Source organism: Calliopsis andreniformis, unplaced genomic scaffold, assembly GCF_051401765.1.
Source record: "Calliopsis andreniformis isolate RMS-2024a unplaced genomic scaffold, iyCalAndr_principal scaffold0150, whole genome shotgun sequence".
NCBI classification, from domain to species: Eukaryota; Metazoa; Arthropoda; class Insecta; order Hymenoptera; family Andrenidae; genus Calliopsis; species Calliopsis andreniformis.
Window position 1 is genome coordinate 20,367 of NW_027480559.1, and position 71,404 is coordinate 91,770.

Here is a 71,404-nt window from a genome sequence, read left to right on the forward strand (position 1 = left end):
GAAAAAATTCTAAGTCCCCGTTCGTGTCGCTCCGGAACCGAATGTCGACGGAACGAAATGACAACGGTAGATCCTTATTCCTGGTGCTCGTGGCTCTCTAAAACCATACACTTGTTCTCCTCTGTCTCTTACCTGTGTCGAGATAATCGAGAATCATGGAGCGTTCGTGTCGCTCCGGAACCGAAAGTCGTCGGTTCGAAACGAGAACGTTAGATCCATATTCCTGATCGTTGAGGCACTCTAAAACTATTAGGCTGTTTTGCTCTCTGATGCCCGTGGACCGAGAGAACGTAGAATAACGGAGCGATCGTGTCGCTCCGGAGCCCGAGCGAAAAAATTCTAAGTCCCCGTTCGTGTCGCTCCGGAGCCCGAGCGAAAAAATTCTAAGTCCCCGTTCGTGTCGCTCCGGAACCGAATGTCGACGGAACGAAATGACAACGGTAGATCCTTATTCCTGGTGCTCGTGGCTCTCTAAAACCATACACTTGTTCTCCTCTGTCTCTTACCTGTGTCGAGATAATCGAGAATCATGGAGCGTTCGTGTCGCTCCGGAACCGAAAGTCCTCGGTTCGAAACGAGAACGTTAGATCCATATTCCTGATCGTTGAGGCACTCTAAAACTATTAGGCTGTTTTGCTCTCTGATGCCCGTGGACCGAGAGAACGTAGAATAACGGAGCGATCGTGTCGCTCCGGAGCCCGAGCGAAAAAATTCTAAGTCCCCGTTCGTGTCGCTCCGGAGCCCGAGCGAAAAAATTCTAAGTCACCGTTCGTGTCGCTCCGGAACCGAATGTTGACGGAACGAAAGGACAACGGTAGATCCTTATTCCTGGTGCTCGTGGCTCTCTAAAACCATACACTTGTTCTCCTCTGTCTCTTACCTGTGTCGAGATGATCGAGAATCATGGAGCGTTCGTGTCGCTCCGGAACCGAAAGTCGTCGGTTCGAAACGAGAACGTTAGATCCATATTCCTGATCGTTGAGGCACTCTAAAACTATTAGGCTGTTTTGCTCTCTGATGCCCGTGGACCGAGAGAACGTAGAATAACGGAGCGATCGTGTCGCTCCGGAGCCCGAGCGAAAAAATTCTAAGTCCCCGTTCGTGTCGCTCCGGAGCCCGAGCGAAAAAATTCTAAGTCCCCGTTCGTGTCGCTCCGGAACCGAATGTCGACGGAACGAAATGACAACGGTAGATCCTTATTCCTGGTGCTCGTGGCTCTCTAAAACCATACACTTGTTCTCCTCTGTCTCTTACCTGTGTCGAGATAATCGAGAATCATGGAGCGTTCGTGTCGCTCCGGAACCGAAAGTCGTCGGTTCGAAACGAGAACGTTAGATCCATATTCCTGATCGTTGAGGCACTCTAAAACTATTAGGCTGTTTTGCTCTCTGATGCCCGTGGACCGAGAGAACGTAGAATAACGGAGCGATCGTGTCGCTCCGGAGCCCGAGCGAAAAAATTCTAAGTCCCCGTTCGTGTCGCTCCGGAGCCCGAGCGAAAAAATTCTAAGTCCCCGTTCGTGTCGCTCCGGAACCGAATGTCGACGGAACGAAAGGACAACGGTAGATCCTTATTCCTGGTGCTCGTGGCTCTCTAAAACCATACACTTGTTCTCCTCTGTCTCTTACCTGTGTCGAGATAATCGAGAATCATGGAGCGTTCGTGTCGCTCCGGAACCGAAAGTCGTCGGTTCGAAACGAGAACGTTAGATCCATATTCCTGATCGTTGAGGCACTCTAAAACTATTAGGCTGTTTTGCACTCTGATGCCCGTGGACCGAGAGAACGTAGAATAACGGAGCGATCGTGTCGCTCCGGAGCCCGAGCGAAAAAATTCTAAGTCCCCGTTCGTGTCGCTCCGGAGCCCGAGCGAAAAAATTCTAAGTCCCCGTTCGTGTCGCTCCGGAACCGAATGTCGACGGAACGAAATGACAACGGTAGATCCTTATTCCTGGTGCTCGTGGCTCTCTAAAACCATACACTTGTTCTCCTCTGTCTCTTACCTGTGTCGAGATAATCGAGAATCATGGAGCGTTCGTGTCGCTCCGGAACCGAAAGTCGTCGGTTCGAAACGAGAACGTTAGATCCATATTCCTGATCGTTGAGGCACTCTAAAACTATTAGGCTGTTTTGCTCTCTGATGCCCGTGGACCGAGAGAACGTAGAATAACGGAGCGATCGTGTCGCTCCGGAGCCCGAGCGAAAAAATTCTAAGTCCCCGTTCGTGTCGCTCCGGAGCCCGAGCGAAAAAATTCTAAGTCCCCGTTCGTGTCGCTCCGGAACCGAATGTCGACGGAACGAAATGACAACGGTAGATCCTTATTCCTGGTGCTCGTGGCTCTCTAAAACCATACACTTGTTCTCCTCTGTCTCTTACCTGTGTCGAGATAATCGAGAATCATGGAGCGTTCGTGTCGCTCCGGAACCGAAAGTCGTCGGTTCGAAACGAGAACGTTAGATCCATATTCCTGATCGTTGAGGCACTCTAAAACTATTAGGCTGTTTTGCTCTCTGATGCCCGTGGACCGAGAGAACGTAGAATAACGGAGCGATCGTGTCGCTCCGGAGCCCGAGCGAAAAAATTCTAAGTCCCTGTTCGTGTCGCTCCGGAGCCCGAGCGAAAAAATTTTAAGTCACCGTTCGTGTCGCTCCGGAACCGAATGTTGACGGAACGAAAGGACAACGGTAGATCCTTATTCCTGGTGCTCGTGGCTCTCTAAAACCATACACTTGTTCTCCTCTGTCTCTTACCTGTGTCGAGATGATCGAGAATCATGGAGCGTTCGTGTCGCTCCGGAACCGAAAGTCGTCGGTTCGAAACGAGAACGTTAGATCCATATTCCTGATCGTTGAGGCACTCTAAAACTATTAGGCTGTTTTGCTCTCTGATGCCCGTGGACCGAGAGAACGTAGAATAACGGAGCGATCGTGTCGCTCCGGAGCCCGAGCGAAAAAATTCTAAGTCCCCGTTCGTGTCGCTCCGGAACCGAATGTTGACGGAACGAAAGGACAACGGTAGATCCTTATTCCTGGTGCTCGTGGCTCTCTAAAACCATACACTTGTTCTCCTCTGTCTCTTACCTGTGTCGAGATGATCGAGAATCATGGAGCGTTCGTGTCGCTCCGGAACCGAAAGTCGTCGGTTCGAAACGAGAACGTTAGATCCATATTCCTGATCGTTGAGGCACTCTAAAACTATTAGGCTGTTTTGCTCTCTGATGCCCGTGGACCGAGAGAACGTAGAATAACGGAGCGATCGTGTCGCTCCGGAGCCCGAGCGAAAAAATTCTAAGTCCCCGTTCGTGTCGCTCCGGAACCGAATGTCGACGGAACGAAATGACAACGGTAGATCCTTATTCCTGGTGCTCGTGGCTCTCTAAAACCATACACTTGTTCTCCTCTGTCTCTTACCTGTGTCGAGATAATCGAGAATCATGGAGCGTTCGTGTCGCTCCGGAACCGAAAGTCGTCGGTTCGAAACGAGAACGTTAGATCCATATTCCTGATCGTTGAGGCACTCTAAAACTATTAGGCTGTTTTGCTCTCTGATGCCCGTGGACCGAGAGAACGTAGAATAACGGAGCGATCGTGTCGCTCCGGAGCCCGAGCGAAAAAATTCTAAGTCCCCGTTCGTGTCGCTCCGGAGCCCGAGCGAAAAAATTCTAAGTCCCCGTTCGTGTCGCTCCGGAACCGAATGTCGACGGAACGAAATGACAACGGTAGATCCTTATTCCTGGTGCTCGTGGCTCTCTAAAGCCATACACTTGTTCTCCTCTGTCTCTTACCTGTGTCGAGATAATCGAGAATCATGGAGCGTTCGTGTCGCTCCGGAACCGAAAGTCGTCGGTTCGAAACGAGAACGTTAGATCCATATTCCTGATCGTTGAGGCACTCTAAAACTATTAGGCTGTTTTGCTCTCTGATGCCCGTGGACCGAGAGAACGTAGAATAACGGAGCGATCGTGTCGCTCCGGAGCCCGAGCGAAAAAATTCTAAGTCCCCGTTCGTGTCGCTCCGGAACCGAATGTCGACGGAACGAAATGACAACGGTAGATCCTTATTCCTGGTGCTCGTGGCTCTCTAAAACCATACACTTGTTCTCCTCTGTCTCTTACCTGTGTCGAGATAATCGAGAATCATGGAGCGTTCGTGTCGCTCCGGAACCGAAAGTCGTCGGTTCGAAACGAGAACGTTAGATCCATATTCCTGATCGTTGAGGCACTCTAAAACTATTAGGCTGTTTTGCTCTCTGATGCCCGTGGACCGAGAGAACGTAGAATAACGGAGCGATCGTGTCGCTCCGGAGCCCGAGCGAAAAAATTCTAAGTCCCCGTTCGTGTCGCTCCGGAGCCCGAGCGAAAAAATTCTAAGTCCCCGTTCGTGTCGCTCCGGAACCGAATGTCGACGGAACGAAATGACAACGGTAGATCCTTATTCCTGGTGCTCGTGGCTCTCTAAAACCATACACTTGTTCTCCTCTGTCTCTTACCTGTGTCGAGATAATCGAGAATCATGGAGCGTTCGTGTCGCTCCGGAACCGAAAGTCGTCGGTTCGAAACGAGAACGTTAGATCCATATTCCTGATCGTTGAGGCACTCTAAAACTATTAGGCTGTTTTGCTCTCTGATGCCCGTGGACCGAGAGAACGTAGAATAACGGAGCGATCGTGTCGCTCCGGAGCCCGAGCGAAAAAATTCTAAGTCCCCGTTCGTGTCGCTCCGGAGCCCGAGCGAAAAAATTCTAAGTCCCCGTTCGTGTCGCTCCGGAACCGAATGTCGACGGAACGAAATGACAACGGTAGATCCTTATTCCTGGTGCCCGTGGCTCTCTAAAACCATACACTTGTTCTCCTCTGTCTCTTACCTGTGTCGAGATAATCGAGAATCATGGAGCGTTCGTGTCGCTCCGGAACCGAAAGTCGTCGGTTCGAAACGAGAACGTTAGATCCATATTCCTGATCGTTGAGGCACTCTAAAACTATTAGGCTGTTTTGCTCTCTGATGCCCGTGGACCGAGAGAACGTAGAATAACGGAGCGATCGTGTCGCTCCGGAGCCCGAGCGAAAAAATTCTAAGTCCCCGTTCGTGTCGCTCCGGAGCCCGAGCGAAAAAATTCTAAGTCCCCGTTCGTGTCGCTCCGGAACCGAATGTCGACGGAACGAAATGACAACGGTAGATCCTTATTCCTGGTGCTCGTGGCTCTCTAAAACCATACACTTGTTCTCCTCTGTCTCTTACCTGTGTCGAGATAATCGAGAATCATGGAGCGTTCGTGTCGCTCCGGAACCGAAAGTCGTCGGTTCGAAACGAGAACGTTAGATCCATATTCCTGATCGTTGAGGCACTCTAAAACTATTAGGCTGTTTTGCTCTCTGATGCCCGTGGACCGAGAGAACGTAGAATAACGGAGCGATCGTGTCGCTCCGGAGCCCGAGCGAAAAAATTCTAAGTCCCCGTTCGTGTCGCTCCGGAGCCCGAGCGAAAAAATTCTAAGTCCCCGTTCGTGTCGCTCCGGAACCGAATGTCGACGGAACGAAAGGACAACGGTAGATCCTTATTCCTGGTGCTCGTGGCTCTCTAAAACCATACACTTGTTCTCCTCTGTCTCTTACCTGTGTCGAGATAATCGAGAATCATGGAGCGTTCGTGTCGCTCCGGAACCGAAAGTCGTCGGTTCGAAACGAGAACGTTAGATCCATATTCCTGATCGTTGAGGCACTCTAAAACTATTAGGCTGTTTTGCTCTCTGATGCCCGTGGACCGAGAGAACGTAGAATAACGGAGCGATCGTGTCGCTCCGGAGCCCGAGCGAAAAAATTCTAAGTCCCCGTTCGTGTCGCTCCGGAGCCCGAGCGAAAAAATTCTAAGTCCCCGTTCGTGTCGCTCCGGAACCGAATGTCGACGGAACGAAATGACAACGGTAGATCCTTATTCCTGGTGCTCGTGGCTCTCTAAAACCATACACTTGTTCTCCTCTGTCTCTTACCTGTGTCGAGATAATCGAGAATCATGGAGCGTTCGTGTCGCTCCGGAACCGAAAGTCGTCGGTTCGAAACGAGAACGTTAGATCCATATTCCTGATCGTTGAGGCACTCTAAAACTATTAGGCTGTTTTGCTCTCTGATGCCCGTGGACCGAGAGAACGTAGAATAACGGAGCGATCGTGTCGCTCCGGAGCCCGAGCGAAAAAATTCTAAGTCCCCGTTCGTGTCGCTCCGGAGCCCGAGCGAAAAAATTCTAAGTCCCCGTTCGTGTCGCTCCGGAACCGAATGTCGACGGAACGAAATGACAACGGTAGATCCTTATTCCTGGTGCTCGTGGCTCTCTAAAACCATACACTTGTTCTCCTCTGTCTCTTACCTGTGTCGAGATAATCGAGAATCATGGAGCGTTCGTGTCGCTCCGGAACCGAAAGTCGTCGGTTCGAAACGAGAACGTTAGATCCATATTCCTGATCGTTGAGGCACTCTAAAACTATTAGGCTGTTTTGCTCTCTGATGCCCGTGGACCGAGAGAACGTAGAATAACGGAGCGATCGTGTCGCTCCGGAGCCCGAGCGAAAAAATTCTAAGTCCCCGTTCGTGTCGCTCCGGAGCCCGAGCGAAAAAATTCTAAGTCCCCGTTCGTGTCGCTCCGGAACCGAATGTCGACGGAACGAAATGACAACGGTAGATCCTTATTCCTGGTGCTCGTGGCTCTCTAGAACCATACACTTGTTCTCCTCTGTCTCTTACCTGTGTCGAGATAATCGAGAATCATGGAGCGTTCGTGTCGCTCCGGAACCGAAAGTCGTCGGTTCGAAACGAGAACGTTAGATCCATATTCCTGATCGTTGAGGCACTCTAAAACTATTAGGCTGTTTTGCTCTCTGATGCCCGTGGACCGAGAGAACGTAGAATAACGGAGCGATCGTGTCGCTCCGGAGCCCGAGCGAAAAAATTCTAAGTCCCCGTTCGTGTCGCTCCGGAGCCCGAGCGAAAAAATTCTAAGTCCCCGTTCGTGTCGCTCCGGAACCGAATGTCGACGGAACGAAATGACAACGGTAGATCCTTATTCCTGGTGCTCGTGGCTCTCTAAAACCATACACTTGTTCTCCTCTGTCTCTTACCTGTGTCGAGATAATCGAGAATCATGGAGCGTTCGTGTCGCTCCGGAACCGAAAGTCGTCGGTTCGAAACGAGAACGTTAGATCCATATTCCTGATCGTTGAGGCACTCTAAAACTATTAGGCTGTTTTGCTCTCTGATGCCCGTGGACCGAGAGAACGTAGAATAACGGAGCGATCGTGTCGCTCCGGAGCCCGAGCGAAAAAATTCTAAGTCCCCGTTCGTGTCGCTCCGGAGCCCGAGCGAAAAAATTCTAAGTCCCCGTTCGTGTCGCTCCGGAACCGAATGTCGACGGAACGAAATGACAACGGTAGATCCTTATTCCTGGTGCTCGTGGCTCTCTAAAACCATACACTTGTTCTCCTCTGTCTCTTACCTGTGTCGAGATAATCGAGAATCATGGAGCGTTCGTGTCGCTCCGGAACCGAAAGTCGTCGGTTCGAAACGAGAACGTTAGATCCATATTCCTGATCGTTGAGGCACTCTAAAACTATTAGGCTGTTTTGCTCTCTGATGCCCGTGGACCGAGAGAACGTAGAATAACGGAGCGATCGTGTCGCTCCGGAGCCCGAGCGAAAAAATTCTAAGTCCCCGTTCGTGTCGCTCCGGAGCCCGAGCGAAAAAATTCTAAGTCCCCGTTCGTGTCGCTCCGGAACCGAATGTCGACGGAACGAAATGACAACGGTAGATCCTTATTCCTGGTGCTCGTGGCTCTCTAAAACCATACACTTGTTCTCCTCTGTCTCTTACCTGTGTCGAGATAATCGAGAATCATGGAGCGTTCGTGTCGCTCCGGAACCGAAAGTCGTCGGTTCGAAACGAGAACGTTAGATCCATATTCCTGATCGTTGAGGCACTCTAAAACTATTAGGCTGTTTTGCTCTCTGATGCCCGTGGACCGAGAGAACGTAGAATAACGGAGCGATCGTGTCGCTCCGGAGCCCGAGCGAAAAAATTCTAAGTCCCCGTTCGTGTCGCTCCGGAGCCCGAGCGAAAAAATTCTAAGTCCCCATTCGTGTCGCTCCGGAACCGAATGTCGACGGAACGAAAGGACAACGGTAGATCCTTATTCCTGGTGCTCGTGGCTCTCTAGAACCATACACTTGTTCTCCTCTGTCTCTTACCTGTGTCGAGATAATCGAGAATCATGGAGCGTTCGTGTCGCTCCGGAACCGAAAGTCGTCGGTTCGAAACGAGAACGTTAGATCCATATTCCTGATCGTTGAGGCACTCTAAAACTATTAGGCTGTTTTGCTCTCTGATGCCCGTGGACCGAGAGAACGTAGAATAACGGAGCGATCGTGTCGCTCCGGAGCCCGAGCGAAAAAATTCTAAGTCCCCGTTCGTGTCGCTCCGGAGCCCGAGCGAAAAAATTCTAAGTCCCCGTTCGTGTCGCTCCGGAACCGAATGTCGACGGAACGAAATGACAACGGTAGATCCTTATTCCTGGTGCTCGTGGCTCTCTAAAACCATACACTTGTTCTCCTCTGTCTCTTACCTGTGTCGAGATAATCGAGAATCATGGAGCGTTCGTGTCGCTCCGGAACCGAAAGTCGTCGGTTCGAAACGAGAACGTTAGATCCATATTCCTGATCGTTGAGGCACTCTAAAACTATTAGGCTGTTTTGCTCTCTGATGCCCGTGGACCGAGAGAACGTAGAATAACGGAGCGATCGTGTCGCTCCGGAGCCCGAGCGAAAAAATTCTAAGTCCCCGTTCGTGTCGCTCCGGAGCCCGAGCGAAAAAATTCTAAGTCCCCATTCGTGTCGCTCCGGAACCGAATGTCGACGGAACGAAAGGACAACGGTAGATCCTTATTCCTGGTGCTCGTGGCTCTCTAGAACCATACACTTGTTCTCCTCTGTCTCTTACCTGTGTCGAGATAATCGAGAATCATGGAGCGTTCGTGTCGCTCCGGAACCGAAAGTCGTCGGTTCGAAACGAGAACGTTAGATCCATATTCCTGATCGTTGAGGCACTCTAAAACTATTAGGCTGTTTTGCTCTCTGATGCCCGTGGACCGAGAGAACGTAGAATAACGGAGCGATCGTGTCGCTCCGGAGCCCGAGCGAAAAAATTCTAAGTCCCCGTTCGTGTCGCTCCGGAGCCCGAGCGAAAAAATTCTAAGTCCCCGTTCGTGTCGCTCCGGAACCGAATGTCGACGGAACGAAATGACAACGGTAGATCCTTATTCCTGGTGCTCGTGGCTCTCTAAAACCATACACTTGTTCTCCTCTGTCTCTTACCTGTGTCGAGATAATCGAGAATCATGGAGCGTTCGTGTCGCTCCGGAACCGAAAGTCGTCGGTTCGAAACGAGAACGTTAGATCCATATTCCTGATCGTTGAGGCACTCTAAAACTATTAGGCTGTTTTGCTCTCTGATGCCCGTGGACCGAGAGAACGTAGAATAACGGAGCGATCGTGTCGCTCCGGAGCCCGAGCGAAAAAATTCTAAGTCCCCGTTCGTGTCGCTCCGGAGCCCGAGCGAAAAAATTCTAAGTCCCCGTTCGTGTCGCTCCGGAACCGAATGTCGACGGAACGAAATGACAACGGTAGATCCTTATTCCTGGTGCTCGTGGCTCTCTAAAACCATACACTTGTTCTCCTCTGTCTCTTACCTGTGTCGAGATAATCGAGAATCATGGAGCGTTCGTGTCGCTCCGGAACCGAAAGTCGTCGGTTCGAAACGAGAACGTTAGATCCATATTCCTGATCGTTGAGGCACTCTAAAACTATTAGGCTGTTTTGCTCTCTGATGCCCGTGGACCGAGAGAACGTAGAATAACGGAGCGATCGTGTCGCTCCGGAGCCCGAGCGAAAAAATTCTAAGTCCCCGTTCGTGTCGCTCCGGAGCCCGAGCGAAAAAATTCTAAGTCCCCGTTCGTGTCGCTCCGGAACCGAATGTCGACGGAACGAAATGACAACGGTAGATCCTTATTCCTGGTGCTCGTGGCTCTCTAAAACCATACACTTGTTCTCCTCTGTCTCTTACCTGTGTCGAGATAATCGAGAATCATGGAGCGTTCGTGTCGCTCCGGAACCGAAAGTCGTCGGTTCGAAACGAGAACGTTAGATCCATATTCCTGATCGTTGAGGCACTCTAAAACTATTAGGCTGTTTTGCTCTCTGATGCCCGTGGACCGAGAGAACGTAGAATAACGGAGCGATCGTGTCGCTCCGGAGCCCGAGCGAAAAAATTCTAAGTCCCCGTTCGTGTCGCTCCGGAGCCCGAGCGAAAAAATTCTAAGTCCCCGTTCGTGTCGCTCCGGAACCGAATGTCGACGGAACGAAATGACAACGGTAGATCCTTATTCCTGGTGCTCGTGGCTCTCTAAAACCATACACTTGTTCTCCTCTGTCTCTTACCTGTGTCGAGATAATCGAGAATCATGGAGCGTTCGTGTCGCTCCGGAACCGAAAGTCGTCGGTTCGAAACGAGAACGTTAGATCCATATTCCTGATCGTTGAGGCACTCTAAAACTATTAGGCTGTTTTGCTCTCTGATGCCCGTGGACCGAGAGAACGTAGAATAACGGAGCGATCGTGTCGCTCCGGAGCCCGAGCGAAAAAATTCTAAGTCCCCGTTCGTGTCGCTCCGGAGCCCGAGCGAAAAAATTCTAAGTCCCCGTTCGTGTCGCTCCGGAACCGAATGTCGACGGAACGAAATGACAACGGTAGATCCTTATTCCTGGTGCCCGTGGCTCTCTAAAACCATACACTTGTTCTCCTCTGTCTCTTACCTGTGTCGAGATAATCGAGAATCATGGAGCGTTCGTGTCGCTCCGGAACCGAAAGTCGTCGGTTCGAAACGAGAACGTTAGATCCATATTCCTGATCGTTGAGGCACTCTAAAACTATTAGGCTGTTTTGCTCTCTGATGCCCGTGGACCGAGAGAACGTAGAATAACGGAGCGATCGTGTCGCTCCGGAGCCCGAGCGAAAAAATTCTAAGTCCCCGTTCGTGTCGCTCCGGAGCCCGAGCGAAAAAATTCTAAGTCCCCGTTCGTGTCGCTCCGGAACCGAATGTCGACGGAACGAAATGACAACGGTAGATCCTTATTCCTGGTGCTCGTGGCTCTCTAAAACCATACACTTGTTCTCCTCTGTCTCTTACCTGTGTCGAGATAATCGAGAATCATGGAGCGTTCGTGTCGCTCCGGAACCGAAAGTCGTCGGTTCGAAACGAGAACGTTAGATCCATATTCCTGATCGTTGAGGCACTCTAAAACTATTAGGCTGTTTTGCTCTCTGATGCCCGTGGACCGAGAGAACGTAGAATAACGGAGCGATCGTGTCGCTCCGGAGCCCGAGCGAAAAAATTCTAAGTCCCCGTTCGTGTCGCTCCGGAGCCCGAGCGAAAAAATTCTAAGTCCCCGTTCGTGTCGCTCCGGAACCGAATGTCGACGGAACGAAATGACAACGGTAGATCCTTATTCCTGGTGCCCGTGGCTCTCTAAAACCATACACTTGTTCTCCTCTGTCTCTTACCTGTGTCGAGATAATCGAGAATCATGGAGCGTTCGTGTCGCTCCGGAACCGAAAGTCGTCGGTTCGAAACGAGAACGTTAGATCCATATTCCTGATCGTTGAGGCACTCTAAAACTATTAGGCTGTTTTGCTCTCTGATGCCCGTGGACCGAGAGAACGTAGAATAACGGAGCGATCGTGTCGCTCCGGAGCCCGAGCGAAAAAATTCTAAGTCCCCGTTCGTGTCGCTCCGGAGCCCGAGCGAAAAAATTCTAAGTCCCCGTTCGTGTCGCTCCGGAACCGAATGTCGACGGAACGAAATGACAACGGTAGATCCTTATTCCTGGTGCTCGTGGCTCTCTAAAACCATACACTTGTTCTCCTCTGTCTCTTACCTGTGTCGAGATAATCGAGAATCATGGAGCGTTCGTGTCGCTCCGGAACCGAAAGTCGTCGGTTCGAAACGAGAACGTTAGATCCATATTCCTGATCGTTGAGGCACTCTAAAACTATTAGGCTGTTTTGCTCTCTGATGCCCGTGGACCGAGAGAACGTAGAATAACGGAGCGATCGTGTCGCTCCGGAGCCCGAGCGAAAAAATTCTAAGTCCCCGTTCGTGTCGCTCCGGAGCCCGAGCGAAAAAATTCTAAGTCCCCGTTCGTGTCGCTCCGGAACCGAATGTCGACGGAACGAAATGACAACGGTAGATCCTTATTCCTGGTGCTCGTGGCTCTCTAAAACCATACACTTGTTCTCCTCTGTCTCTTACCTGTGTCGAGATAATCGAGAATCATGGAGCGTTCGTGTCGCTCCGGAACCGAAAGTCGTCGGTTCGAAACGAGAACGTTAGATCCATATTCCTGATCGTTGAGGCACTCTAAAACTATTAGGCTGTTTTGCTCTCTGATGCCCGTGGACCGAGAGAACGTAGAATAACGGAGCGATCGTGTCGCTCCGGAGCCCGAGCGAAAAAATTCTAAGTCCCCGTTCGTGTCGCTCCGGAGCCCGAGCGAAAAAATTCTAAGTCCCCGTTCGTGTCGCTCCGGAACCGAATGTCGACGGAACGAAATGACAACGGTAGATCCTTATTCCTGGTGCTCGTGGCTCTCTAAAACCATACACTTGTTCTCCTCTGTCTCTTACCTGTGTCGAGATAATCGAGAATCATGGAGCGTTCGTGTCGCTCCGGAACCGAAAGTCGTCGGTTCGAAACGAGAACGTTAGATCCATATTCCTGATCGTTGAGGCACTCTAAAACTATTAGGCTGTTTTGCTCTCTGATGCCCGTGGACCGAGAGAACGTAGAATAACGGAGCGATCGTGTCGCTCCGGAGCCCGAGCGAAAAAATTCTAAGTCCCCGTTCGTGTCGCTCCGGAGCCCGAGCGAAAAAATTCTAAGTCCCCGTTCGTGTCGCTCCGGAACCGAATGTCGACGGAACGAAATGACAACGGTAGATCCTTATTCCTGGTGCTCGTGGCTCTCTAAAACCATACACTTGTTCTCCTCTGTCTCTTACCTGTGTCGAGATAATCGAGAATCATGGAGCGTTCGTGTCGCTCCGGAACCGAAAGTCGTCGGTTCGAAACGAGAACGTTAGATCCATATTCCTGATCGTTGAGGCACTCTAAAACTATTAGGCTGTTTTGCTCTCTGATGCCCGTGGACCGAGAGAACGTAGAATAACGGAGCGATCGTGTCGCTCCGGAGCCCGAGCGAAAAAATTCTAAGTCCCCGTTCGTGTCGCTCCGGAGCCCGAGCGAAAAAATTCTAAGTCCCCGTTCGTGTCGCTCCGGAACCGAATGTCGACGGAACGAAATGACAACGGTAGATCCTTATTCCTGGTGCTCGTGGCTCTCTAAAACCATACACTTGTTCTCCTCTGTCTCTTACCTGTGTCGAGATAATCGAGAATCATGGAGCGTTCGTGTCGCTCCGGAACCGAAAGTCGTCGGTTCGAAACGAGAACGTTAGATCCATATTCCTGATCGTTGAGGCACTCTAAAACTATTAGGCTGTTTTGCTCTCTGATGCCCGTGGACCGAGAGAACGTAGAATAACGGAGCGATCGTGTCGCTCCGGAGCCCGAGCGAAAAAATTCTAAGTCCCCGTTCGTGTCGCTCCGGAGCCCGAGCGAAAAAATTCTAAGTCCCCGTTCGTGTCGCTCCGGAACCGAATGTCGACGGAACGAAATGACAACGGTAGATCCTTATTCCTGGTGCTCGTGGCTCTCTAAAACCATACACTTGTTCTCCTCTGTCTCTTACCTGTGTCGAGATAATCGAGAATCATGGAGCGTTCGTGTCGCTCCGGAACCGAAAGTCGTCGGTTCGAAACGAGAACGTTAGATCCATATTCCTGATCGTTGAGGCACTCTAAAACTATTAGGCTGTTTTGCTCTCTGATGCCCGTGGACCGAGAGAACGTAGAATAACGGAGCGATCGTGTCGCTCCGGAGCCCGAGCGAAAAAATTCTAAGTCCCCGTTCGTGTCGCTCCGGAGCCCGAGCGAAAAAATTCTAAGTCCCCGTTCGTGTCGCTCCGGAACCGAATGTCGACGGAACGAAATGACAACGGTAGATCCTTATTCCTGGTGCTCGTGGCTCTCTAAAACCATACACTTGTTCTCCTCTGTCTCTTACCTGTGTCGAGATAATCGAGAATCATGGAGCGTTCGTGTCGCTCCGGAACCGAAAGTCGTCGGTTCGAAACGAGAACGTTAGATCCATATTCCTGATCGTTGAGGCACTCTAAAACTATTAGGCTGTTTTGCTCTCTGATGCCCGTGGACCGAGAGAACGTAGAATAACGGAGCGATCGTGTCGCTCCGGAGCCCGAGCGAAAAAATTCTAAGTCCCCGTTCGTGTCGCTCCGGAGCCCGAGCGAAAAAATTCTAAGTCCCCATTCGTGTCGCTCCGGAACCGAATGTCGACGGAACGAAAGGACAACGGTAGATCCTTATTCCTGGTGCTCGTGGCTCTCTAGAACCATACACTTGTTCTCCTCTGTCTCTTACCTGTGTCGAGATAATCGAGAATCATGGAGCGTTCGTGTCGCTCCGGAACCGAAAGTCGTCGGTTCGAAACGAGAACGTTAGATCCATATTCCTGATCGTTGAGGCACTCTAAAACTATTAGGCTGTTTTGCTCTCTGATGCCCGTGGACCGAGAGAACGTAGAATAACGGAGCGATCGTGTCGCTCCGGAGCCCGAGCGAAAAAATTCTAAGTCCCCGTTCGTGTCGCTCCGGAGCCCGAGCGAAAAAATTCTAAGTCCCCGTTCGTGTCGCTCCGGAACCGAATGTCGACGGAACGAAATGACAACGGTAGATCCTTATTCCTGGTGCTCGTGGCTCTCTAAAACCATACACTTGTTCTCCTCTGTCTCTTACCTGTGTCGAGATAATCGAGAATCATGGAGCGTTCGTGTCGCTCCGGAACCGAAAGTCGTCGGTTCGAAACGAGAACGTTAGATCCATATTCCTGATCGTTGAGGCACTCTAAAACTATTAGGCTGTTTTGCTCTCTGATGCCCGTGGACCGAGAGAACGTAGAATAACGGAGCGATCGTGTCGCTCCGGAGCCCGAGCGAAAAAATTCTAAGTCCCCGTTCGTGTCGCTCCGGAGCCCGAGCGAAAAAATTCTAAGTCCCCGTTCGTGTCGCTCCGGAACCGAATGTCGACGGAACGAAATGACAACGGTAGATCCTTATTCCTGGTGCTCGTGGCTCTCTAAAACCATACACTTGTTCTCCTCTGTCTCTTACCTGTGTCGAGATAATCGAGAATCATGGAGCGTTCGTGTCGCTCCGGAACCGAAAGTCGTCGGTTCGAAACGAGAACGTTAGATCCATATTCCTGATCGTTGAGGCACTCTAAAACTATTAGGCTGTTTTGCTCTCTGATGCCCGTGGACCGAGAGAACGTAGAATAACGGAGCGATCGTGTCGCTCCGGAGCCCGAGCGAAAAAATTCTAAGTCCCCGTTCGTGTCGCTCCGGAGCCCGAGCGAAAAAATTCTAAGTCCCCGTTCGTGTCGCTCCGGAACCGAATGTCGACGGAACGAAATGACAACGGTAGATCCTTATTCCTGGTGCTCGTGGCTCTCTAAAACCATACACTTGTTCTCCTCTGTCTCTTACCTGTGTCGAGATAATCGAGAATCATGGAGCGTTCGTGTCGCTCCGGAACCGAAAGTCGTCGGTTCGAAACGAGAACGTTAGATCCATATTCCTGATCGTTGAGGCACTCTAAAACTATTAGGCTGTTTTGCTCTCTGATGCCCGTGGACCGAGAGAACGTAGAATAACGGAGCGATCGTGTCGCTCCGGAGCCCGAGCGAAAAAATTCTAAGTCCCCGTTCGTGTCGCTCCGGAGCCCGAGCGAAAAAATTCTAAGTCCCCGTTCGTGTCGCTCCGGAACCGAATGTCGACGGAACGAAAGGACAACGGTAGATCCTTATTCCTGGTGCTCGTGGCTCTCTAAAACCATACACTTGTTCTCCTCTGTCTCTTACCTGTGTCGAGATAATCGAGAATCATGGAGCGTTCGTGTCGCTCCGGAACCGAAAGTCGTCGGTTCGAAACGAGAACGTTAGATCCATATTCCTGATCGTTGAGGCACTCTAAAACTATTAGGCTGTTTTGCACTCTGATGCCCGTGGACCGAGAGAACGTAGAATAACGGAGCGATCGTGTCGCTCCGGAGCCCGAGCGAAAAAATTCTAAGTCCCCGTTCGTGTCGCTCCGGAGCCCGAGCGAAAAAATTCTAAGTCCCCGTTCGTGTCGCTCCGGAACCGAATGTCGACGGAACGAAATGACAACTGTAGATCCTTATTCCTGGTGCTCGTGGCTCTCTAAAACCATACACTTGTTCTCCTCTGTCTCTTACCTGTGTCGAGATAATCGAGAATCATGGAGCGTTCGTGTCGCTCCGGAACCGAAAGTCGTCGGTTCGAAACGAGAACGTTAGATCCATATTCCTGATCGTTGAGGCACTCTAAAACTATTAGGCTGTTTTGCTCTCTGATGCCCGTGGACCGAGAGAACGTAGAATAACGGAGCGATCGTGTCGCTCCGGAGCCCGAGCGAAAAAATTCTAAGTCCCCGTTCGTGTCGCTCCGGAGCCCGAGCGAAAAAATTCTAAGTCCCCGTTCGTGTCGCTCCGGAACCGAATGTCGACGGAACGAAATGACAACGGTAGATCCTTATTCCTGGTGCTCGTGGCTCTCTAAAACCATACACTTGTTCTCCTCTGTCTCTTACCTGTGTCGAGATAATCGAGAATCATGGAGCGTTCGTGTCGCTCCGGAACCGAAAGTCGTCGGTTCGAAACGAGAACGTTAGATCCATATTCCTGATCGTTGAGGCACTCTAAAACTATTAGGCTGTTTTGCTCTCTGATGCCCGTGGACCGAGAGAACGTAGAATAACGGAGCGATCGTGTCGCTCCGGAGCCCGAGCGAAAAAATTCTAAGTCCCCGTTCGTGTCGCTCCGGAGCCCGAGCGAAAAAATTCTAAGTCCCCGTTCGTGTCGCTCCGGAACCGAATGTTGACGGAACGAAAGGACAACGGTAGATCCTTATTCCTGGTGCTCGTGGCTCTCTAAAACCATACACTTGTTCTCCTCTGTCTCTTACCTGTGTCGAGATGATCGAGAATCATGGAGCGTTCGTGTCGCTCCGGAACCGAAAGTCGTCGGTTCGAAACGAGAACGTTAGATCCATATTCCTGATCGTTGAGGCACTCTAAAACTATTAGGCTGTTTTGCTCTCTGATGCCCGTGGACCGAGAGAACGTAGAATAACGGAGCGATCGTGTCGCTCCGGAGCCCGAGCGAAAAAATTCTAAGTCCCCGTTCGTGTCGCTCCGGAACCGAATGTCGACGGAACGAAATGACAACGGTAGATCCTTATTCCTGGTGCTCGTGGCTCTCTAAAACCATACACTTGTTCTCCTCTGTCTCTTACCTGTGTCGAGATAATCGAGAATCATGGAGCGTTCGTGTCGCTCCGGAACCGAAAGTCGTCGGTTCGAAACGAGAACGTTAGATCCATATTCCTGATCGTTGAGGCACTCTAAAACTATTAGGCTGTTTTGCTCTCTGATGCCCGTGGACCGAGAGAACGTAGAATAACGGAGCGATCGTGTCGCTCCGGAGCCCGAGCGAAAAAATTCTAAGTCCCCGTTCGTGTCGCTCCGGAGCCCGAGCGAAAAAATTCTAAGTCCCCGTTCGTGTCGCTCCGGAACCGAATGTCGACGGAACGAAATGACAACGGTAGATCCTTATTCCTGGTGCTCGTGGCTCTCTAAAGCCATACACTTGTTCTCCTCTGTCTCTTACCTGTGTCGAGATAATCGAGAATCATGGAGCGTTCGTGTCGCTCCGGAACCGAAAGTCGTCGGTTCGAAACGAGAACGTTAGATCCATATTCCTGATCGTTGAGGCACTCTAAAACTATTAGGCTGTTTTGCTCTCTGATGCCCGTGGACCGAGAGAACGTAGAATAACGGAGCGATCGTGTCGCTCCGGAGCCCGAGCGAAAAAATTCTAAGTCCCCGTTCGTGTCGCTCCGGAACCGAATGTCGACGGAACGAAATGACAACGGTAGATCCTTATTCCTGGTGCTCGTGGCTCTCTAAAACCATACACTTGTTCTCCTCTGTCTCTTACCTGTGTCGAGATAATCGAGAATCATGGAGCGTTCGTGTCGCTCCGGAACCGAAAGTCGTCGGTTCGAAACGAGAACGTTAGATCCATATTCCTGATCGTTGAGGCACTCTAAAACTATTAGGCTGTTTTGCTCTCTGATGCCCGTGGACCGAGAGAACGTAGAATAACGGAGCGATCGTGTCGCTCCGGAGCCCGAGCGAAAAAATTCTAAGTCCCCGTTCGTGTCGCTCCGGAGCCCGAGCGAAAAAATTCTAAGTCCCCATTCGTGTCGCTCCGGAACCGAATGTCGACGGAACGAAAGGACAACGGTAGATCCTTATTCCTGGTGCTCGTGGCTCTCTAGAACCATACACTTGTTCTCCTCTGTCTCTTACCTGTGTCGAGATAATCGAGAATCATGGAGCGTTCGTGTCGCTCCGGAACCGAAAGTCGTCGGTTCGAAACGAGAACGTTAGATCCATATTCCTGATCGTTGAGGCACTCTAAAACTATTAGGCTGTTTTGCTCTCTGATGCCCGTGGACCGAGAGAACGTAGAATAACGGAGCGATCGTGTCGCTCCGGAGCCCGAGCGAAAAAATTCTAAGTCCCCGTTCGTGTCGCTCCGGAGCCCGAGCGAAAAAATTCTAAGTCCCCGTTCGTGTCGCTCCGGAACCGAATGTCGACGGAACGAAATGACAACGGTAGATCCTTATTCCTGGTGCTCGTGGCTCTCTAAAACCATACACTTGTTCTCCTCTGTCTCTTACCTGTGTCGAGATAATCGAGAATCATGGAGCGTTCGTGTCGCTCCGGAACCGAAAGTCGTCGGTTCGAAACGAGAACGTTAGATCCATATTCCTGATCGTTGAGGCACTCTAAAACTATTAGGCTGTTTTGCTCTCTGATGCCCGTGGACCGAGAGAACGTAGAATAACGGAGCGATCGTGTCGCTCCGGAGCCCGAGCGAAAAAATTCTAAGTCCCCGTTCGTGTCGCTCCGGAGCCCGAGCGAAAAAATTCTAAGTCCCCGTTCGTGTCGCTCCGGAACCGAATGTCGACGGAACGAAATGACAACGGTAGATCCTTATTCCTGGTGCTCGTGGCTCTCTAAAACCATACACTTGTTCTCCTCTGTCTCTTACCTGTGTCGAGATAATCGAGAATCATGGAGCGTTCGTGTCGCTCCGGAACCGAAAGTCGTCGGTTCGAAACGAGAACGTTAGATCCATATTCCTGATCGTTGAGGCACTCTAAAACTATTAGGCTGTTTTGCTCTCTGATGCCCGTGGACCGAGAGAACGTAGAATAACGGAGCGATCGTGTCGCTCCGGAGCCCGAGCGAAAAAATTCTAAGTCCCCGTTCGTGTCGCTCCGGAGCCCGAGCGAAAAAATTCTAAGTCCCCGTTCGTGTCGCTCCGGAACCGAATGTCGACGGAACGAAAGGACAACGGTAGATCCTTATTCCTGGTGCTCGTGGCTCTCTAAAACCATACACTTGTTCTCCTCTGTCTCTTACCTGTGTCGAGATAATCGAGAATCATGGAGCGTTCGTGTCGCTCCGGAACCGAAAGTCGTCGGTTCGAAACGAGAACGTTAGATCCATATTCCTGATCGTTGAGGCACTCTAAAACTATTAGGCTGTTTTGCACTCTGATGCCCGTGGACCGAGAGAACGTAGAATAACGGAGCGATCGTGTCGCTCCGGAGCCCGAGCGAAAAAATTCTAAGTCCCCGTTCGTGTCGCTCCGGAGCCCGAGCGAAAAAATTCTAAGTCCCCGTTCGTGTCGCTCCGGAACCGAATGTCGACGGAACGAAATGACAACTGTAGATCCTTATTCCTGGTGCTCGTGGCTCTCTAAAACCATACACTTGTTCTCCTCTGTCTCTTACCTGTGTCGAGATAATCGAGAATCATGGAGCGTTCGTGTCGCTCCGGAACCGAAAGTCGTCGGTTCGAAACGAGAACGTTAGATCCATATTCCTGATCGTTGAGGCACTCTAAAACTATTAGGCTGTTTTGCTCTCTGATGCCCGTGGACCGAGAGAACGTAGAATAACGGAGCGATCGTGTCGCTCCGGAGCCCGAGCGAAAAAATTCTAAGTCCCCGTTCGTGTCGCTCCGGAGCCCGAGCGAAAAAATTCTAAGTCCCCGTTCGTGTCGCTCCGGAACCGAATGTCGACGGAACGAAATGACAACGGTAGATCCTTATTCCTGGTGCTCGTGGCTCTCTAAAACCATACACTTGTTCTCCTCTGTCTCTTACCTGTGTCGAGATAATCGAGAATCATGGAGCGTTCGTGTCGCTCCGGAACCGAAAGTCGTCGGTTCGAAACGAGAACGTTAGATCCATATTCCTGATCGTTGAGGCACTCTAAAACTATTAGGCTGTTTTGCTCTCTGATGCCCGTGGACCGAGAGAACGTAGAATAACGGAGCGATCGTGTCGCTCCGGAGCCCGAGCGAAAAAATTCTAAGTCCCCGTTCGTGTCGCTCCGGAGCCCGAGCGAAAAAATTCTAAGTCCCCGTTCGTGTCGCTCCGGAACCGAATGTTGACGGAACGAAAGGACAACGGTAGATCCTTATTCCTGGTGCTCGTGGCTCTCTAAAACCATACACTTGTTCTCCTCTGTCTCTTACCTGTGTCGAGATGATCGAGAATCATGGAGCGTTCGTGTCGCTCCGGAACCGAAAGTCGTCGGTTCGAAACGAGAACGTTAGATCCATGTTCCTGATCGTTGAGGCACTCTAAAACTATTAGGCTGTTTTGCTCTCTGATGCCCGTGGACCGAGAGAACGTAGAATAACGGAGCGATCGTGTCGCTCCGGAGCCCGAGCGAAAAAATTCTAAGTCCCCGTTCGTGTCGCTCCGGAACCGAATGTCGACGGAACGAAATGACAACGGTAGATCCTTATTCCTGGTGCTCGTGGCTCTCTAAAACCATACACTTGTTCTCCTCTGTCTCTTACCTGTGTCGAGATAATCGAGAATCATGGAGCGTTCGTGTCGCTCCGGAACCGAAAGTCGTCGGTTCGAAACGAGAACGTTAGATCCATATTCCTGATCGTTGAGGCACTCTAAAACTATTAGGCTGTTTTGCTCTCTGATGCCCGTGGACCGAGAGAACGTAGAATAACGGAGCGATCGTGTCGCTCCGGAGCCCGAGCGAAAAAATTCTAAGTCCCCGTTCGTGTCGCTCCGGAGCCCGAGCGAAAAAATTCTAAGTCCCCGTTCGTGTCGCTCCGGAACCGAATGTCGACGGAACGAAATGACAACGGTAGATCCTTATTCCTGGTGCTCGTGGCTCTCTAAAGCCATACACTTGTTCTCCTCTGTCTCTTACCTGTGTCGAGATAATCGAGAATCATGGAGCGTTCGTGTCGCTCCGGAACCGAAAGTCGTCGGTTCGAAACGAGAACGTTAGATCCATATTCCTGATCGTTGAGGCACTCTAAAACTATTAGGCTGTTTTGCTCTCTGATGCCCGTGGACCGAGAGAACGTAGAATAACGGAGCGATCGTGTCGCTCCGGAGCCCGAGCGAAAAAATTCTAAGTCCCCGTTCGTGTCGCTCCGGAACCGAATGTCGACGGAACGAAATGACAACGGTAGATCCTTATTCCTGGTGCTCGTGGCTCTCTAAAACCATACACTTGTTCTCCTCTGTCTCTTACCTGTGTCGAGATAATCGAGAATCATGGAGCGTTCGTGTCGCTCCGGAACCGAAAGTCGTCGGTTCGAAACGAGAACGTTAGATCCATATTCCTGATCGTTGAGGCACTCTAAAACTATTAGGCTGTTTTGCTCTCTGATGCCCGTGGACCGAGAGAACGTAGAATAACGGAGCGATCGTGTCGCTCCGGAGCCCGAGCGAAAAAATTCTAAGTCCCCGTTCGTGTCGCTCCGGAGCCCGAGCGAAAAAATTCTAAGTCCCCGTTCGTGTCGCTCCGGAACCGAATGTCGACGGAACGAAATGACAACGGTAGATCCTTATTCCTGGTGCTCGTGGCTCTCTAAAACCATACACTTGTTCTCCTCTGTCTCTTACCTGTGTCGAGATAATCGAGAATCATGGAGCGTTCGTGTCGCTCCGGAACCGAAAGTCGTCGGTTCGAAACGAGAACGTTAGATCCATATTCCTGATCGTTGAGGCACTCTAAAACTATTAGGCTGTTTTGCTCTCTGATGCCCGTGGACCGAGAGAACGTAGAATAACGGAGCGATCGTGTCGCTCCGGAGCCCGAGCGAAAAATTTCTAAGTCCCCGTTCGTGTCGCTCCGGAGCCCGAGCGAAAAAATTCTAAGTCCCCGTTCGTGTCGCTCCGGAACCGAATGTCGACGGAACGAAATGACAACGGTAGATCCTTATTCCTGGTGCTCGTGGCTCTCTAAAACCATACACTTGTTCTCCTCTGTCTCTTACCTGTGTCGAGATAATCGAGAATCATGGAGCGTTCGTGTCGCTCCGGAACCGAAAGTCGTCGGTTCGAAACGAGAACGTTAGATCCATATTCCTGATCGTTGAGGCACTCTAAAACTATTAGGCTGTTTTGCTCTCTGATGCCCGTGGACCGAGAGAACGTAGAATAACGGAGCGATCGTGTCGCTCCGGAGCCCGAGCGAAAAAATTCTAAGTCCCCGTTCGTGTCGCTCCGGAGCCCGAGCGAAAAAATTCTAAGTGCCCGTTCGTGTCGCTCCGGAACCGAATGTCGACGGAACGAAATGACAACGGTAGATCCTTATTCCTGGTGCTCGTGGCTCTCTAAAACCATACACTTGTTCTCCTCTGTCTCTTACCTGTGTCGAGATAATCGAGAATCATGGAGCGTTCGTGTCGCTCCGGAACCGAAAGTCGTCGGTTCGAAACGAGAACGTTAGATCCATATTCCTGATCGTTGAGGCACTCTAAAACTATTAGGCTGTTTTGCTCTCTGATGCCCGTGGACCGAGAGAACGTAGAATAACGGAGCGATCGTGTCGCTCCGGAGCCCGAGCGAAAAAATTCTAAGTCCCCGTTCGTGTCGCTCCGGAGCCCGAGCGAAAAAATTCTAAGTCCCCGTTCGTGTCGCTCCGGAACCGAATGTCGACGGAACGAAAGGACAACGGTAGATCCTTATTCCTGGTGCTCGTGGCTCTCTAAAACCATACACTTGTTCTCCTCTGTCTCTTACCTGTGTCGAGATAATCGAGAATCATGGAGCGTTCGTGTCGCTCCGGAACCGAAAGTCGTCGGTTCGAAACGAGAACGTTAGATCCATATTCCTGATCGTTGAGGCACTCTAAAACTATTAGGCTGTTTTGCTCTCTGATGCCGGTGGACCGAGAGAACGTAGAATAACGGAGCGATCGTGTCGCTCCGGAGCCCGAGCGAAAAAATTCTAAGTCCCCGTTCGTGTCGCTCCGGAGCCCGAGCGAAAAAATTCTAAGTCCCCGTTCGTGTCGCTCCGGAACCGAATGTTGACGGAACGAAAGGACAACGGTAGATCCTTATTCCTGGTGCTCGTGGCTCTCTAAAACCATACACTTGTTCTCCTCTGTCTCTTACCTGTGTCGAGATGATCGAGAATCATGGAGCGTTCGTGTCGCTCCGGAACCGAAAGTCGTCGGTTCGAAACGAGAACGTTAGATCCATATTCCTGATCGTTGAGGCACTCTAAAACTATTAGGCTGTTTTGCTCTCTGATGCCCGTGGACCGAGAGAACGTAGAATAACGGAGCGATCGTGTCGCTCCGGAGCCCGAGCGAAAAAATTCTAAGTCCCCGTTCGTGTCGCTCCGGAACCGAATGTCGACGGAACGAAATGACAACGGTAGATCCTTATTCCTGGTGCTCGTGGCTCTCTAAAACCATACACTTGTTCTCCTCTGTCTCTTACCTGTGTCGAGATAATCGAGAATCATGGAGCGTTCGTGTCGCTCCGGAACCGAAAGTCGTCGGTTCGAAACGAGAACGTTAGATCCATATTCCTGATCGTTGAGGCACTCTAAAACTATTAGGCTGTTTTGCTCTCTGATGCCCGTGGACCGAGAGAACGTAGAATAACGGAGCGATCGTGTCGCTCCGGAGCCCGAGCGAAAAAATTCTAAGTCCCCGTTCGTGTCGCTCCGGAGCCCGAGCGAAAAAATTCTAAGTCCCCGTTCGTGTCGCTCCGGAACCGAATGTCGACGGAACGAAATGACAACGGTAGATCCTTATTCCTGGTGCTCGTGGCTCTCTAAAGCCATACACTTGTTCTCCTCTGTCTCTTACCTGTGTCGAGATAATCGAGAATCATGGAGCGTTCGTGTCGCTCCGGAACCGAAAGTCGTCGGTTCGAAACGAGAACGTTAGATCCATATTCCTGATCGTTGAGGCACTCTAAAACTATTAGGCTGTTTTGCTCTCTGATGCCCGTGGACCGAGAGAACGTAGAATAACGGAGCGATCGTGTCGCTCCGGAGCCCGAGCGAAAAAATTCTAAGTCCCCGTTCGTGTCGCTCCGGAACCGAATGTCGACGGAACGAAATGACAACGGTAGATCCTTATTCCTGGTGCTCGTGGCTCTCTAAAACCATACACTTGTTCTCCTCTGTCTCTTACCTGTGTCGAGATAATCGAGAATCATGGAGCGTTCGTGTCGCTCCGGAACCGAAAGTCGTCGGTTCGAAACGAGAACGTTAGATCCATATTCCTGATCGTTGAGGCACTCTAAAACTATTAGGCTGTTTTGCTCTCTGATGCCCGTGGACCGAGAGAACGTAGAATAACGGAGCGATCGTGTCGCTCCGGAGCCCGAGCGAAAAATTCTAAGTCCCCGTTCGTGTCGCTCCGGAGCCCGAGCGAAAAAATTCTAAGTCCCCGTTCGTGTCGCTCCGGAACCGAATGTCGACGGAACGAAATGACAACGGTAGATCCTTATTCCTGGTGCTCGTGGCTCTCTAAAACCATACACTTGTTCTCCTCTGTCTCTTACCTGTGTCGAGATAATCGAGAATCATGGAGCGTTCGTGTCGCTCCGGAACCGAAAGTCGTCGGTTCGAAACGAGAACGTTAGATCCATATTCCTGATCGTTGAGGCACTCTAAAACTATTAGGCTGTTTTGCTCTCTGATGCCCGTGGACCGAGAGAACGTAGAATAACGGAGCGATCGTGTCGCTCCGGAGCCCGAGCGAAAAAATTCTAAGTCCCCGTTCGTGTCGCTCCGGAACCGAATGTCGACGGAACGAAATGACAACGGTAGATCCTTATTCCTGGTGCTCGTGGCTCTCTAAAACCATACACTTGTTCTCCTCTGTCTCTTACCTGTGTCGAGATAATCGAGAATCATGGAGCGTTCGTGTCGCTCCGGAACCGAAAGTCGTCGGTTCGAAACGAGAACGTTAGATCCATATTCCTGATCGTTGAGGCACTCTAAAACTATTAGGCTGTTTTGCTCTCTGATGCCCGTGGACCGAGAGAACGTAGAATAACGGAGCGATCGTGTCGCTCCGGAGCCCGAGCGAAAAAATTCTAAGTCCCCGTTCGTGTCGCTCCGGAGCCCGAGCGAAAAAATTCTAAGTCCCCGTTCGTGTCGCTCCGGAACCGAATGTCGACGGAACGAAATGACAACGGTAGATCCTTATTCCTGGTGCTCGTGGCTCTCTAAAGCCATACACTTGTTCTCCTCTGTCTCTTACCTGTGTCGAGATAATCGAGAATCATGGAGCGTTCGTGTCGCTCCGGAACCGAAAGTCGTCGGTTCGAAACGAGAACGTTAGATCCATATTCCTGATCGTTGAGGCACTCTAAAACTATTAGGCTGTTTTGCTCTCTGATGCCCGTGGACCGAGAGAACGTAGAATAACGGAGCGATCGTGTCGCTCCGGAGCCCGAGCGAAAAAATTCTAAGTCCCCGTTCGTGTCGCTCCGGAACCGAATGTCGACGGAACGAAATGACAACGGTAGATCCTTATTCCTGGTGCTCGTGGCTCTCTAAAACCATACACTTGTTCTCCTCTGTCTCTTACCTGTGTCGAGATAATCGAGAATCATGGAGCGTTCGTGTCGCTCCGGAACCGAAAGTCGTCGGTTCGAAACGAGAACGTTAGATCCATATTCCTGATCGTTGAGGCACTCTAAAACTATTAGGCTGTTTTGCTCTCTGATGCCCGTGGACCGAGAGAACGTAGAATAACGGAGCGATCGTGTCGCTCCGGAGCCCGAGCGAAAAAATTCTAAGTCCCCGTTCGTGTCGCTCCGGAGCCCGAGCGAAAAAATTCTAAGTCCCCGTTCGTGTCGCTCCGGAACCGAATGTCGACGGAACGAAATGACAACGGTAGATCCTTATTCCTGGTGCTCGTGGCTCTCTAAAACCATACACTTGTTCTCCTCTGTCTCTTACCTGTGTCGAGATAATCGAGAATCATGGAGCGTTCGTGTCGCTCCGGAACCGAAAGTCGTCGGTTCGAAACGAGAACGTTAGATCCATATTCCTGATCGTTGAGGCACTCTAAAACTATTAGGCTGTTTTGCTCTCTGATGCCCGTGGACCGAGAGAACGTAGAATAACGGAGCGATCGTGTCGCTCCGGAGCCCGAGCGAAAAAATTCTAAGTCCCCGTTCGTGTCGCTCCGGAGCCCGAGCGAAAAAATTCTAAGTCCCCGTTCGTGTCGCTCCGGAACCGAATGTCGACGGAACGAAATGACAACGGTAGATCCTTATTCCTGGTGCTCGTGGCTCTCTAAAACCATACACTTGTTCTCCTCTGTCTCTTACCTGTGTCGAGATAATCGAGAATCATGGAGCGTTCGTGTCGCTCCGGAACCGAAAGTCGTCGGTTCGAAACGAGAACGTTAGATCCATATTCCTGATCGTTGAGGCACTCTAAAACTATTAGGCTGTTTTGCTCTCTGATGCCCGTGGACCGAGAGAACGTAGAATAACGGAGCGATCGTGTCGCTCCGGAGCCCGAGCGAAAAAATTCTAAGTCCCCGTTCGTGTCGCTCCGGAGCCCGAGCGAAAAAATTCTAAGTCCCCGTTCGTGTCGCTCCGGAACCGAATGTCGACGGAACGAAATGACAACGGTAGATCCTTATTCCTGGTGCTCGTGGCTCTCTAAAACCATACACTTGTTCTCCTCTGTCTCTTACCTGTGTCGAGATAATCGAGAATCATGGAGCGTTCGTGTCGCTCCGGAACCGAAAGTCGTCGGTTCGAAACGAGAACGTTAGATCCATATTCCTGATCGTTGAGGCACTCTAAAACTATTAGGCTGTTTTGCTCTCTGATGCCCGTGGACCGAGAGAACGTAGAATAACGGAGCGATCGTGTCGCTCCGGAGCCCGAGCGAAAAAATTCTAAGTCCCCGTTCGTGTCGCTCCGGAGCCCGAGCGAAAAAATTCTAAGTCCCCGTTCGTGTCGCTCCGGAACCGAATGTCGACGGAACGAAAGGACAACGGTAGATCCTTATTCCTGGTGCTCGTGGCTCTCTAAAACCATACACTTGTTCTCCTCTGTCTCTTACCTGTGTCGAGATAATCGAGAATCATGGAGCGTTCGTGTCGCTCCGGAACCGAAAGTCGTCGGTTCGAAACGAGAACGTTAGATCCATATTCCTGATCGTTGAGGCACTCTAAAACTATTAGGCTGTTTTGCTCTCTGATGCCCGTGGACCGAGAGAACGTAGAATAACGGAGCGATCGTGTCGCTCCGGAGCCCGAGCGAAAAAATTCTAAGTCCCCGTTCGTGTCGCTCCGGAACCGAATGTCGACGGAACGAAATGACAACGGTAGATCCTTATTCCTGGTGCTCGTGGCTCTCTAAAACCATACACTTGTTCTCCTCTGTCTCTTACCTGTGTCGAGATAATCGAGAATCATGGAGCGTTCGTGTCGCTCCGGAACCGAAAGTCGTCGGTTCGAAACGAGAACGTTAGATCCATATTCCTGATCGTTGAGGCACTCTAAAACTATTAGGCTGTTTTGCTCTCTGATGCCCGTGGACCGAGAGAACGTAGAATAACGGAGCGATCGTGTCGCTCCGGAGCCCGAGCGAAAAAATTCTAAGTCCCCGTTCGTGTCGCTCCGGAGCCCGAGCGAAAAAATTCTAAGTCCCCGTTCGTGTCGCTCCGGAACCGAATGTCGACGGAACGAAATGACAACGGTAGATCCTTATTCCTGGTGCTCGTGGCTCTCTAAAGCCATACACTTGTTCTCCTCTGTCTCTTACCTGTGTCGAGATAATCGAGAATCATGGAGCGTTCGTGTCGCTCCGGAACCGAAAGTCGTCGGTTCGAAACGAGAACGTTAGATCCATATTCCTGATCGTTGAGGCACTCTAAAACTATTAGGCTGTTTTGCTCTCTGATGCCCGTGGACCGAGAGAACGTAGAATAACGGAGCGATCGTGTCGCTCCGGAGCCCGAGCGAAAAAATTCTAAGTCCCCGTTCGTGTCGCTCCGGAACCGAATGTCGACGGAACGAAATGACAACGGTAGATCCTTATTCCTGGTGCTCGTGGCTCTCTAAAACCATACACTTGTTCTCCTCTGTCTCTTACCTGTGTCGAGATAATCGAGAATCATGGAGCGTTCGTGTCGCTCCGGAACCGAAAGTCGTCGGTTCGAAACGAGAACGTTAGATCCATATTCCTGATCGTTGAGGCACTCTAAAACTATTAGGCTGTTTTGCTCTCTGATGCCCGTGGACCGAGAGAACGTAGAATAACGGAGCGATCGTGTCGCTCCGGAGCCCGAGCGAAAAAATTCTAAGTCCCCGTTCGTGTCGCTCCGGAGCCCGAGCGAAAAAATTCTAAGTCCCCGTTCGTGTCGCTCCGGAACCGAATGTCGACGGAACGAAAGGACAACGGTAGATCCTTATTCCTGGTGCTCGTGGCTCTCTAAAACCATACACTTGTTCTCCTCTGTCTCTTACCTGTGTCGAGATAATCGAGAATCATGGAGCGTTCGTGTCGCTCCGGAACCGAAAGTCGTCGGTTCGAAACGAGAACGTTAGATCCATATTCCTGATCGTTGAGGCACTCTAAAACTATTAGGCTGTTTTGCTCTCTGATGCCGGTGGACCGAGAGAACGTAGAATAACGGAGCGATCGTGTCGCTCCGGAGCCCGAGCGAAAAAATTCTAAGTCCCCGTTCGTGTCGCTCCGGAGCCCGAGCGAAAAAATTCTAAGTCCCCGTTCGTGTCGCTCCGGAACCGAATGTTGACGGAACGAAAGGACAACGGTAGATCCTTATTCCTGGTGCTCGTGGCTCTCTAAAACCATACACTTGTTCTCCTCTGTCTCTTACCTGTGTCGAGATGATCGAGAATCATGGAGCGTTCGTGTCGCTCCGGAACCGAAAGTCGTCGGTTCGAAACGAGAACGTTAGATCCATATTCCTGATCGTTGAGGCACTCTAAAACTATTAGGCTGTTTTGCTCTCTGATGCCCGTGGACCGAGAGAACGTAGAATAACGGAGCGATCGTGTCGCTCCGGAGCCCGAGCGAAAAAATTCTAAGTCCCCGTTCGTGTCGCTCCGGAACCGAATGTCGACGGAACGAAATGACAACGGTAGATCCTTATTCCTGGTGCTCGTGGCTCTCTAAAACCATACACTTGTTCTCCTCTGTCTCTTACCTGTGTCGAGATAATCGAGAATCATGGAGCGTTCGTGTCGCTCCGGAACCGAAAGTCGTCGGTTCGAAACGAGAACGTTAGATCCATATTCCTGATCGTTGAGGCACTCTAAAACTATTAGGCTGTTTTGCTCTCTGATGCCCGTGGACCGAGAGAACGTAGAATAACGGAGCGATCGTGTCGCTCCGGAGCCCGAGCGAAAAAATTCTAAGTCCCCGTTCGTGTCGCTCCGGAGCCCGAGCGAAAAAATTCTAAGTCCCCGTTCGTGTCGCTCCGGAACCGAATGTCGACGGAACGAAATGACAACGGTAGATCCTTATTCCTGGTGCTCGTGGCTCTCTAAAGCCATACACTTGTTCTCCTCTGTCTCTTACCTGTGTCGAGATAATCGAGAATCATGGAGCGTTCGTGTCGCTCCGGAACCGAAAGTCGTCGGTTCGAAACGAGAACGTTAGATCCATATTCCTGATCGTTGAGGCACTCTAAAACTATTAGGCTGTTTTGCTCTCTGATGCCCGTGGACCGAGAGAACGTAGAATAACGGAGCGATCGTGTCGCTCCGGAGCCCGAGCGAAAAAATTCTAAGTCCCCGTTCGTGTCGCTCCGGAACCGAATGTCGACGGAACGAAATGACAACGGTAGATCCTTATTCCTGGTGCTCGTGGCTCTCTAAAGCCATACACTTGTTCTCCTCTGTCTCTTACCTGTGTCGAGATAATCGAGAATCATGGAGCGTTCGTGTCGCTCCGGAACCGAAAGTCGTCGGTTCGAAACGAGAACGTTAGATCCATATTCCTGATCGTTGAGGCACTCTAAAACTATTAGGCTGTTTTGCTCTCTGATGCCCGTGGACCGAGAGAACGTAGAATAACGGAGCGATCGTGTCGCTCCGGAGCCCGAGCGAAAAAATTCTAAGTCCCCGTTCGTGTCGCTCCGGAACCGAATGTCGACGGAACGAAATGACAACGGTAGATCCTTATTCCTGGTGCTCGTGGCTCTCTAAAACCATACACTTGTTCTCCTCTGTCTCTTACCTGTGTCGAGATAATCGAGAATCATGGAGCGTTCGTGTCGCTCCGGAACCGAAAGTCGTCGGTTCGAAACGAGAACGTTAGATCCATATTCCTGATCGTTGAGGCACTCTAAAACTATTAGGCTGTTTTGCTCTCTGATGCCCGTGGACCGAGAGAACGTAGAATAACGGAGCGATCGTGTCGCTCCGGAGCCCGAGCGAAAAAATTCTAAGTCCCCGTTCGTGTCGCTCCGGAGCCCGAGCGAAAAAATTCTAAGTCCCCGTTCGTGTCGCTCCGGAACCGAATGTCGACGGAACGAAATGACAACGGTAGATCCTTATTCCTGGTGCTCGTGGCTCTCTAAAACCATACACTTGTTCTCCTCTGTCTCTTACCTGTGTCGAGATAATCGAGAATCATGGAGCGTTCGTGTCGCTCCGGAACCGAAAGTCGTCGGTTCGAAACGAGAACGTTAGATCCATATTCCTGATCGTTGAGGCACTCTAAAACTATTAGGCTGTTTTGCTCTCTGATGCCCGTGGACCGAGAGAACGTAGAATAACGGAGCGATCGTGTCGCTCCGGAGCCCGAGCGAAAAAATTCTAAGTCCCCGTTCGTGTCGCTCCGGAGCCCGAGCGAAAAAATTCTAAGTCCCCGTTCGTGTCGCTCCGGAACCGAATGTCGACGGAACGAAATGACAACGGTAGATCCTTATTCCTGGTGCTCGTGGCTCTCTAAAACCATACACTTGTTCTCCTCTGTCTCTTACCTGTGTCGAGATAATCGAGAATCATGGAGCGTTCGTGTCGCTCCGGAACCGAAAGTCGTCGGTTCGAAACGAGAACGTTAGATCCATATTCCTGATCGTTGAGGCACTCTAAAACTATTAGGCTGTTTTGCTCTCTGATGCCCGTGGACCGAGAGAACGTAGAATAACGGAGCGATCGTGTCGCTCCGGAGCCCGAGCGAAAAAATTCTAAGTCCCCGTTCGTGTCGCTCCGGAGCCCGAGCGAAAAAATTCTAAGTCCCCGTTCGTGTCGCTCCGGAACCGAATGTCGACGGAACGAAATGACAACGGTAGATCCTTATTCCTGGTGCTCGTGGCTCTCTAAAACCATACACTTGTTCTCCTCTGTCTCTTACCTGTGTCGAGATAATCGAGAATCATGGAGCGTTCGTGTCGCTCCGGAACCGAAAGTCGTCGGTTCGAAACGAGAACGTTAGATCCATATTCCTGATCGTTGAGGCACTCTAAAACTATTAGGCTGTTTTGCTCTCTGATGCCCGTGGACCGAGAGAACGTAGAATAACGGAGCGATCGTGTCGCTCCGGAGCCCGAGCGAAAAAATTCTAAGTCCCCGTTCGTGTCGCTCCGGAGCCCGAGCGAAAAAATTCTAAGTCCCCGTTCGTGTCGCTCCGGAACCGAATGTCGACGGAACGAAATGACAACGGTAGATCCTTATTCCTGGTGCTCGTGGCTCTCTAAAACCATACACTTGTTCTCCTCTGTCTCTTACCTGTGTCGAGATAATCGAGAATCATGGAGCGTTCGTGTCGCTCCGGAACCGAAAGTCGTCGGTTCGAAACGAGAACGTTAGATCCATATTCCTGATCGTTGAGGCACTCTAAAACTATTAGGCTGTTTTGCTCTCTGATGCCCGTGGACCGAGAGAACGTAGAATAACGGAGCGATCGTGTCGCTCCGGAGCCCGAGCGAAAAAATTCTAAGTCCCCGTTCGTGTCGCTCCGGAGCCCGAGCGAAAAAATTCTAAGTCCCCGTTCGTGTCGCTCCGGAACCGAATGTCGACGGAACGAAATGACAACGGTAGATCCTTATTCCTGGTGCCCGTGGCTCTCTAAAACCATACACTTGTTCTCCTCTGTCTCTTACCTGTGTCGAGATAATCGAGAATCATGGAGCGTTCGTGTCGCTCCGGAACCGAAAGTCGTCGGTTCGAAACGAGAACGTTAGATCCATATTCCTGATCGTTGAGGCACTCTAAAACTATTAGGCTGTTTTGCTCTCTGATGCCCGTGGACCGAGAGAACGTAGAATAACGGAGCGATCGTGTCGCTCCGGAGCCCGAGCGAAAAAATTCTAAGTCCCCGTTCGTGTCGCTCCGGAGCCCGAGCGAAAAAATTCTAAGTCCCCGTTCGTGTCGCTCCGGAACCGAATGTCGACGGAACGAAAGGACAACGGTAGATCCTTATTCCTGGTGCTCGTGGCTCTCTAAAACCATACACTTGTTCTCCTCTGTCTCTTACCTGTGTCGAGATAATCGAGAATCATGGAGCGTTCGTGTCGCTCCGGAACCGAAAGTCGTCGGTTCGAAACGAGAACGTTAGATCCATATTCCTGATCGTTGAGGCACTCTAAAACTATTAGGCTGTTTTGCTCTCTGATGCCCGTGGACCGAGAGAACGTAGAATAACGGAGCGATCGTGTCGCTCCGGAGCCCGAGCGAAAAAATTCTAAGTCCCCGTTCGTGTCGCTCCGGAACCGAATGTCGACGGAACGAAATGACAACGGTAGATCCTTATTCCTGGTGCTCGTGGCTCTCTAAAACCATACACTTGTTCTCCTCTGTCTCTTACCTGTGTCGAGATAATCGAGAATCATGGAGCGTTCGTGTCGCTCCGGAACCGAAAGTCGTCGGTTCGAAACGAGAACGTTAGATCCATATTCCTGATCGTTGAGGCACTCTAAAACTATTAGGCTGTTTTGCTCTCTGATGCCCGTGGACCGAGAGAACGTAGAATAACGGAGCGATCGTGTCGCTCCGGAGCCCGAGCGAAAAAATTCTAAGTCCCCGTTCGTGTCGCTCCGGAGCCCGAGCGAAAAAATTCTAAGTCCCCGTTCGTGTCGCTCCGGAACCGAATGTCGACGGAACGAAATGACAACGGTAGATCCTTATTCCTGGTGCTCGTGGCTCTCTAAAGCCATACACTTGTTCTCCTCTGTCTCTTACCTGTGTCGAGATAATCGAGAATCATGGAGCGTTCGTGTCGCTCCGGAACCGAAAGTCGTCGGTTCGAAACGAGAACGTTAGATCCATATTCCTGATCGTTGAGGCACTCTAAAACTATTAGGCTGTTTTGCTCTCTGATGCCCGTGGACCGAGAGAACGTAGAATAACGGAGCGATCGTGTCGCTCCGGAGCCCGAGCGAAAAAATTCTAAGTCCCCGTTCGTGTCGCTCCGGAACCGAATGTCGACGGAACGAAATGACAACGGTAGATCCTTATTCCTGGTGCTCGTGGCTCTCTAAAACCATACACTTGTTCTCCTCTGTCTCTTACCTGTGTCGAGATAATCGAGAATCATGGAGCGTTCGTGTCGCTCCGGAACCGAAAGTCGTCGGTTCGAAACGAGAACGTTAGATCCATATTCCTGATCGTTGAGGCACTCTAAAACTATTAGGCTGTTTTGCTCTCTGATGCCCGTGGACCGAGAGAACGTAGAATAACGGAGCGATCGTGTCGCTCCGGAGCCCGAGCGAAAAAATTCTAAGTCCCCGTTCGTGTCGCTCCGGAGCCCGAGCGAAAAAATTCCAAGTCCCCGTTCGTGTCGCTCCGGAACCGAATGTTGACGGAACGAAAGGACAACGGTAGATCCTTATTCCTGGTGCTCGTGGCTCTCTAAAACCATACACTTGTTCTCCTCTGTCTCTTACCTGTGTCGAGATAATCGAGAATCATGGAGCGTTCGTGTCGCTCCGGAACCGAAAGTCGTCGGTTCGAAACGAGAACGTTAGATCCATATTCCTGATCGTTGAGGCACTCTAAAACTATTAGGCTGTTTTGCTCTCTGATGCCCGTGGACCGAGAGAACGTAGAATAACGGAGCGATCGTGTCGCTCCGGAGCCCGAGCGAAAAAATTCTAAGTCCCCGTTCGTGTCGCTCCGGAGCCCGAGCGAAAAAATTCTAAGTCCCCGTTCGTGTCGCTCCGGAACCGAATGTCGACGGAACGAAATGACAACGGTAGATCCTTATTCCTGGTGCTCGTGGCTCTCTAAAACCATACACTTGTTCTCCTCTGTCTCTTACCTGTGTCGAGATAATCGAGAATCATGGAGCGTTCGTGTCGCTCCGGAACCGAAAGTCGTCGGTTCGAAACGAGAACGTTAGATCCATATTCCTGATCGTTGAGGCACTCTAAAACTATTAGGCTGTTTTGCTCTCTGATGCCCGTGGACCGAGAGAACGTAGAATAACGGAGCGATCGTGTCGCTCCGGAGCCCGAGCGAAAAAATTCTAAGTCCCCGTTCGTGTCGCTCCGGAGCCCGAGCGAAAAAATTCTAAGTCCCCGTTCGTGTCGCTCCGGAACCGAATGTCGACGGAACGAAATGACAACGGTAGATCCTTATTCCTGGTGCTCGTGGCTCTCTAAAACCATACACTTGTTCTCCTCTGTCTCTTACCTGTGTCGAGATAATCGAGAATCATGGAGCGTTCGTGTCGCTCCGGAACCGAAAGTCGTCGGTTCGAAACGAGAACGTTAGATCCATATTCCTGATCGTTGAGGCACTCTAAAACTATTAGGCTGTTTTGCTCTCTGATGCCCGTGGACCGAGAGAACGTAGAATAACGGAGCGATCGTGTCGCTCCGGAGCCCGAGCGAAAAAATTCTAAGTCCCCGTTCGTGTCGCTCCGGAACCGAATGTCGACGGAACGAAATGACAACGGTAGATCCTTATTCCTGGTGCTCGTGGCTCTCTAAAACCATACACTTGTTCTCCTCTGTCTCTTACCTGTGTCGAGATAATCGAGAATCATGGAGCGTTCGTGTCGCTCCGGAACCGAAAGTCGTCGGTTCGAAACGAGAACGTTAGATCCATATTCCTGATCGTTGAGGCACTCTAAAACTATTAGGCTGTTTTGCTCTCTGATGCCCGTGGACCGAGAGAACGTAGAATAACGGAGCGATCGTGTCGCTCCGGAGCCCGAGCGAAAAAATTCTAAGTCCCCGTTCGTGTCGCTCCGGAGCCCGAGCGAAAAAATTCTAAGTCCCCGTTCGTGTCGCTCCGGAACCGAATGTCGACGGAACGAAATGACAACGGTAGATCCTTATTCCTGGTGCTCGTGGCTCTCTAAAACCATACACTTGTTCTCCTCTGTCTCTTACCTGTGTCGAGATAATCGAGAATCATGGAGCGTTCGTGTCGCTCCGGAACCGAAAGTCGTCGGTTCGCAACGAGAACGTTAGATCCATATTCCTGATCGTTGAGACACTCTAAAACTATTAGGCTGTTTTGCTCTCTGATGCCCGTGGACAGAGAGAACGTAGAATAACGGAGCGATCGTGTCGCTCCGGAGCCCGAGCGAAAAAATTCTAAGTCCCCGTTCGTGTCGCTCCGGAGCCCGAGCGAAAAAATTCTAAGTCCCCGTTCGTGTCGCTCCGGAACCGAATGTTGACGGAACGAAAGGACAACGGTAGATCCTTATTCCTGGTGCTCGTGGCTCTCTAAAACCATACACTTGTTCTCCTCTGTCTCTTACCTGTGTCGAGATAATCGAGAATCATGGAGCGTTCGTGTCGCTCCGGAACCGAAAGTCGTCGGTTCGCAACGAGAACGTTAGATCCATATTCCTGATCGTTGAGACACTCTAAAACTATTAGGCTGTTTTGCTCTCTGATGCCCGTGGACAGAGAGAACGTAGAATAACGGAGCGATCGTGTCGCTCCGGAGCCCGAGCGAAAAAATTCTAAGTCCCCGTTCGTGTCGCTCCGGAGCCCGAGCGAAAAAATTCTAAGTCCCCGTTCGTGTCGCTCCGGAACCGAATGTCGACGGAACGAAATGACAACGGTAGATCCTTATTCCTGGTGCTCGTGGCTCTCTAAAACCATACACTTGTTCTCCTCTGTCTCTTACCTGTGTCGAGATAATCGAGAATCATGGAGCGTTCGTGTCGCTCCGGAACCGAAAGTCGTCGGTTCGAAACGAGAACGTTAGATCCATATTCCTGATCGTTGAGGCACTCTAAAACTATTAGGCTGTTTTGCTCTCTGATGCCCGTGGACCGAGAGAACGTAGAATAACGGAGCGATCGTGTCGCTCCGGAGCCCGAGCGAAAAAATTCTAAGTCCCCGTTCGTGTCGCTCCGGAGCCCGAGCGAAAAAATTCTAAGTCCCCGTTCGTGTCGCTCCGGAACCGAATGTCGACGGAACGAAAGGACAACGGTAGATCCTTATTCCTGGTGCTCGTGGCTCTCTAAAACCATACACTTGTTCTCCTCTGTCTCTTACCTGTGTCGAGATAATCGAGAATCATGGAGCGTTCGTGTCGCTCCGGAACCGAAAGTCGTCGGTTCGAAACGAGAACGTTAGATCCATATTCCTGATCGTTGAGGCACTCTAAAACTATTAGGCTGTTTTGCACTCTGATGCCCGTGGACCGAGAGAACGTAGAATAACGGAGCGATCGTGTCGCTCCGGAGCCCGAGCGAAAAAATTCTAAGTCCCCGTTCGTGTCGCTCCGGAGCCCGAGCGAAAAAATTCTAAGTCCCCGTTCGTGTCGCTCCGGAACCGAATGTCGACGGAACGAAATGACAACGGTAGATCCTTATTCCTGGTGCTCGTGGCTCTCTAAAACCATACACTTGTTCTCCTCTGTCTCTTACCTGTGTCGAGATAATCGAGAATCATGGAGCGTTCGTGTCGCTCCGGAACCGAAAGTCGTCGGTTCGAAACGAGAACGTTAGATCCATATTCCTGATCGTTGAGGCACTCTAAAACTATTAGGCTGTTTTGCTCTCTGATGCCCGTGGACCGAGAGAACGTAGAATAACGGAGCGATCGTGTCGCTCCGGAGCCCGAGCGAAAAAATTCTAAGTCCCCATTCGTGTCGCTCCGGAGCCCGAGCGAAAAAATTCTAAGTCCCCGTTCGTGTCGCTCCGGAACCGAATGTCGACGGAACGAAATGACAACGGTAGATCCTTATTCCTGGTGCTCGTGGCTCTCTAAAACCATACACTTGTTCTCCTCTGTCTCTTACCTGTGTCGAGATAATCGAGAATCATGGAGCGTTCGTGTCGCTCCGGAACCGAAAGTCGTCGGTTCGAAACGAGAACGTTAGATCCATATTCCTGATCGTTGAGGCACTCTAAAACTATTAGGCTGTTTTGCTCTCTGATGCCCGTGGACCGAGAGAACGTAGAATAACGGAGCGATCGTGTCGCTCCGGAGCCCGAGCGAAAAAATTCTAAGTCCCCGTTCGTGTCGCTCCGGAGCCCGAGCGAAAAAATTCTAAGTCCCCGTTCGTGTCGCTCCGGAACCGAATGTCGACGGAACGAAATGACAACGGTAGATCCTTATTCCTGGTGCTCGTGGCTCTCTAAAACCATACACTTGTTCTCCTCTGTCTCTTACCTGTGTCGAGATAATCGAGAATCATGGAGCGTTCGTGTCGCTCCGGAACCGAAAGTCGTCGGTTCGAAACGAGAACGTTAGATCCATATTCCTGATCGTTGAGGCACTCTAAAACTATTAGGCTGTTTTGCTCTCTGATGCCCGTGGACCGAGAGAACGTAGAATAACGGAGCGATCGTGTCGCTCCGGAGCCCGAGCGAAAAAATTCTAAGTCCCCGTTCGTGTCGCTCCGGAGCCCGAGCGAAAAAATTCTAAGTCCCCGTTCGTGTCGCTCCGGAACCGAATGTTGACGGAACGAAAGGACAACGGTAGATCCTTATTCCTGGTGCTCGTGGCTCTCTAAAACCATACACTTGTTCTCCTCTGTCTCTTACCTGTGTCGAGATAATCGAGAATCATGGAGCGTTCGTGTCGCTCCGGAACCGAAAGTCGTCGGTTCGAAACGAGAACGTTAGATCCATATTCCTGATCGTTGAGGCACTCTAAAACTATTAGGCTGTTTTGCACTCTGATGCCCGTGGACCGAGAGAACGTAGAATAACGGAGCGATCGTGTCGCTCCGGAGCCCGAGCGAAAAAATTCTAAGTCCCCGTTCGTGTCGCTCCGGAGCCCGAGCGAAAAAATTCTAAGTCCCCGTTCGTGTCGCTCCGGAACCGAATGTTGACGGAACGAAAGGACAACGGTAGATCCTTATTCCTGGTGCTCGTGGCTCTCTAAAACCATACACTTGTTCTCCTCTGTCTCTTACCTGTGTCGAGATAATCGAGAATCATGGAGCGTTCGTGTCGCTCCGGAACCGAAAGTCGTCGGTTCGAAACGAGAACGTTAGATCCATATTCCTGATCGTTGAGGCACTCTAAAACTATTAGGCTGTTTTGCTCTCTGATGCCCGTGGACCGAGAGAACGTAGAATAACGGAGCGATCGTGTCGCTCCGGAGCCCGAGCGAAAAAATTCTAAGTCCCCGTTCGTGTCGCTCCGGAGCCCGAGCGAAAAAATTCTAAGTCCCCGTTCGTGTCGCTCCGGAACCGAATGTCGACGGAACGAAATGACAACGGTAGATCCTTATTCCTGGTGCTCGTGGCTCTCTAAAACCATACACTTGTTCTCCTCTGTCTCTTACCTGTGTCGAGATAATCGAGAATCATGGAGCGTTCGTGTCGCTCCGGAACCGAAAGTCGTCGGTTCGAAACGAGAACGTTAGATCCATATTCCTGATCGTTGAGGCACTCTAAAACTATTAGGCTGTTTTGCTCTCTGATGCCCGTGGACCGAGAGAACGTAGAATAACGGAGCGATCGTGTCGCTCCGGAGCCCGAGCGAAAAAATTCTAAGTCCCCGTTCGTGTCGCTCCGGAGCCCGAGCGAAAAAATTCTAAGTCCCCGTTCGTGTCGCTCCGGAACCGAATGTCGACGGAACGAAATGACAACGGTAGATCCTTATTCCTGGTGCTCGTGGCTCTCTAAAACCATACACTTGTTCTCCTCTGTCTCTTACCTGTGTCGAGATAATCGAGAATCATGGAGCGTTCGTGTCGCTCCGGAACCGAAAGTCGTCGGTTCGAAACGAGAACGTTAGATCCATATTCCTGATCGTTGAGGCACTCTAAAACTATTAGGCTGTTTTGCACTCTGATGCCCGTGGACCGAGAGAACGTAGAATAACGGAGCGATCGTGTCGCTCCGGAGCCCGAGCGAAAAAATTCTAAGTCCCCGTTCGTGTCGCTCCGGAGCCCGAGCGAAAAAATTCTAAGTCCCCGTTCGTGTCGCTCCGGAACCGAATGTTGACGGAACGAAAGGACAACGGTAGATCCTTATTCCTGGTGCTCGTGGCTCTCTAAAACCATACACTTGTTCTCCTCTGTCTCTTACCTGTGTCGAGATAATCGAGAATCATGGAGCGTTCGTGTCGCTCCGGAACCGAAAGTCGTCGGTTCGCAACGAGAACGTTAGATCCATATTCCTGATCGTTGAGACACTCTAAAACTATTAGGCTGTTTTGCTCTCTGATGCCCGTGGACCGAGAGAACGTAGAATAACGGAGCGATCGTGTCGCTCCGGAGCCCGAGCGAACAAATTCTAAGTCCCCGTTCGTGTCGCTCCGGAGCCCGAGCGAAAAAATTCTAAGTCCCCGTTCGTGTCGCTCCGGAACCGAATGTCGACGGAACGAAATGACAACGGTAGATCCTTATTCCTGGTGCTCGTGGCTCTCTAAAACCATACACTTGTTCTCCTCTGTCTCTTACCTGTGTCGAGATAATCGAGAATCATGGAGCGCTCGTGTCGCTCCGGAACCGAAAGTCGTCGGTTCGAAACGAGAACGTTAGATCCATATTCCTGATCGTTGAGGCACTCTAAAACTATTAGGCTGTTTTGCTCTCTGATGCCCGTGGACCGAGAGAACGTAGAATAACGGAGCGATCGTGTCGCTCCGGAACCCGAGCGAAAAAATTCTAAGTCCCCGTTCGTGTCGCTCCGGAGCCCGAGCGAAAAAATTCTAAGTCCCCGTTCGTGTCGCTCCGGAACCGAATGTTGACGGAACGAAAGGACAACGGTAGATCCTTATTCCTGGTGTTCGTGGCTCTCTAAAACCATACACTTGTTCTCCTCTGTCTCTTACCTGTGTCGAGATGATCGAGAATCATGGAGCGTTCGTGTCGCTCCGGAACCGAAAGTCGTCGGTTCGAAACGAGAACGTTAGATCCATATTCCTGATCGTTGAGGCACTCTAAAACTATTAGGCTGTTTTGCTCTCTGATGCCCGTGGACCGAGAGAACGTAGAATAACGGAGCGATCGTGTCGCTCCGGAGCCCGAGCGAAAAAATTCTAAGTCCCCGTTCGTGTCGCTCCGGAACCGAATGTCGACGGAACGAAATGACAACGGTAGATCCTTATTCCTGGTGCTCGTGGCTCTCTAAAACCATACACTTGTTCTCCTCTGTCTCTTACCTGTGTCGAGATAATCGAGAATCATGGTGCGTTCGTGTCGCTCCGGAACCGAAAGTCGTCGGTTCGAAACGAGAACGTTAGATCCATATTCCTGATCGTTGAGGCACTCTAAAACTATTAGGCTGTTTTGCTCTCTGATGCCCGTGGACCGAGAGAACGTAGAATAACGGAGCGATCGTGTCGCTCGGGAGCCCGAGCGAAAAAATTCTAAGTCCCCGTTCGTGTCGCTCCGGAGCCCGAGCGAAAAAATTCTAAGTCCCCGTTCGTGTCGCTCCGGAACCGAATGTCGACGGAACGAAATGACAACGGTAGATCCTTATTCCTGGTGCTCGTGGCTCTCTAAAACCATACACTTGTTCTCCTCTGTCTCTTACCTGTGTCGAGATAATCGAGAATCATGGAGCGTTCGTGTCGCTCCGGAACCGAAAGTCGTCGGTTCGAAACGAGAACGTTAGATCCATATTCCTGATCGTTGAGGCACTCTAAAACTATTAGGCTGTTTTGCTCTCTGATGCCCGTGGACCGAGAGAACGTAGAATAACGGAGCGATCGTGTCGCTCCGGAGCCCGAGCGAAAAAATTCTAAGTCCCCGTTCGTGTCGCTCCGGAGCCCGAGCGAAAAAATTCTAAGTCCCCGTTCGTGTCGCTCCGGAACCGAATGTTGACGGAACGAAAGGACAACGGTAGATCCTTATTCCTGGTGCTCGTGGCTCTCTAAAACCATACACTTGTTCTCCTCTGTCTCTTACCTGTGTCGAGATAATCGAGAATCATGGAGCGTTCGTGTCGCTCCGGAACCGAAAGTCGTCGGTTCGAAACGAGAACGTTAGATCCATATTCCTGATCGTTGAGGCACTCTAAAACTATTAGGCTGTTTTGCTCTCTGATGCCCGTGGACCGAGAGAACATAGAATAACGGAGCGATCGTGTCGCTCCGGAGCCCGAGCGAAAAAATTCTAAGTCCCCGTTCGTGTCGCTCCGGAGCCCGAGCGAAAAAATTCTAAATCCCCGTTCGTGTCGCTCCGGAACCGAATGTCGACGGAACGAAATGACAACGGTAGATCCTTATTCCTGGTGCTCGTGGCTCTCTAAAACCATACACTTGTTCTCCTCTGTCTCTTACCTGTGTCGAGATAATCGAGAATCATGGAGCGTTCGTGTCGCTCCGGAACCGAAAGTCGTCGGTTCGAAACGAGAACGTTAGATCCATATTCCTGATCGTTGAGGCACTCTAAAACTATTAGGCTGTTTTGCTCTCTGATGCCCGTGGACCGAGAGAACGTAGAATAACGGAGCGATCGTGTCGCTCCGGAGCCCGAGCGAAAAAATTCTAAGTCCCCGTTCGTGTCGCTCCGGAGCCCGAGCGAAAAAATTCTAAGTCCCCGTTCGTGTCGCTCCGGAACCGAATGTCGACGGAACGAAATGACAACGGTAGATCCTTATTCCTGGTGCTCGTGGCTCTCTAAAACCATACACTTGTTCTCCTCTGTCTCTTACCTGTGTCGAGATAATCGAGAATCATGGAGCGTTCGTGTCGCTCCGGAACCGAAAGTCGTCGGTTCGAAACGAGAACGTTAGATCCATATTCCTGATCGTTGAGGCACTCTAAAACTATTAGGCTGTTTTGCTCTCTGATGCCCGTGGACCGAGAGAACGTAGAATAACGGAGCGATCGTGTCGCTCCGGAGCCCGAGCGAAAAAATTCTAAGTCCCCGTTCGTGTCGCTCCGGAGCCCGAGCGAAAAAATTCTAAGTCCCCGTTCGTGTCGCTCCGGAACCGAATGTTGACGGAACGAAAGGACAACGGTAGATCCTTATTCCTGGTGCTCGTGGCTCTCTAAAACCATACACTTGTTCTCCTCTGTCTCTTACCTGTGTCGAGATAATCGAGAATCATGGAGCGTTCGTGTCGCTCCGGAACCGAAAGTCGTCGGTTCGAAACGAGAACGTTAGATCCATATTCCTGATCGTTGAGGCACTCTAAAACTATTAGGCTGTTTTGCACTCTGATGCCCGTGGACCGAGAGAACGTAGAATAACGGAGCGATCGTGTCGCTCCGGAGCCCGAGCGAAAAAATTCTAAGTCCCCGTTCGTGTCGCTCCGGAGCCCGAGCGAAAAAATTCTAAGTCCCCGTTCGTGTCGCTCCGGAACCGAATGTCGACGGAACGAAAGGACAACGGTAGATCCTTATTCCTGGTGCTCGTGGCTCTCTAAAACCATACACTTGTTCTCCTCTGTCTCTTACCTGTGTCGAGATAATCGAGAATCATGGAGCGTTCGTGTCGCTCCGGAACCGAAAGTCGTCGGTTCGAAACGAGAACGTTAGATCCATATTCCTGATCGTTGAGGCACTCTAAAACTATTAGGCTGTTTTGCTCTCTGATGCCCGTGGACCGAGAGAACATAGAATAACGGAGCGATCGTGTCGCTCCGGAGCCCGAGCGAAAAAATTCTAAGTCCCCGTTCGTGTCGCTCCGGAGCCCGAGCGAAAAAATTCTAAGTCCCCGTTCGTGGCGCTCCGGAACCGAATGTTGACGGAACGAAAGGACAACGGTAGATCCTTATTCCTGGTGCTCGTGGCTCTCTAAAACCATACACTTGTTCTCCTCTGTCTCTTACCTGTGTCGAGATAATCGAGAATCATGGAGCGTTCGTGTCGCTCCGGAACCGAAAGTCGTCGGTTCGAAACGAGAACGTTAGATCCATATTCCTGATCGTTGAGGCACTCTAAAACTATTAGGCTGTTTTGCTCTCTGATGCCCGTGGACCGAGAGAACGTAGAATAACGGAGCGATCGTGTCGCTCCGGAGCCCGAGCGAAAAAATTCTAAGTCCCCGTTCGTGTCGCTCCGGAACCGAATGTCGACGGAACGAAATGACAACGGTAGATCCTTATTCCTGGTGCTCGTGGCTCTCTAAAACCATACACTTGTTCTCCTCTGTCTCTTACCTGTGTCGAGATAATCGAGAATCATGGAGCGTTCGTGTCGCTCCGGAACCGAAAGTCGTCGGTTCGAAACGAGAACGTTAGATCCATATTCCTGATCGTTGAGGCACTCTAAAACTATTAGGCTGTTTTGCTCTCTGATGCCCGTGGACCGAGAGAACGTAGAATAACGGAGCGATCGTGTCGCTCCGGAACCCGAGCGAAAAAATTCTAAGTCCCCGTTCGTGTCGCTCCGGAGCCCGAGCGAAAAAATTCTAAGTCCCCGTTCGTGTCGCTCCGGAACCGAATGTTGACGGAACGAAAGGACAACGGTAGATCCTTATTCCTGGTGCTCGTGGCTCTCTAAAACCATACACTTGTTCTCCTCTGTCTCTTACCTGTGTCGAGATGATCGAGAATCATGGAGCGTTCGTGTCGCTCCGGAACCGAAAGTCGTCGGTTCGAAACGAGAACGTTAGATCCATATTCCTGATCGTTGAGGCACTCTAAAACTATTAGGCTGTTTTGCTCTCTGATGCCCGTGGACCGAGAGAACGTAGAATAACGGAGCGATCGTGTCGCTCCGGAGCCCGAGCGAAAAAATTCTAAGTCCCCGTTCGTGTCGCTCCGGAACCGAATGTCGACGGAACGAAATGACAACGGTAGATCCTTATTCCTGGTGCTCGTGGCTCTCTAAAACCATACACTTGTTCTCCTCTGTCTCTTACCTGTGTCGAGATAATCGAGAATCATGGGGCGTTCGTGTCGCTCCGGAACCGAAAGTCGTCGGTTCGAAACGAGAACGTTAGATCCATATTCCTGATCGTTGAGGCACTCTAAAACTATTAGGCTGTTTTGCTCTCTGATGCCCGTGGACCGAGAGAACGTAGAATAACGGAGCGATCGTGTCGCTCCGGAGCCCGAGCGAAAAAATTCTAAGTCCCCGTTCGTGTCGCTCCGGAGCCCGAGCGAAAAAATTCTAAGTCCCCGTTCGTGTCGCTCCGGAACCGAATGTCGACGGAACGAAATGACAACGGTAGATCCTTATTCCTGGTGCTCGTGGCTCTCTAAAACCATACACTTGTTCTCCTCTGTCTCTTACCTGTGTCGAGATAATCGAGAATCATGGAGCGTTCGTGTCGCTCCGGAACCGAAAGTCGTCGGTTCGAAACGAGAACGTTAGATCCATATTCCTGATCGTTGAGGCACTCTAAAACTATTAGGCTGTTTTGCTCTCTGATGCCCGTAGACCGAGAGAACGTAGAATAACGGAGCGATCGTGTCGCTCCGGAGCCCGAGCGAAAAAATTCTAAGTCCCCGTTCGTGTCGCTCCGGAGCCCGAGCGAAAAAATTCTAAGTCCCCGTTCGTGTCGCTCCGGAACCGAATGTTGACGGAACGAAAGGACAACGGTAGATCCTTATTCCTGGTGCTCGTGGCTCTCTAAAACCATACACTTGTTCTCCTCTGTCTCTTACCTGTGTCGAGATAATCGAGAATCATGGAGCGTTCGTGTCGCTCCGGAACCGAAAGTCGTCGGTTCGAAACGAGAACGTTAGATCCATATTCCTGATCGTTGAGGCACTCTAAAACTATTAGGCTGTTTTGCTCTCTGATGCCCGTGGACCGAGAGAACATAGAATAACGGAGCGATCGTGTCGCTCCGGAGCCCGAGCGAAAAAATTCTAAGTCCCCGTTCGTGTCGCTCCGGAGCCCGAGCGAAAAAATTCTAAATCCCCGTTCGTGTCGCTCCGGAACCGAATGTCGACGGAACGAAATGACAACGGTAGATCCTTATTCCTGGTGCTCGTGGCTCTCTAAAACCATACACTTGTTCTCCTCTGTCTCTTACCTGTGTCGAGATAATCGAGAATCATGGAGCGTTCGTGTCGCTCCGGAACCGAAAGTCGTCGGTTCGAAACGAGAACGTTAGATCCATATTCCTGATCGTTGAGGCACTCTAAAACTATTAGGCTGTTTTGCTCTCTGATGCCCGTGGACCGAGAGAACGTAGAATAACGGAGCGATCGTGTCGCTCCGGAGCCCGAGCGAAAAAATTCTAAGTCCCCGTTCGTGTCGCTCCGGAGCCCGAGCGAAAAAATTCTAAGTCCCCGTTCGTGTCGCTCCGGAACCGAATGTCGACGGAACGAAATGACAACGGTAGATCCTTATTCCTGGTGCTCGTGGCTCTCTAAAACCATACACTTGTTCTCCTCTGTCTCTTACCTGTGTCGAGATAATCGAGAATCATGGAGCGTTCGTGTCGCTCCGGAACCGAAAGTCGTCGGTTCGAAACGAGAACGTTAGATCCATATTCCTGATCGTTGAGGCACTCTAAAACTATTAGGCTGTTTTGCTCTCTGATGCCCGTGGACCGAGAGAACGTAGAATAACGGAGCGATCGTGTCGCTCCGGAGCCCGAGCGAAAAAATTCTAAGTCCCCGTTCGTGTCGCTCCGGAGCCCGAGCGAAAAAATTCTAAGTCCCCGTTCGTGTCGCTCCGGAACCGAATGTTGACGGAACGAAAGGACAACGGTAGATCCTTATTCCTGGTGCTCGTGGCTCTCTAAAACCATACACTTGTTCTCCTCTGTCTCTTACCTGTGTCGAGATAATCGAGAATCATGGAGCGTTCGTGTCGCTCCGGAACCGAAAGTCGTCGGTTCGAAACGAGAACGTTAGATCCATATTCCTGATCGTTGAGGCACTCTAAAACTATTAGGCTGTTTTGCACTCTGATGCCCGTGGACCGAGAGAACGTAGAATAACGGAGCGATCGTGTCGCTCCGGAGCCCGAGCGAAAAAATTCTAAGTCCCCGTTCGTGTCGCTCCGGAGCCCGAGCGAAAAAATTCTAAGTCCCCGTTCGTGTCGCTCCGGAACCGAATGTCGACGGAACGAAAGGACAACGGTAGATCCTTATTCCTGGTGCTCGTGGCTCTCTAAAACCATACACTTGTTCTCCTCTGTCTCTTACCTGTGTCGAGATAATCGAGAATCATGGAGCGTTCGTGTCGCTCCGGAACCGAAAGTCGTCGGTTCGAAACGAGAACGTTAGATCCATATTCCTGATCGTTGAGGCACTCTAAAACTATTAGGCTGTTTTGCTCTCTGATGCCCGTGGACCGAGAGAACATAGAATAACGGAGCGATCGTGTCGCTCCGGAGCCCGAGCGAAAAAATTCTAAGTCCCCGTTCGTGTCGCTCCGGAGCCCGAGCGAAAAAATTCTAAATCCCCGTTCGTGTCGCTCCGGAACCGAATGTCGACGGAACGAAATGACAACGGTAGATCCTTATTCCTGGTGCTCGTGGCTCTCTAAAACCATACACTTGTTCTCCTCTGTCTCTTACCTGTGTCGAGATAATCGAGAATCATGGAGCGTTCGTGTCGCTCCGGAACCGAAAGTCGTCGGTTCGAAACGAGAACGTTAGATCCATATTCCTGATCGTTGAGGCACTCTAAAACTATTAGGCTGTTTTGCTCTCTGATGCCCGTGGACCGAGAGAACGTAGAATAACGGAGCGATCGTGTCGCTCCGGAGCCCGAGCGAAAAAATTCTAAGTCCCCGTTCGTGTCGCTCCGGAGCCCGAGCGAAAAAATTCTAAGTCCCCGTTCGTGTCGCTCCGGAACCGAATGTCGACGGAACGAAATGACAACGGTAGATCCTTATTCCTGGTGCTCGTGGCTCTCTAAAACCATACACTTGTTCTCCTCTGTCTCTTACCTGTGTCGAGATAATCGAGAATCATGGAGCGTTCGTGTCGCTCCGGAACCGAAAGTCGTCGGTTCGAAACGAGAACGTTAGATCCATATTCCTGATCGTTGAGGCACTCTAAAACTATTAGGCTGTTTTGCTCTCTGATGCCCGTGGACCGAGAGAACGTAGAATAACGGAGCGATCGTGTCGCTCCGGAGCCCGAGCGAAAAAATTCTAAGTCCCCGTTCGTGTCGCTCCGGAGCCCGAGCGAAAAAATTCTAAGTCCCCGTTCGTGTCGCTCCGGAACCGAATGTTGACGGAACGAAAGGACAACGGTAGATCCTTATTCCTGGTGCTCGTGGCTCTCTAAAACCATACACTTGTTCTCCTCTGTCTCTTACCTGTGTCGAGATAATCGAGAATCATGGAGCGTTCGTGTCGCTCCGGAACCGAAAGTCGTCGGTTCGAAACGAGAACGTTAGATCCATATTCCTGATCGTTGAGGCACTCTAAAACTATTAGGCTGTTTTGCACTCTGATGCCCGTGGACCGAGAGAACGTAGAATAACGGAGCGATCGTGTCGCTCCGGAGCCCGAGCGAAAAAATTCTAAGTCCCCGTTCGTGTCGCTCCGGAGCCCGAGCGAAAAAATTCTAAGTCCCCGTTCGTGGCGCTCCGGAACCGAATGTTGACGGAACGAAAGGACAACGGTAGATCCTTATTCCTGGTGCTCGTGGCTCTCTAAAACCATACACTTGTTCTCCTCTGTCTCTTACCTGTGTCGAGATAATCGAGAATCATGGAGCGTTCGTGTCGCTCCGGAACCGAAAGTCGTCGGTTCGCAACGAGAACGTTAGATCCATATTCCTGATCGTTGAGACACTCTAAAACTATTAGGCTGTTTTGCTCTCTGATGCCCGTGGACAGAGAGAACGTAGAATAACGGAGCGATCGTGTCGCTCCGGAGCCCGAGCGAAAAAATTCTAAGTCCTCGTTCGTGTCGCTCCGGAGCCCGAGCGAAAAAATTCTAAGTCCCCGTTCGTGTCGCTCCGGAACCGAATGTCGACGGAACGAAATGACAACGGTAGATCCTTATTCCTGGTGCTCGTGGCTCTCTAAAACCATACACTTGTTCTCCTCTGTCTCTTACCTGTGTCGAGATAATCGAGAATCATGGAGCGTTCGTGTCGCTCCGGAACCGAAAGTCGTCGGTTCGAAACGAGAACGTTAGATCCATATTCCTGATCGTTGAGGCACTCTAAAACTATTAGGCTGTTTTGCTCTCTGATGCCCGTGGACCGAGAGAACGTAGAATAACGGAGCGATCGTGTCGCTCCGGAGCCCGAGCGAAAAAATTCTAAGTCCCCGTTCGTGTCGCTCCGGAACCGAATGTCGACGGAACGAAATGACAACGGTAGATCCTTATTCCTGGTGCTCGTGGCTCTCTAAAACCATACACTTGTTCTCCTCTGTCTCTTACCTGTGTCGAGATAATCGAGAATCATGGAGCGTTCGTGTCGCTCCGGAACCGAAAGTCGTCGGTTCGAAACGAGAACGTTAGATCCATATTCCTGATCGTTGAGGCACTCTAAAACTATTAGGCTGTTTTGCTCTCTGATGCCCGTGGACCGAGAGAACGTAGAATAACGGAGCGATCGTGTCGCTCCGGAGCCCGAGCGAAAAAATTCTAAGTCCCCGTTCGTGTCGCTCCGGAGCCCGAGCGAAAAAATTCTAAGTCCCCGTTCGTGGCGCTCCGGAACCGAATGTTGACGGAACGAAAGGACAACGGTAGATCCTTATTCCTGGTGCTCGTGGCTCTCTAAAACCATACACTTGTTCTCCTCTGTCTCTTACCTGTGTCGAGATAATCGAGAATCATGGAGCGTTCGTGTCGCTCCGGAACCGAAAGTCGTCGGTTCGCAACGAGAACGTTAGATCCATATTCCTGATCGTTGAGACACTCTAAAACTATTAGGCTGTTTTGCTCTCTGATGCCCGTGGACAGAGAGAACGTAGAATAACGGAGCGATCGTGTCGCTCCGGAGCCCGAGCGAAAAAATTCTAAGTCCTCGTTCGTGTCGCTCCGGAGCCCGAGCGAAAAAATTCTAAGTCCCCGTTCGTGTCGCTCCGGAACCGAATGTCGACGGAACGAAATGACAACGGTAGATCCTTATTCCTGGTGCTCGTGGCTCTCTAAAACCATACACTTGTTCTCCTCTGTCTCTTACCTGTGTCGAGATAATCGAGAATCATGGAGCGTTCGTGTCGCTCCGGAACCGAAAGTCGTCGGTTCGAAACGAGAACGTTAGATCCATATTCCTGATCGTTGAGGCACTCTAAAACTATTAGGCTGTTTTGCTCTCTGATGCCCGTGGACCGAGAGAACGTAGAATAACGGAGCGATCGTGTCGCTCCGGAGCCCGAGCGAAAAAATTCTAAGTCCCCGTTCGTGTCGCTCCGGAACCGAATGTCGACGGAACGAAATGACAACGGTAGATCCTTATTCCTGGTGCTCGTGGCTCTCTAAAACCATACACTTGTTCTCCTCTGTCTCTTACCTGTGTCGAGATAATCGAGAATCATGGAGCGTTCGTGTCGCTCCGGAACCGAAAGTCGTCGGTTCGAAACGAGAACGTTAGATCCATATTCCTGATCGTTGAGGCACTCTAAAACTATTAGGCTGTTTTGCTCTCTGATGCCCGTGGACCGAGAGAACGTAGAATAACGGAGCGATCGTGTCGCTCCGGAGCCCGAGCGAAAAAATTCTAAGTCCCCGTTCGTGTCGCTCCGGAGCCCGAGCGAAAAAATTCTAAGTCCCCGTTCGTGTCGCTCCGGAACCGAATGTTGACGGAACGAAAGGACAACGGTAGATCCTTATTCCTGGTGCTCGTGGCTCTCTAAAACCATACACTTGTTCTCCTCTGTCTCTTACCTGTGTCGAGATAATCGAGAATCATGGAGCGTTCGTGTCGCTCCGGAACCGAAAGTCGTCGGTTCGAAACGAGAACGTTAGATCCATATTCCTGATCGTTGAGGCACTCTAAAACTATTAGGCTGTTTTGCTCTCTGATGCCCGTGGACCGAGAGAACATAGAATAACGGAGCGATCGTGTCGCTCCGGAGCCCGAGCGAAAAAATTCTAAGTCCCCGTTCGTGTCGCTCCGGAGCCCGAGCGAAAAAATTCTAAGTCCCCGTTCGTGTCGCTCCGGAACCGAATGTCGACGGAACGAAAGGACAACGGTAGATCCTTATTCCTGGTGCTCGTGGCTCTCTAAAACCATACACTTGTTCTCCTCTGTCTCTTACCTGTGTCGAGATAATCGAGAATCATGGAGCGTTCGTGTCGCTCCGGAACCGAAAGTCGTCGGTTCGAAACGAGAACGTTAGATCCATATTCCTGATCGTTGAGGCACTCTAAAACTATTAGGCTGTTTTGCTCTCTGATGCCCGTGGACCGAGAGAACATAGAATAACGGAGCGATCGTGTCGCTCCGGAGCCCGAGCGAAAAAATTCTAAGTCCCCGTTCGTGTCGCTCCGGAGCCCGAGCGAAAAAATTCTAAATCCCCGTTCGTGTCGCTCCGGAACCGAATGTCGACGGAACGAAATGACAACGGTAGATCCTTATTCCTGGTGCTCGTGGCTCTCTAAAACCATACACTTGTTCTCCTCTGTCTCTTACCTGTGTCGAGATAATCGAGAATCATGGAGCGTTCGTGTCGCTCCGGAACCGAAAGTCGTCGGTTCGAAACGAGAACGTTAGATCCATATTCCTGATCGTTGAGGCACTCTAAAACTATTAGGCTGTTTTGCTCTCTGATGCCCGTGGACCGAGAGAACGTAGAATAACGGAGCGATCGTGTCGCTCCGGAGCCCGAGCGAAAAAATTCTAAGTCCCCGTTCGTGTCGCTCCGGAGCCCGAGCGAAAAAATTCTAAGTCCCCGTTCGTGTCGCTCCGGAACCGAATGTCGACGGAACGAAATGACAACGGTAGATCCTTATTCCTGGTGCTCGTGGCTCTCTAAAACCATACACTTGTTCTCCTCTGTCTCTTACCTGTGTCGAGATAATCGAGAATCATGGAGCGTTCGTGTCGCTCCGGAACCGAAAGTCGTCGGTTCGAAACGAGAACGTTAGATCCATATTCCTGATCGTTGAGGCACTCTAAAACTATTAGGCTGTTTTGCTATCTGATGCCCGTGGACCGAGAGAACGTAGAATAACGGAGCGATCGTGTCGCTCCGGAGCCCGAGCGAAAAAATTCTAAGTCCCCGTTCGTGTCGCTCCGGAGCCAGAGCGAAAAAATTCTAAGTCCCCGTTCGTGTCGCTCCGGAACCGAATGTTGACGGAACGAAAGGACAACGGTAGATCCTTATTCCTGGTGCTCGTGGCTCTCTAAAACCATACACTTGTTCTCCTCTGTCTCTTACCTGTGTCGAGATAATCGAGAATCATGGAGCGTTCGTGTCGCTCCGGAACCGAAAGTCGTCGGTTCGAAACGAGAACGTTAGATCCATATTCCTGATCGTTGAGGCACTCTAAAACTATTAGGCTGTTTTGCACTCTGATGCCCGTGGACCGAGAGAACGTAGAATAACGGAGCGATCGTGTCGCTCCGGAGCCCGAGCGAAAAAATTCTAAGTCCCCGTTCGTGTCGCTCCGGAGCCCGAGCGAAAAAATTCTAAGTCCCCGTTCGTGTCGCTCCGGAACCGAATGTCGACGGAACGAAAGGACAACGGTAGATCCTTATTCCTGGTGCTCGTGGCTCTCTAAAACCATACACTTGTTCTCCTCTGTCTCTTACCTGTGTCGAGATAATCGAGAATCATGGAGCGTTCGTGTCGCTCCGGAACCGAAAGTCGTCGGTTCGAAACGAGAACGTTAGATCCATATTCCTGATCGTTGAGGCACTCTAAAACTATTAGGCTGTTTTGCTCTCTGATGCCCGTGGACAGAGAGAACGTAGAATAACGGAGCGATCGTGTCGCTCCGGAGCCCGAGCGAAAAAATTCTAAGTCCTCGTTCGTGTCGCTCCGGAGCCCGAGCGAAAAAATTCTAAGTCCCCGTTCGTGTCGCTCCGGAACCGAATGTCGACGGAACGAAATGACAACGGTAGATCCTTATTCCTGGTGCTCGTGGCTCTCTAAAACCATACACTTGTTCTCCTCTGTCTCTTACCTGTGTCGAGATAATCGAGAATCATGGAGCGTTCGTGTCGCTCCGGAACCGAAAGTCGTCGGTTCGCAACGAGAACGTTAGATCCATATTCCTGATCGTTGAGACACTCTAAAACTATTAGGCTGTTTTGCTCTCTGATGCCCGTGGACAGAGAGAACGTAGAATAACGGAGCGATCGTGTCGCTCCGGAGCCCGAGCGAAAAAATTCTAAGTCCTCGTTCGTGTCGCTCCGGAGCCCGAGCGAAAAAATTCTAAGTCCCCGTTCGTGTCGCTCCGGAACCGAATGTCGACGGAACGAAATGACAACGGTAGATCCTTATTCCTGGTGCTCGTGGCTCTCTAAAACCATACACTTGTTCTCCTCTGTCTCTTACCTGTGTCGAGATAATCGAGAATCATGGAGCGTTCGTGTCGCTCCGGAACCGAAAGTCGTCGGTTCGAAACGAGAACGTTAGATCCATATTCCTGATCGTTGAGGCACTCTAAAACTATTAGGCTGTTTTGCTCTCTGATGCCCGTGGACCGAGAGAACGTAGAATAACGGAGCGATCGTGTCGCTCCGGAGCCCGAGCGAAAAAATTCTAAGTCCCCGTTCGTGTCGCTCCGGAGCCCGAGCGAAAAAATTCTAAGTCCCCGTTCGTGTCGCTCCGGAACCGAATGTCGACGGAACGAAATGACAACGGTAGATCCTTATTCCTGGTGCTCGTGGCTCTCTAAAACCATACACTTGTTCTCCTCTGTCTCTTACCTGTGTCGAGATAATCGAGAATCATGGAGCGTTCGTGTCGCTCCGGAACCGAAAGTCGTCGGTTCGAAACGAGAACGTTAGATCCATATTCCTGATCGTTGAAGCACTCTAAAACTATTAGGCTGTTTTGCTCTCTGATGCCCGTGGACCGAGAGAACGTAGAATAACGGAGCGATCGTGTCGCTCCGGAGCCCGAGCGAAAAAATTCTAAGTCCCCGTTCGTGTCGCTCCGGAGCCCGAGCGAAAAAATTCTAAGTCCCCGTTCGTGTCGCTCCGGAACCGAATGTCGACGGAACGAAATGACAACGGTAGATCCTTATTCCTGGTGCTCGTGGCTCTCTAAAACCATACACTTGTTCTCCTCTGTCTCTTACCTGTGTCGAGATAATCGAGAATCATGGAGCGTTCGTGTCGCTCCGGAACCGAAAGTCGTCGGTTCGAAACGAGAACGTTAGATCCATATTCCTGATCGTTGAGGCACTCTAAAACTATTAGGCTGTTTTGCTCTCTGATGCCCGTGGACCGAGAGAACGTAGAATAACGGAGCGATCGTGTCGCTCCGGAGCCCGAGCGAAAAAATTCTAAGTCCCCGTTCGTGTCGCTCCGGAGCCCGAGCGAAAAAATTCTAAGTCCCCGTTCGTGTCGCTCCGGAACCGAATGTTGACGGAACGAAAGGACAACGGTAGATCCTTATTCCTGGTGCTCGTGGCTCTCTAAAACCATACACTTGTTCTCCTCTGTCTCTTACCTGTGTCGAGATAATCGAGAATCATGGAGCGTTCGTGTCGCTCCGGAACCGAAAGTCGTCGGTTCGAAACGAGAACGTTAGATCCATATTCCTGATCGTTGAGGCACTCTAAAACTATTAGGCTGTTTTGCTCTCTGATGCCCGTGGACCGAGAGAACATAGAATAACGGAGCGATCGTGTCGCTCCGGAGCCCGAGCGAAAAAATTCTAAGTCCCCGTTCGTGTCGCTCCGGAGCCCGAGCGAAAAAATTCTAAATCCCCGTTCGTGTCGCTCCGGAACCGAATGTCGACGGAACGAAATGACAACGGTAGATCCTTATTCCTGGTGCTCGTGGCTCTCTAAAACCATACACTTGTTCTCCTCTGTCTCTTACCTGTGTCGAGATAATCGAGAATCATGGAGCGTTCGTGTCGCTCCGGAACCGAAAGTCGTCGGTTCGAAACGAGAACGTTAGATCCATATTCCTGATCGTTGAGGCACTCTAAAACTATTAGGCTGTTTTGCTCTCTGATGCCCGTGGACCGAGAGAACGTAGAATAACGGAGCGATCGTGTCGCTCCGGAGCCCGAGCGAAAAAATTCTAAGTCCCCGTTCGTGTCGCTCCGGAGCCCGAGCGAAAAAATTCTAAGTCCCCGTTCGTGTCGCTCCGGAACCGAATGTCGACGGAACGAAATGACAACGGTAGATCCTTATTCCTGGTGCTCGTGGCTCTCTAAAACCATACACTTGTTCTCCTCTGTCTCTTACCTGTGTCGAGATAATCGAGAATCATGGAGCGTTCGTGTCGCTCCGGAACCGAAAGTCGTCGGTTCGAAACGAGAACGTTAGATCCATATTCCTGATCGTTGAGGCACTCTAAAACTATTAGGCTGTTTTGCACTCTGATGCCCGTGGACCGAGAGAACGTAGAATAACGGAGCGATCGTGTCGCTCCGGAGCCCGAGCGAAAAAATTCTAAGTCCCCGTTCGTGTCGCTCCGGAGCCCGAGCGAAAAAATTCTAAGTCCCCGTTCGTGTCGCTCCGGAACCGAATGTTGACGGAACGAAAGGACAACGGTAGATCCTTATTCCTGGTGCTCGTGGCTCTCTAAAACCATACACTTGTTCTCCTCTGTCTCTTACCTGTGTCGAGATGATCGAGAATCATGGAGCGTTCGTGTCGCTCCGGAACCGAAAGTCGTCGGTTCGAAACGAGAACGTTAGATCCATATTCCTGATCGTTGAGGCACTCTAAAACTATTAGGCTGTTTTGCTCTCTGATGCCCGTGGACCGAGAGAACGTAGAATAACGGAGCGATCGTGTCGCTCCGGAGCCCGAGCGAAAAAATTCTAAGTCCCCGTTCGTGTCGCTCCGGAACCGAATGTCGACGGAACGAAATGACAACGGTAGATCCTTATTCCTGGTGCTCGTGGCTCTCTAAAACCATACACTTGTTCTCCTCTGTCTCTTACCTGTGTCGAGATAATCGAGAATCATGGAGCGTTCGTGTCGCTCCGGAACCGAAAGTCGTCGGTTCGAAACGAGAACGTTAGATCCATATTCCTGATCGTTGAGGCACTCTAAAACTATTAGGCTGTTTTGCTCTCTGATGCCCGTGGACCGAGAGAACGTAGAATAACGGAGCGATCGTGTCGCTCCGGAGCCCGAGCGAAAAAATTCTAAGTCCCCGTTCGTGTCGCTCCGGAGCCCGAGCGAAAAAATTCTAAGTCCCCGTTCGTGTCGCTCCGGAGCCCGAGCGAAAAAATTCTAAGTCCCCGTTCGTGTCGCTCCGGAACCGAATGTCGACGGAACGAAATGACAACGGTAGATCCTTATTCCTGGTGCTCGTGGCTCTCTAAAACCATACACTTGTTCTCCTCTGTCTCTTACCTGTGTCGAGATAATCGAGAATCATGGAGCGTTCGTGTCGCTCCGGAACCGAAAGTCGTCGGTTCGAAACGAGAACGTTAGATCCATATTCCTGATCGTTGAGGCACTCTAAAACTATTAGGCTGTTTTGCTCTCTGATGCCCGTGGACCGAGAGAACGTAGAATAACGGAGCGATCGTGTCGCTCCGGAGCCCGAGCGAAAAAATTCTAAGTCCCCGTTCGTGTCGCTCCGGAGCCCGAGCGAAAAAATTCTAAGTCCCCGTTCGTGTCGCTCCGGAACCGAATGTCGACGGAACGAAATGACAACGGTAGATCCTTATTCCTGGTGCTCGTGGCTCTCTAAAACCATACACTTGTTCTCCTCTGTCTCTTACCTGTGTCGAGATAATCGAGAATCATGGAGCGTTCGTGTCGCTCCGGAACCGAAAGTCGTCGGTTCGAAACGAGAACGTTAGATCCATATTCCTGATCGTTGAAGCACTCTAAAACTATTAGGCTGTTTTGCTCTCTGATGCCCGTGGACCGAGAGAACGTAGAATAACGGAGCGATCGTGTCGCTCCGGAGCCCGAGCGAAAAAATTCTAAGTCCCCGTTCGTGTCGCTCCGGAGCCCGAGCGAAAAAATTCTAAGTCCCCGTTCGTGTCGCTCCGGAACCGAATGTCGACGGAACGAAATGACAACGGTAGATCCTTATTCCTGGTGCTCGTGGCTCTCTAAAACCATACACTTGTTCTCCTCTGTCTCTTACCTGTGTCGAGATAATCGAGAATCATGGAGCGTTCGTGTCGCTCCGGAACCGAAAGTCGTCGGTTCGAAACGAGAACGTTAGATCCATATTCCTGATCGTTGAGGCACTCTAAAACTATTAGGCTGTTTTGCTCTCTGATGCCCGTGGACCGAGAGAACGTAGAATAACGGAGCGATCGTGTCGCTCCGGAGCCCGAGCGAAAAAATTCTAAGTCCCCGTTCGTGTCGCTCCGGAGCCCGAGCGAAAAAATTCTAAGTCCCCGTTCGTGTCGCTCCGGAACCGAATGTTGACGGAACGAAAGGACAACGGTAGATCCTTATTCCTGGTGCTCGTGGCTCTCTAAAACCATACACTTGTTCTCCTCTGTCTCTTACCTGTGTCGAGATAATCGAGAATCATGGAGCATTCGTGTCGCTCCGGAACCGAAAGTCGTCGGTTCGAAACGAGAACGTTAGATCCATATTCCTGATCGTTGAGGCACTCTAAAACTATTAGGCTGTTTTGCACTCTGATGCCCGTGGACCGAGAGAACGTAGAATAACGGAGCGATCGTGTCGCTCCGGAGCCCGAGCGAAAAAATTCTAAGTCCCCGTTCGTGTCGCTCCGGAGCCCGAGCGAAAAAATTCTAAGTCCCCGTTCGTGTCGCTCCGGAACCGAATGTTGACGGAACGAAAGGACAACGGTAGATCCTTATTCCTGGTGCTCGTGGCTCTCTAAAACCATACACTTGTTCTCCTCTGTCTCTTACCTGTGTCGAGATAATCGAGAATCATGGAGCGTTCGTGTCGCTCCGGAACCGAAAGTCGTCGGTTCGAAACGAGAACGTTAGATCCATATTCCTGATCGTTGAGGCACTCTAAAACTATTAGGCTGTTTTGCTCTCTGATGCCCGTGGACCGAGAGAACGTAGAATAACGGAGCGATCGTGTCGCTCCGGAGCCCGAGCGAAAAAATTCTAAGTCCCCGTTCGTGTCGCTCCGGAGCCCGAGCGAAAAAATTCTAAGTCCCCGTTCGTGTCGCTCCGGAACCGAATGTCGACGGAACGAAATGACAACGGTAGATCCTTATTCCTGGTGCTCGTGGCTCTCTAAAACCATACACTTGTTCTCCTCTGTCTCTTACCTGTGTCGAGATAATCGAGAATCATGGAGCGTTCGTGTCGCTCCGGAACCGAAAGTCGTCGGTTCGAAACGAGAACGTTAGATCCATATTCCTGATCGTTGAGGCACTCTAAAACTATTAGGCTGTTTTGCTCTCTGATGCCCGTGGACCGAGAGAACGTAGAATAACGGAGCGATCGTGTCGCTCCGGAGCCCGAGCGAAAAAATTCTAAGTCCCCGTTCGTGTCGCTCCGGAGCCCGAGCGAAAAAATTCTAAGTCCCCGTTCGTGTCGCTCCGGAACCGAATGTCGACGGAACGAAATGACAACGGTAGATCCTTATTCCTGGTGCTCGTGGCTCTCTAAAACCATACACTTGTTCTCCTCTGTCTCTTACCTGTGTCGAGATAATCGAGAATCATGGAGCGTTCGTGTCGCTCCGGAACCGAAAGTCGTCGGTTCGAAACGAGAACGTTAGATCCATATTCCTGATCGTTGAGGCACTCTAAAACTATTAGGCTGTTTTGCTCTCTGATGCCCGTGGACCGAGAGAACGTAGAATAACGGAGCGATCGTGTCGCTCCGGAGCCCGAGCGAAAAAATTCTAAGTCCCCGTTCGTGTCGCTCCGGAGCCCGAGCGAAAAAATTCTAAGTCCCCGTTCGTGTCGCTCCGGAACCGAATGTCGACGGAACGAAAGGACAACGGTAGATCCTTATTCCTGGTGCTCGTGGCTCTCTAAAACCATACACTTGTTCTCCTCTGTCTCTTACCTGTGTCGAGATAATCGAGAATCATGGAGCGTTCGTGTCGCTCCGGAACCGAAAGTCGTCGGTTCGAAACGAGAACGTTAGATCCATATTCCTGATCGTTGAGGCACTCTAAAACTATTAGGCTGTTTTGCACTCTGATGCCCGTGGACCGAGAGAACGTAGAATAACGGAGCGATCGTGTCGCTCCGGAGCCCGAGCGAAAAAATTCTAAGTCCCCGTTCGTGTCGCTCCGGAGCCCGAGCGAAAAAATTCTAAGTCCCCGTTCGTGTCGCTCCGGAACCGAATGTCGACGGAACGAAATGACAACGGTAGATCCTTATTCCTGGTGCTCGTGGCTCTCTAAAACCATACACTTGTTCTCCTCTGTCTCTTACCTGTGTCGAGATAATCGAGAATCATGGAGCGTTCGTGTCGCTCCGGAACCGAAAGTCGTCGGTTCGAAACGAGAACGTTAGATCCATATTCCTGATCGTTGAGGCACTCTAAAACTATTAGGCTGTTTTGCTCTCTGATGCCCGTGGACCGAGAGAACGTAGAATAACGGAGCGATCGTGTCGCTCCGGAGCCCGAGCGAAAAAATTCTAAGTCCCCGTTCGTGTCGCTCCGGAGCCCGAGCGAAAAAATTCTAAGTCCCCGTTCGTGTCGCTCCGGAACCGAATGTCGACGGAACGAAATGACAACGGTAGATCCTTATTCCTGGTGCTCGTGGCTCTCTAAAACCATACACTTGTTCTCCTCTGTCTCTTACCTGTGTCGAGATAATCGAGAATCATGGAGCGTTCGTGTCGCTCCGGAACCGAAAGTCGTCGGTTCGAAACGAGAACGTTAGATCCATATTCCTGATCGTTGAGGCACTCTAAAACTATTAGGCTGTTTTGCTCTCTGATGCCCGTGGACCGAGAGAACGTAGAATAACGGAGCGATCGTGTCGCTCCGGAGCCCGAGCGAAAAAATTCTAAGTCCCCGTTCGTGTCGCTCCGGAGCCCGAGCGAAAAAATTCTAAGTCACCGTTCGTGTCGCTCCGGAACCGAATGTTGACGGAACGAAAGGACAACGGTAGATCCTTATTCCTGGTGCTCGTGGCTCTCTAAAACCATACACTTGTTCTCCTCTGTCTCTTACCTGTGTCGAGATGATCGAGAATCATGGAGCGTTCGTGTCGCTCCGGAACCGAAAGTCGTCGGTTCGAAACGAGAACGTTAGATCCATATTCCTGATCGTTGAGGCACTCTAAAACTATTAGGCTGTTTTGCTCTCTGATGCCCGTGGACCGAGAGAACGTAGAATAACGGAGCGATCGTGTCGCTCCGGAGCCCGAGCGAAAAAATTCTAAGTCCCCGTTCGTGTCGCTCCGGAGCCCGAGCGAAAAAATTCTAAGTCCCCGTTCGTGTCGCTCCGGAACCGAATGTCGACGGAACGAAATGACAACGGTAGATCCTTATTCCTGGTGCTCGTGGCTCTCTAAAACCATACACTTGTTCTCCTCTGTCTCTTACCTGTGTCGAGATAATCGAGAATCATGGAGCGTTCGTGTCGCTCCGGAACCGAAAGTCGTCGGTTCGAAACGAGAACGTTAGATCCATATTCCTGATCGTTGAGGCACTCTAAAACTATTAGGCTGTTTTGCTCTCTGATGCCCGTGGACCGAGAGAACGTAGAATAACGGAGCGATCGTGTCGCTCCGGAGCCCGAGCGAAAAAATTCTAAGTCCCCGTTCGTGTCGCTCCGGAGCCCGAGCGAAAAAATTCTAAGTCCCCGTTCGTGTCGCTCCGGAACCGAATGTCGACGGAACGAAAGGACAACGGTAGATCCTTATTCCTGGTGCTCGTGGCTCTCTAAAACCATACACTTGTTCTCCTCTGTCTCTTACCTGTGTCGAGATAATCGAGAATCATGGAGCGTTCGTGTCGCTCCGGAACCGAAAGTCGTCGGTTCGAAACGAGAACGTTAGATCCATATTCCTGATCGTTGAGGCACTCTAAAACTATTAGGCTGTTTTGCTCTCTGATGCCCGTGGACCGAGAGAACGTAGAATAACGGAGCGATCGTGTCGCTCCGGAGCCCGAGCGAAAAAATTCTAAGTCCCCGTTCGTGTCGCTCCGGAGCCCGAGCGAAAAAATTCTAAGTCCCCGTTCGTGTCGCTCCGGAACCGAATGTTGACGGAACGAAAGGACAACGGTAGATCCTTATTCCTGGTGCTCGTGGCTCTCTAAAACCATACACTTGTTCTCCTCTGTCTCTTACCTGTGTCGAGATAATCGAGAATCATGGAGCGTTCGTGTCGCTCCGGAACCGAAAGTCGTCGGTTCGAAACGAGAACGTTAGATCCATATTCCTGATCGTTGAGGCACTCTAAAACTATTAGGCTGTTTTGCTCTCTGATGCCCGTGGACCGAGAGAACATAGAATAACGGAGCGATCGTGTCGCTCCGGAGCCCGAGCGAAAAAATTCTAAGTCCCCGTTCGTGTCGCTCCGGAGCCCGAGCGAAAAAATTCTAAATCCCCGTTCGTGTCGCTCCGGAACCGAATGTCGACGGAACGAAATGACAACGGTAGATCCTTATTCCTGGTGCTCGTGGCTCTCTAAAACCATACACTTGTTCTCCTCTGTCTCTTACCTGTGTCGAGATAATCGAGAATCATGGAGCGTTCGTGTCGCTCCGGAACCGAAAGTCGTCGGTTCGAAACGAGAACGTTAGATCCATATTCCTGATCGTTGAGGCACTCTAAAACTATTAGGCTGTTTTGCTCTCTGATGCCCGTGGACCGAGAGAACGTAGAATAACGGAGCGATCGTGTCGCTCCGGAGCCCGAGCGAAAAAATTCTAAGTCCCCGTTCGTGTCGCTCCGGAGCCCGAGCGAAAAAATTCTAAGTCCCCGTTCGTGTCGCTCCGGAACCGAATGTCGACGGAACGAAATGACAACGGTAGATCCTTATTCCTGGTGCTCGTGGCTCTCTAAAACCATACACTTGTTCTCCTCTGTCTCTTACCTGTGTCGAGATAATCGAGAATCATGGAGCGTTCGTGTCGCTCCGGAACCGAAAGTCGTCGGTTCGAAACGAGAACGTTAGATCCATATTCCTGATCGTTGAGGCACTCTAAAACTATTAGGCTGTTTTGCACTCTGATGCCCGTGGACCGAGAGAACGTAGAATAACGGAGCGATCGTGTCGCTCCGGAGCCCGAGCGAAAAAATTCTAAGTCCCCGTTCGTGTCGCTCCGGAGCCCGAGCGAAAAAATTCTAAGTCCCCGTTCGTGTCGCTCCGGAACCGAATGTTGACGGAACGAAAGGACAACGGTAGATCCTTATTCCTGGTGCTCGTGGCTCTCTAAAACCATACACTTGTTCTCCTCTGTCTCTTACCTGTGTCGAGATGATCGAGAATCATGGAGCGTTCGTGTCGCTCCGGAACCGAAAGTCGTCGGTTCGAAACGAGAACGTTAGATCCATATTCCTGATCGTTGAGGCACTCTAAAACTATTAGGCTGTTTTGCTCTCTGATGCCCGTGGACCGAGAGAACGTAGAATAACGGAGCGATCGTGTCGCTCCGGAGCCCGAGCGAAAAAATTCTAAGTCCCCGTTCGTGTCGCTCCGGAACCGAATGTCGACGGAACGAAATGACAACGGTAGATCCTTATTCCTGGTGCTCGTGGCTCTCTAAAACCATACACTTGTTCTCCTCTGTCTCTTACCTGTGTCGAGATAATCGAGAATCATGGAGCGTTCGTGTCGCTCCGGAACCGAAAGTCGTCGGTTCGAAACGAGAACGTTAGATCCATATTCCTGATCGTTGAGGCACTCTAAAACTATTAGGCTGTTTTGCTCTCTGATGCCCGTGGACCGAGAGAACGTAGAATAACGGAGCGATCGTGTCGCTCCGGAGCCCGAGCGAAAAAATTCTAAGTCCCCGTTCGTGTCGCTCCGGAGCCCGAGCGAAAAAATTCTAAGTCCCCGTTCGTGTCGCTCCGGAGCCCGAGCGAAAAAATTCTAAGTCCCCGTTCGTGTCGCTCCGGAACCGAATGTCGACGGAACGAAATGACAACGGTAGATCCTTATTCCTGGTGCTCGTGGCTCTCTAAAACCATACACTTGTTCTCCTCTGTCTCTTACCTGTGTCGAGATAATCGAGAATCATGGAGCGTTCGTGTCGCTCCGGAACCGAAAGTCGTCGGTTCGAAACGAGAACGTTAGATCCATATTCCTGATCGTTGAGGCACTCTAAAACTATTAGGCTGTTTTGCTCTCTGATGCCCGTGGACCGAGAGAACGTAGAATAACGGAGCGATCGTGTCGCTCCGGAGCCCGAGCGAAAAAATTCTAAGTCCCCGTTCGTGTCGCTCCGGAGCCCGAGCGAAAAAATTCTAAGTCCCCGTTCGTGTCGCTCCGGAACCGAATGTTGACGGAACGAAAGGACAACGGTAGATCCTTATTCCTGGTGCTCGTGGCTCTCTAAAACCATACACTTGTTCTCCTCTGTCTCTTACCTGTGTCGAGATAATCGAGAATCATGGAGCGTTCGTGTCGCTCCGGAACCGAAAGTCGTCGGTTCGAAACGAGAACGTTAGATCCATATTCCTGATCGTTGAGGCACTCTAAAACTATTAGGCTGTTTTGCTCTCTGATGCCCGTGGACCGAGAGAACGTAGAATAACGGAGCGATCGTGTCGCTCCGGAGCCCGAGCGAAAAAATTCTAAGTCCCCGTTCGTGTCGCTCCGGAGCCCGAGCGAAAAAATTCTAAGTCCCCGTTCGTGTCGCTCCGGAACCGAATGTCGACGGAACGAAATGACAACGGTAGATCCTTATTCCTGGTGCTCGTGGCTCTCTAAAACCATACACTTGTTCTCCTCTGTCTCTTACCTGTGTCGAGATAATCGAGAATCATGGAGCGTTCGTGTCGCTCCGGAACCGAAAGTCGTCGGTTCGAAACGAGAACGTTAGATCCATATTCCTGATCGTTGAGGCACTCTAAAACTATTAGGCTGTTTTGCTCTCTGATGCCCGTGGACCGAGAGAACGTAGAATAACGGAGCGATCGTGTCGCTCCGGAGCCCGAGCGAAAAAATTCTAAGTCCCCGTTCGTGTCGCTCCGGAGCCCGAGCGAAAAAATTCTAAGTCCCCGTTCGTGTCGCTCCGGAACCGAATGTTGACGGAACGAAAGGACAACGGTAGATCCTTATTCCTGGTGCTCGTGGCTCTCTAAAACCATACACTTGTTCTCCTCTGTCTCTTACCTGTGTCGAGATAATCGAGAATCATGGAGCGTTCGTGTCGCTCCGGAACCGAAAGTCGACGGTTCGAAACGAGAACGTTAGATCCATATTCCTGATCGTTGAGGCACTCTAAAACTATTAGGCTGTTTTGCACTCTGATGCCCGTGGACCGAGAGAACGTAGAATAACGGAGCGATCGTGTCGCTCCGGAGCCCGAGCGAAAAAATTCTAAGTCCCCGTTCGTGTCGCTCCGGAGCCCGAGCGAAAAAATTCTAAGTCCCCGTTCGTGTCGCTCCGGAACCGAATGTTGACGGAACGAAAGGACAACGGTAGATCCTTATTCCTGGTGCTCGTGGCTCTCTAAAACCATACACTTGTTCTCCTCTGTCTCTTACCTGTGTCGAGATAATCGAGAATCATGGAGCGTTCGTGTCGCTCCGGAACCGAAAGTCGTCGGTTCGCAACGAGAACGTTAGATCCATATTCCTGATCGTTGAGACACTCTAAAACTATTAGGCTGTTTTGCTCTCTGATGCCCGTGGACCGAGAGAACGTAGAATAACGGAGCGATCGTGTCGCTCCGGAGCCCGAGCGAAAAAATTCTAAGTCCCCGTTCGTGTCGCTCCGGAGCCCGAGCGAAAAAATTCTAAGTCCCCGTTCGTGTCGCTCCGGAACCGAATGTTGACGGAACGAAAGGACAACGGTAGATCCTTATTCCTGGTGCTCGTGGCTCTCTAAAACCATACACTTGTTCTCCTCTGTCTCTTACCTGTGTCGAGATAATCGAGAATCATGGAGCGTTCGTGTCGCTCCGGAACCGAAAGTCGTCGGTTCGCAACGAGAACGTTAGATCCATATTCCTGATCGTTGAGACACTCTAAAACTATTAGGCTGTTTTGCTCTCTGATGCCCGTGGACCGAGAGAACGTAGAATAACGGAGCGATCGTGTCGCTCCGGAGCCCGAGCGAAAAAATTCTAAGTCCCCGTTCGTGTCGCTCCGGAGCCCGAGCGAAAAAATTCTAAGTCCCCGTTCGTGTCGCTCCGGAACCGAATGTTGACGGAACGAAAGGACAACGGTAGATCCTTATTCCTGGTGCTCGTGGCTCTCTAAAACCATACACTTGTTCTCCTCTGTCTCTTACCTGTGTCGAGATAATCGAGAATCATGGAGCGTTCGTGTCGCTCCGGAACCGAAAGTCGTCGGTTCGCAACGAGAACGTTAGATCCATATTCCTGATCGTTGAGACACTCTAAAACTATTAGGCTGTTTTGCTCTCTGATGCCCGTGGACCGAGAGAACGTAGAATAACGGAGCGATCGTGTCGCTCCGGAGCCCGAGCGAAAAAATTCTAAGTCCCCGTTCGTGTCGCTCCGGAGCCCGAGCGAAAAAATTCTAAGTCCCCGTTCGTGTCGCTCCGGAACCGAATGTCGACGGAACGAAATGACAACGGTAGATCCTTATTCCTGGTGCTCGTGGCTCTCTAAAACCATACACTTGTTCTCCTCTGTCTCTTACCTGTGTCGAGATAATCGAGAATCATGGAGCGTTCGTGTCGCTCCGGAACCGAAAGTCGTCGGTTCGAAACGAGAACGTTAGATCCATATTCCTGATCGTTGAGGCACTCTAAAACTATTAGGCTGTTTTGCACTCTGATGCCCGTGGACCGAGAGATCGTAGAATAACGGAGCGATCGTGTCGCTCCGGAGCCCGAGCGGAAAAATTCTAAGTCCCCGTTCGTGTCGCTCCGGAGCCCGAGCGAAAAAATTCTAAGTCCCCGTTCGTGTCGCTCCGGAACCGAATGTTGACGGAACGAAAGGACAACGGTAGATCCTTATTCCTGGTGCTCGTGGCTCTCTAAAACCATACACTTGTTCTCCTCTGTCTCTTACCTGTGTCGAGATAATCGAGAATCATGGAGCGTTCGTGTCGCTCCGGAACCGAAAGTCGTCGGTTCGCAACGAGAACGTTAGATCCATATTCCTGATCGTTGAGACACTCTAAAACTATTAGGCTGTTTTGCTCTCTGATGCCCGTGGACCGAGAGAACGTAGAATAACGGAGCGATCGTGTCGCTCCGGAGCCCGAGCGAAAAAATTCTAAGTCCCCGTTCGTGTCGCTCCGGAGCCCGAGCGAAAAAATTCTAAGTCCCCGTTCGTGTCGCTCCGGAACCGAATGTCGACGGAACGAAATGACAACGGTAGATCCTTATTCCTGGTGCTCGTGGCTCTCTAAAACCATACACTTGTTCTCCTCTGTCTCTTACCTGTGTCGAGATAATCGAGAATCATGGAGCGTTCGTGTCGCTCCGGAACCGAAAGTCGTCGGTTCGAAACGAGAACGTTAGATCCATATTCCTGATCGTTGAGGCACTCTAAAACTATTAGGCTGTTTTGCTCTCTGATGCCCGTGGACCGAGAGAACGTAGAATAACGGAGCGATCGTGTCGCTCCGGAGCCCGAGCGAAAAAATTCTAAGTCCCCGTTCGTGTCGCTCCGGAGCCCGAGCGAAAAAATTCTAAGTCCCCGTTCGTGTCGCTCCGGAACCGAACGTTGACGGAACGAAAGGACAACGGTAGATCCTTATTCCTGGTGCTCGTGGCTCTCTAAAACCATACACTTGTTCTCCTCTGTCTCTTACCTGTGTCGAGATAATCGAGAATCATGGAGCGTTCGTGTCGCTCCGGAACCGAAAGTCGTCGGTTCGCAACGAGAACGTTAGATCCATATTCCTGATCGTTGAGACACTCTAAAACTATTAGGCTGTTTTGCTCTCTGATGCCCGTGGACCGAGAGAACGTAGAATAACGGAGCGATCGTGTCGCTCCGGAGCCCGAGCGAAAAAATTCTAAGTCCCCGTTCGTGTCGCTCCGGAGCCCGAGCGAAAAAATTCTAAGTCCCCGTTCGTGTCGCTCCGGAACCGAATGTTGACGGAACGAAAGGACAACGGTAGATCCTTATTCCTGGTGCTCGTGGCTCTCTAAAACCATACACTTGTTCTCCTCTGTCTCTTACCTGTGTCGAGATAATCGAGAATCATGGAGCGTTCGTGTCGCTCCGGAACCGAAAGTCGTCGGTTCGCAACGAGAACGTTAGATCCATATTCCTGATCGTTGAGACACTCTAAAACTATTAGGCTGTTTTGCTCTCTGATGCCCGTGGACCGAGAGAACGTAGAATAACGGAGCGATCGTGTCGCTCCGGAGCCCGAGCGAAAAAATTCTAAGTCCCCGTTCGTGTCGCTCCGGAGCCCGAGCGAAAAAATTCTAAGTCCCCGTTCGTGTCGCTCCGGAACCGAATGTCGACGGAACGAAATGACAACGGTAGATCCTTATTCCTGGTGCTCGTGGCTCTCTAAAACCATACACTTGTTCTCCTCTGTCTCTTACCTGTGTCGAGATAATCGAGAATCATGGAGCGTTCGTGTCGCTCCGGAACCGAAAGTCGTCGGTTCGAAACGAGAACGTTAGATCCATATTCCTGATCGTTGAGGCACTCTAAAACTATTAGGCTGTTTTGCTCTCTGATGCCCGTGGACCGAGAGAACGTAGAATAACGGAGCGATCGTGTCGCTCCGGAGCCCGAGCGAAAAAATTCTAAGTCCCCGTTCGTGTCGCTCCGGAGCCCGAGCGAAAAAATTCTAAGTCCCCGTTCGTGTCGCTCCGGAACCGAATGTCGACGGAACGAAATGACAACGGTAGATCCTTATTCCTGGTGCTCGTGGCTCTCTAAAACCATACACTTGTTCTCCTCTGTCTCTTACCTGTGTCGAGATAATCGAGAATCATGGAGCGTTCGTGTCGCTCCGGAACCGAAAGTCGTCGGTTCGAAACGAGAACGTTAGATCCATATTCCTGATCGTTGAGGCACTCTAAAACTATTAGGCTGTTTTGCTCTCTGATGCCTGTGGACCGAGAGAACGTAGAATAACGGAGCGATCGTGTCGCTCCGGAGCCCGAGCGAAAAAATTCTAAGTCCCCATTCGTGTCGCTCCGGAGCCCGAGCGAAAAAATTCTAAGTCCCCGTTCGTGTCGCTCCGGAACCGAATGTCGACGGAACGAAATGACAACGGTAGATCCTTATTCCTGGTGCTCGTGGCTCTCTAAAACCGTACACTTGTTCTCCTCTGTCTCTTACCTGTGTCGAGATAATCGAGAATCATGGAGCGTTCGTGTCGCTCCGGAACCGAAAGTCGTCGGTTCGAAACGAGAACGTTAGATCCATATTCCTGATCGTTGAAGCACTCTAAAACTATTAGGCTGTTTTGCTCTCTGATGCCCGTGGACCGAGAGAACGTAGAATAACGGAGCGATCGTGTCGCTCCGGAGCCCGAGCGAAAAAATTCTAAGTCCCCGTTCGTGTCGCTCCGGAGCCCGAGCGAAAAAATTCTAAGTCCCCGTTCGTGTCGCTCCGGAACCGAATGTCGACGGAACGAAATGACAACGGTAGATCCTTATTCCTGGTGCTCGTGGCTCTCTAAAACCATACACTTGTTCTCCTCTGTCTCTTACCTGTGTCGAGATAATCGAGAATCATGGAGCGTTCGTGTCGCTCCGGAACCGAAAGTCGTCGGTTCGAAACGAGAACGTTAGATCCATATTCCTGATCGTTGAGGCACTCTAAAACTATTAGGCTGTTTTGCACTCTGATGCCCGTGGACCGAGAGAACGTAGAATAACGGAGCGATCGTGTCGCTCCGGAGCCCGAGCGAAAAAATTCTAAGTCCCCGTTCGTGTCGCTCCGGAGCCCGAGCGAAAAAATTCTAAGTCCCCGTTCGTGTCGCTCCGGAACCGAATGTTGACGGAACGAAAGGACAACGGTAGATCCTTATTCCTGGTGCTCGTGGCTCTCTAAAACCATACACTTGTTCTCCTCTGTCTCTTACCTGTGTCGACATAATCGAGAATCATGGAGCGTTCGTGTCGCTCCGGAACCGAAAGTCGTCGGTTCGCAACGAGAACGTTAGATCCATATTCCTGATCGTTGAGACACTCTAAAACTATTAGGCTGTTTTGCTCTCTGATGCCCGTGGACAGAGAGAACGTAGAATAACGGAGCGATCGTGTCGCTCCGGAGCCCGAGCGAAAAAATTCTAAGTCTCCGTTCGTGTCGCTCCGGAGCCCGAGCGAAAAAATTCTAAGTCCCCGTTCGTGTCGCTCCGGAACCGAATGTCGACGGAACGAAATGACAACGGTAGATCCTTATTCCTGGTGCTCGTGGCTCTCTAAAACCATACACTTGTTCTCCTCTGTCTCTTACTTGTGTCGAGATAATCGAGAATCATGGAGCGTTCGTGTCGCTCCGGAACCGAAAGTCGTCGGTTCGCAACGAGAACGTTAGATCCATATTCCTGATCGTTGAGACACTCTAAAACTATTAGGCTGTTTTGCTCTCTGATGCCCGTGGACAGAGAGAACGTAGAATAACGGAGCGATCGTGTCGCTCCGGAGCCCGAGCGAAAAAATTCTAAGTCTCCGTTCGTGTCGCTCCGGAGCCCGAGCGAAAAAATTCTAAGTCCCCGTTCGTGTCGCTCCGGAACCGAATGTCGACGGAACGAAATGACAACGGTAGATCCTTATTCCTGGTGCTCGTGGCTCTCTAAAACCATACACTTGTTCTCCTCTGTCTCTTACTTGTGTCGAGATAATCGAGAATCATGGAGCGTTCGTGTCGCTCCGGAACCGAAAGTCGTCGGTTCGAAACGAGAACGTTAGATCCATATTCCTGATCGTTGAGGCACTCTAAAACTATTAGGCTGTTTTGCTCTCTGATGCCCGTGGACCGAGAGAACGTAGAATAACGGAGCGATCGTGTCGCTCCGGAGCCCGAGCGAAAAAATTCTAAGTCCCCGTTCGTGTCGCTCCGGAGCCCGAGCGAAAAAATTCTAAGTCCCCGTTCGTGTCGCTCCGGAACCGAATGTCGACGGAACGAAAGGACAACGGTAGATCCTTATTCCTGGTGCTCGTGGCTCTCTAAAACCATACACTTGTTCTCCTCTGTCTCTTACCTGTGTCGAGATAATCGAGAATCATGGAGCGTTCGTGTCGCTCCGGAACCGAAAGTCGTCGGTTCGAAACGAGAACGTTAGATCCATATTCCTGATCGTTGAGGCACTCTAAAACTATTAGGCTGTTTTGCACTCTGATGCCCGTGGACCGAGAGAACGTAGAATAACGGAGCGATCGTGTCGCTCCGGAGCCCGAGCGAAAAAATTCTAAGTCCCCGTTCGTGTCGCTCCGGAGCCCGAGCGAAAAAATTCTAAGTCCCCGTTCGTGTCGCTCCGGAACCGAATGTCGACGGAACGAAATGACAACGGTAGATCCTTATTCCTGGTGCTCGTGGCTCTCTAAAACCATACACTTGTTCTCCTCTGTCTCTTACCTGTGTCGAGATAATCGAGAATCATGGAGCGTTCGTGTCGCTCCGGAACCGAAAGTCGTCGGTTCGAAACGAGAACGTTAGATCCATATTCCTGATCGTTGAGGCACTCTAAAACTATTAGGCTGTTTTGCTCTCTGATGCCCGTGGACCGAGAGAACGTAGAATAACGGAGCGATCGTGTCGCTCCGGAGCCCGAGCGAAAAAATTCTAAGTCCCCGTTCGTGTCGCTCCGGAGCCCGAGCGAAAAAATTCTAAGTCCCCGTTCGTGTCGCTCCGGAACCGAATGTCGACGGAACGAAAGGACAACGGTAGATCCTTATTCCTGGTGCTCGTGGCTCTCTAAAACCATACACTTGTTCTCCTCTGTCTCTTACCTGTGTCGAGATAATCGAGAATCATGGAGCGTTCGTGTCGCTCCGGAACCGAAAGTCGTCGGTTCGAAACGAGAACGTTAGATCCATATTCCTGATCGTTGAGGCACTCTAAAACTATTAGGCTGTTTTGCACTCTGATGCCCGTGGACCGAGAGAACGTAGAATAACGGAGCGATCGTGTCGCTCCGGAGCCCGAGCGAAAAAATTCTAAGTCCCCGTTCGTGTCGCTCCGGAGCCCGAGCGAAAAAATTCTAAGTCCCCGTTCGTGTCGCTCCGGAACCGAATGTCGACGGAACGAAATGACAACGGTAGATCCTTATTCCTGGTGCTCGTGGCTCTCTAAAACCATACACTTGTTCTCCTCTGTCTCTTACCTGTGTCGAGATAATCGAGAATCATGGAGCGTTCGTGTCGCTCCGGAACCGAAAGTCGTCGGTTCGAAACGAGAACGTTAGATCCATATTCCTGATCGTTGAGGCACTCTAAAACTATTAGGCTGTTTTGCTCTCTGATGCCCGTGG